This window comes from Medicago truncatula, chromosome 3, assembly GCF_003473485.1.
Source record: "Medicago truncatula cultivar Jemalong A17 chromosome 3, MtrunA17r5.0-ANR, whole genome shotgun sequence".
NCBI classification, from domain to species: domain Eukaryota; kingdom Viridiplantae; phylum Streptophyta; class Magnoliopsida; order Fabales; family Fabaceae; genus Medicago; species Medicago truncatula.
Window position 1 is genome coordinate 3073596 of NC_053044.1, and position 72089 is coordinate 3145684.

The 72089-nt window shown below is 31.3% G+C and overlaps 7 protein-coding genes across 12 annotated transcripts in view; 4 read left to right on the forward strand and 3 right to left on the reverse strand.

The window, feature by feature from the left end:
• The window catches only part of LOC112420383 (transcription elongation factor SPT6 homolog), a 12681-nt gene extending 7210 nt beyond the window's left edge, over nt 1-5471 (reverse strand). The window contains exons 1-12 of one of the 2 annotated variants that reach the window (XM_024779411.2): nt 5206-5471; nt 5024-5077; nt 3525-3633; nt 3347-3428; nt 3166-3238; nt 2871-2967; nt 2564-2729; nt 2275-2469; nt 2059-2184; nt 1477-1857; nt 1271-1381; nt 421-1188 (exon numbers count right to left, since the gene is read on the reverse strand). In XM_024779411.2, coding sequence (XP_024635179.2) covers nt 421-1188; nt 1271-1381; nt 1477-1857; nt 2059-2184; nt 2275-2469; nt 2564-2729; nt 2871-2967; nt 3166-3238; nt 3347-3428; nt 3525-3633; nt 5024-5077; nt 5206-5251 — 2208 coding nt within the window. In that variant the 5' untranslated portion in view covers nt 5252-5471. The remainder of the gene's footprint in view (nt 1-420; nt 1189-1270; nt 1382-1476; nt 1858-2058; nt 2185-2274; nt 2470-2563; nt 2730-2870; nt 2968-3165; nt 3239-3346; nt 3429-3524; nt 3634-5023; nt 5078-5205) is intronic. The other variant, XM_024779412.2, reaches the window with a different exon arrangement.
• Nucleotides 5472-20368: 14897 nt separating this feature from the next.
• Nucleotides 20369-26876, forward strand: LOC112419803 (putative receptor-like protein kinase At4g00960). Of its 4 annotated transcripts, none has more exons than XR_003009861.2 (8): nt 20369-20824; nt 21624-22018; nt 22718-22852; nt 24166-24335; nt 25110-25320; nt 25439-25676; nt 25755-25925; nt 26249-26391. XR_003009861.2 is itself a non-coding variant. In XM_024777723.2 (8 exons), the coding sequence occupies exons 1-8, from the start codon at nt 20445-20447 to the stop codon at nt 26555-26557; spliced, it is 1989 nt and encodes a 662-aa protein (XP_024633491.1). In that variant the 5' UTR covers nt 20373-20444; the 3' UTR covers nt 26558-26876. The 4 variants fall into 4 exon arrangements, 3 of the variants coding, with proteins under 3 accessions (XP_024633491.1, XP_024633492.1, XP_024633494.1); XM_024777723.2 differs by having other exon boundaries at nt 20373-20824; nt 25775-25925; nt 26249-26876; XM_024777724.2 differs by having other exon boundaries at nt 20373-20824; nt 22727-22852; nt 25775-25925; nt 26249-26876.
• A 3982-nt stretch (nt 26877-30858) lies between these two features.
• LOC25488560 (cysteine-rich receptor-like protein kinase 10) lies at nt 30859-41095 on the forward strand. Of its 2 annotated transcripts, XM_024777721.2 has the most exons (9): nt 30859-31367; nt 31510-31901; nt 38068-38193; nt 38491-38574; nt 38649-38818; nt 38983-39193; nt 39873-40110; nt 40231-40381; nt 40496-41095. In XM_024777721.2, the coding sequence occupies exons 1-9, from the start codon at nt 30988-30990 to the stop codon at nt 40802-40804; spliced, it is 2061 nt and encodes a 686-aa protein (XP_024633489.2). In that variant the 5' UTR covers nt 30859-30987; the 3' UTR covers nt 40805-41095. The 2 variants fall into 2 exon arrangements, with proteins under 2 accessions (XP_024633489.2, XP_013458900.3); XM_013603446.3 differs by lacking the exon at nt 38491-38574.
• Nucleotides 41096-43857: 2762 nt separating this feature from the next.
• Nucleotides 43858-51523, reverse strand: LOC25488563 (pentatricopeptide repeat-containing protein At5g42450, mitochondrial). Its single transcript, XM_039832463.1, has 3 exons — nt 49757-51523; nt 46860-47014; nt 43858-44912 (listed from the first exon to the last, which is right to left on the reverse strand). The coding sequence occupies exons 1-2, from the start codon at nt 51514-51516 to the stop codon at nt 46996-46998; spliced, it is 1779 nt and encodes a 592-aa protein (XP_039688397.1). The 5' UTR covers nt 51517-51523; the 3' UTR covers nt 43858-44912; nt 46860-46995.
• Nucleotides 43976-49190, forward strand: LOC25488562 (cysteine-rich receptor-like protein kinase 10). The gene is made up of 7 exons (XM_024778596.2): nt 43976-44847; nt 45758-45877; nt 46147-46319; nt 46415-46625; nt 47223-47460; nt 48396-48546; nt 48635-49190. Exons 1-7 carry the CDS (start codon nt 44034-44036, stop codon nt 48941-48943), a joined length of 2016 nt encoding a protein of 671 aa, XP_024634364.2. The 5' UTR covers nt 43976-44033; the 3' UTR covers nt 48944-49190.
• Nucleotides 51524-67955: 16432 nt separating the features above from the next.
• The window catches only part of LOC25488564 (cysteine-rich receptor-like protein kinase 10), a 4518-nt gene continuing 384 nt past the window's right edge, over nt 67956-72089 (forward strand). The window contains exons 1-7 of the mRNA XM_039832464.1: nt 67956-68599; nt 69210-69326; nt 69407-69579; nt 69677-69887; nt 71239-71476; nt 71815-71965; nt 72043-72089. The exon at nt 72043-72089 is cut by the window's right edge and continues 384 nt beyond it. Coding sequence (XP_039688398.1) covers nt 68254-68599; nt 69210-69326; nt 69407-69579; nt 69677-69887; nt 71239-71476; nt 71815-71965; nt 72043-72089 — 1283 coding nt within the window. The 5' untranslated portion in view covers nt 67956-68253. The remainder of the gene's footprint in view (nt 68600-69209; nt 69327-69406; nt 69580-69676; nt 69888-71238; nt 71477-71814; nt 71966-72042) is intronic.
• The window catches only part of LOC25488565 (pentatricopeptide repeat-containing protein At1g11290, chloroplastic), a 7433-nt gene continuing 3798 nt past the window's right edge, over nt 68455-72089 (reverse strand). The window contains exon 3 of the mRNA XM_024778594.2: nt 68455-68584. The gene's annotated coding sequence lies outside the window, so the exon portion shown is untranslated. The remainder of the gene's footprint in view (nt 68585-72089) is intronic.

Here is a 72089-nt window from a genome sequence, read left to right on the forward strand (position 1 = left end):
CTGACAGCAGTACTACTTATAAGTTCCAAATCTAATAACCCACTTGGGTTGGCCTGGTGGTGTTGGCTTGGGACCTTGGAGCGTGCTTCTCCTCAAGATCTCAGGTTCTCCCCGGTTCCAATTAAGGTGGGCTAATTTAGCTTCGTCAAAAAAAAAAAAAAAAAAAATCCAACGCTAATATTAAAGAACTTATAATCCAATACCACTAAACTACTATGTATAACCCTAGTACCACTAAATTTCACAACGGTTTAGCATTAGCATCACATATTTTATAAATAACAAGGTTTAGCCTTAGCATTCAGGATACAGTAACAGTTCCACTATAGCCATAAAATGTCATCACTTAAGGGAGAGGCGGGAATAAAATCAATAATACAAATAAATAGGCCCATCCAGTAAGACACAAGAGCAACTTACCTCATTGATGTCCTCCTTCAACCTTATACAGGATGAATTGGCAGCTCCTAATACAATAACCTTTGGTCGATGAATTGATAGGAACTTGAGGACACAATTCTGATCCCTTTTTCTTCGCTGCTGATCATTGATATTCTGAGATCGCAATGTCAGTGACCCAGCATGCATCACATCAACCAACTCGCCTTTTGAATCCAACATCACAAATGTTGTACCTGGCTTACCATTTCCCCAACAACAAGCCACTACTCCACGCTCTTTTGCAGCAGCATTGTCGTTGTTTTGATACGGTCCCACAGAGACTCTGTTCCAGAATTGCATCCCATATTTCATTAGTGACCAGTTTTTAGCCTTAGCATTTAGCAATGCACGTGCTTCCTTCTCCATAGAAGGCAAAAGAAGGTTTGAAATGGTATCCTGCAAGATTAATTTGCGCTGCTCATTCCAAAGTTGAGTGGACGTTCCTTCACTGTCTTTTAGATAAGCATCATTGCAGACTGTCATCAACTCCTTTACTGCATCTTCAGGCAACTTTATTTCAACTTTAAGAAGCTCCTCTTCTTCAGCCTTCTGAATGAGAAGCCACTGAGAATCCTCGAACTTCAAGAGAGGTTTGTCCTTCAGCCACTTAAATCCAGCAAATTCATGAAAGGAATCTATTGCTGTATTTCCTTTCAATGTAGGTCTAGTTGATACTAAAGCCTTATCCATAAATATGCTGCGGACATATTTCCTGAAAGGTATCTCACAGCTTAACATCAAGGAAGCCTGAAAAATAAAACTACAGTGTAAGCTTAGACAATTTAATTTGATAAACTTATGAAGGGCCTTGATAAAATCAACAGAATACCATGTGCCTGGCGCCTTTAAGTACAGCTTCTAAAGTTTGAAAAGTTTCACACGTATATATTGAAGCCATCTCTTCTGGAGATTCCTCTGGATCTTCTTCACTAACCATTTCCTAGTGTCCAATAAACTTTCCAGTTATTTATCAATCAAAAAACAATTGGAATTATGAAAATATTAAGGCACGTGCGAACAAAAGCCAAAATTTACCGCTTCGTTAAGAGTAACTAGAGAACCAAATTTCTCGGGATTTCCGATTTTCCTAGCAAGTGAAGACAATCCTGCCTTTCTACAGTCGGAATAGTATGTCTTCATCAGAGGCCTTTTATAACCACTGCTTAAGAACTCATCAGCTGGCGGAAAATACAGATTAAACTTCATATCAACATCATCAATCTCTCTCTCTGTTTCAGCCTTCTCGAGCATAATGGTGATCGAGTCAAAAATCTGCTTATGGAAACTGGATTCCTCAGCAAGGAAAGACATTTGGCATTCATCCTCAAAATGTTTGTTATAGTATCTTTGGAGCATGTTCTTCCGCTTCTGAAGATGTAGCCATTTTATATCCAATTCCTTGATTATCCAGAGTATCTACACCCAAAACGGACCCATTTCATCATGTTCGTATATTGGTATACATAAAAGTTCTTTCATTCACTTAATTTGCAATTTTTAACTATTTATATTTCTTCCTATAAAATACATAAATCCTTCAAAAAGGAAATGTGACTACTTTTTGTTTAATCCATATTCCATAACATTCAACCATAAAAACATAAATTTTAAAATTACCTTGTGCCAGTTCAGTTTAGGGTTTCCCTCACCATCATTCATTGATGTATTTTCCAAATCATCCTGTTTACCATCTTTCAGAAGACTATGGCACTGTTCCTTACGGTACATTGCAATAAACGGAATCTAAAACGTAAAAAAGAAACATTAGAAAACTAAAGGAATTTTGATTAGCGTATGTAAACCAAAAAAGTAATTTAATAACGTAATTCTTACATCATATTTCTTTATATGATGCAATTCCAAGAACCTAACAATATCTTCCCTGTTTACTGTATCGACTAGTCCACAGGATTTGGCCTCGCTGAACAGTGGATTTATATTGGACACAAGTTGACGTAGTATCCAAGAACTTTCTTCTTCGATACTCATTCTGTCAACCGGAAAAGATCCTACAGTGTCCTCAATTATCTGTAGAAATTAAAGATAAATTAAATTTATTTAAATCAAAATTATGATTAACAACAGACATATTAGTAAATAACAAAAACTTTGAAAGCATGACCTGCATCCTCTCAGGTAAGTCTGTATCAGCTACAGAATTGCCCTCTCCTGCTACATGGATATTTTTAGGATCACCAGACACTGTATGCAGACCTGACTTGCCAGATCTTTGTTTGGCTTCTTTTGAAAGCAAAGACGAATGCTTCAAGTCTTTAAACTTTTTTTGCCTATAAATCAAGAACAAAATCCAATATTAAAAGGATACTGACTTACCAGTCAAAGTTATGACATTAGAAAAGAGAGCCAGTATAATAAACATCAGGATGTAGTCCACAAGCATTCATGTTACTCATGATATAGTAGTATACCTGAGAGAATCTCCCTTCCCATAGACAACAGGCTCTTCGTCCACTATAAAATCTGACATATCATCATCTTCTTCAGAAAAATCATCAAAAAGAGATCCTGGAAATCATGGATTATTTAAATTAATTTACAAACAATAGCACAGGAAAATAACTGGATGAAAACCGACGATAAGTTAGGCACAATTGTTCCAAATAAATTGATGATTATCATGTCAAACTTGTCCAACAAGCAGGCATCATATGACACTTCAATAATCATGAAAAGGGAAACAAAATACAGGATGATACTGGTCACCTTCATCAGAAGAATGTTCCATCGGCTCAGCATCTACGCCGGACTTTTTAAGCCTTTTCAACTTTCCATCACTCTACAAAAACCGAATGAAGAAACATGATAAATAATAACAAAAAGCAATCACTCTGGTGCTTAGAATAGAAATCATCGAAGTACCAGTTATAAAGAAGCAAAAGCTAACCATTTTTCCTTGATTCAAGCGCTTGTTCTCACGGATTAACTCAAGATCATCATCATCAAGAACAATGTTTTTTGACGATCTCCTGAAAATGGGTGACAAAAACACGAAATCTTGAGTCAATGCGAAGCAATGCAGAAATGTCAACTTGTTGCATTAAAGGGCAGGAAAATATAACAACGTTCTCCTTTTCTTCTTTTGTGTTTTCATAAGACTATCTTCTTCACCGCCATCTTCAGCATTATCAACTAAAAACCCATCAACCTCAAACTCATCCAAGTCTTCATCTGCTTCACCAAGTCAACAAAAAATAAATCGTCAAATATTGTTCCAGCAACATCCTCTGTACTACAGTCTTACATACACCACCTATAAATCACACATACTACCCGGGCTAGACACAAGAATACTGTATAATTAAAGAACTTAAGAAACCCATCACACTAATGATACACATAATTAATTTGGAAAATTATTCTCATGTCCATGCATGTGCTTGACAACAACTACAACAAGTTGTTTTATCATATTTAAAACAAAAAAATTCATGGCATTTAAATAAAAATTGTCTAATCATATTCACTAATTAAAAACGCATCGTTATATTGTTCACTTAAACTAAAAAAAAAAAAATCACAAAAATATAACCAAAAATAGTTTGATCATATTTAAAATAAAAATAGCATCATTACATGACAACTTCTACCGAATGAAGTCTTCATTGAGCTACTTCACAGTGAGACCAGTGAATAAAGCTGATCGAATCTAAGTTTATGGCATTTAAATAAAAATTATTTAATCATATTAAAAATAAAAAACACATTATTGCATCTTTTTCATAACAGCATCGTTAAATTTTTCATTTATACTTGAAAAAACACAAAAACTTAGCTCAAACATCAACACATGCAACAATAACTACAAAATAAAATAAAAATGAAAACTACTTCACAATGAGGACGGTGAATAAGGCTATTCGAGTCGAAGTTCATGGCATTAAAATTAAAATTGTTTAATCATAATTAAAATATAACAAAAATATAACAAAAAATTGTTTGATCATAATTAAAATAGAAAGCGCATCATCACATCTTTCATATAAGAACATCGTTACATTTTTCACTTATACTTCAAAAATATATAGTTACATTTTTTTCACTTATACTTAATTCCAAAAAAATCAACTCAAACATTAACACATGCAACAATAACTACAATATATATATATACACTTCACAGTTAAGAACAGTGAATGAAGCTATTCTGGTCAAAAATCACATCATTACGTTTTTTCACTTATACTTAAAAAATCACAAAAAATATAAACAAAAATTGTTTGATCATATTTAAAATAGAAATAAATCATTACATTTTTCACTTATACTAAAAATCAAAAACTACAGTTACATCTTTTCACTTATACTTCTTTTTTTGACGAAATTTTCTCAATTATACTTAAAACTCAAAAACAAAAAAGTTACATTTTCTCACTTATGCTTAGAAATAAAAAATAAAAAAAAAATAGTTACATTTTTTCAGTTATGCTTAAAAAAATCACAAAAAATTAGCTCAAACATCAACACATGCAACAATAACAACAAAATCAAAAGAAAAAAATGAAAACAATTTCACAGTGAGAACAGTGAACGAAGCTAATCGAGTCAAAGTTCATGGCGTTACCATCGTCATCAACAGTAGAAGCTAATTTCCTCTTCCCTTTCCTTCGGCTTATCTCTGAAAAACGAAAAAAAAATAACACAAATCAAAACCTAGAAATGAAATTAGCACAAAAAAAAATCGATAATAATTGAAAAATTTGAAATGTGTGAAGATAGAGAAACGCAATGTGAAGATTTTTCAACCTTGTTCATCATCTTCGGGTTGAGGATTTTTTCGAACTCTCGCCATTGTTGCTCGAAATGGAAAAACCCTAACTCTTGAAGAAAGGGTTTCGGAGAAATGAGTGTGATTTTGAGAAATGAAGAGTGTGAGTGAGAGAGTGAGGAATGTGTGAAGTTATAGAGATGGGATATGGATGTACGATCGTGTCCTTGGGTATTAGAGGTACTTACGGGTGTGTGCCATTGGTGATATTCGTAGAGAGAGGTATGTTGTTGGGTGAAGAAATTTGGATTGGTGTCTAGTTTGTTGGAGGGTACAAGTGGCATTGTGCATGTCACGCTTCCATATGTAATCTTCAAAAAATATTTCAATTTCAATTATGAATAAAGACAGCGTTGTTATCTTATTTTTATTTTATTTTTCATTAAAAAAATAATAATAATAAAGATAACAACACTATTAACCAATTTAAACTTTATGTAACCAAAAAAAAAAAAACCAATTTAAACTTTAAATGAGAAATTATTAAAAAGAATCTGAGAGTGATTATGGACTGGAGAGTTATATTGTTCAGATTTTAGTCAATTATCGACGAAATTTGAATTTCAATGATCCTTTTTTAATGAGAATAGGGATTAATATAAAAACACAGATAATAACACACTTTTAACTCTTGTCCAAAAAAAAAACACACTTTTAACTCATATTTATAAAACATTATTTTAGATTTTTTTTAGTGGATTTTAGATATTGGTCAAAATCTATAATTTTATATGTGATTCACTGCATGAATTTTGACCAATCAAATAAGTAATCCAATTTAAGAAAGAAATATTGTTGGTGTTGTGGGCAAACTAAATATGGTATGGTTTTATCCTTAGTATCAATTACAATAGTATCAACAATATTTATTTCCTTTGTAAAAAAAAACAATATTTATTTCTTAAATTAGATTTCCAATTTTATCAAAACAACTAACAAAGATAGTTTAGAAGTTGATTGTGCTCTAATGTATAGGATATAGTTCATTAGGAACATAAATGTTTTTAATAGTCGATGTGACTATTTTAAGATTCTCACAGCGAGAAATTCAATTAACTTCATAGGAGTGGAGTATTATTAAGAACATTTCTCTCTTATCAAATATTTTCCTAGATTCATAATCATTTGATTCTCTGTCATTCTAATTGACCTTAAATGAATCAAAATAGCCCAAAGAAGTTAATATAATGTAAATGGTCAGACCCTTGTAAGGACTTCCTAAAACTTAATGTGGATCCCCACCTTAGTAATGGTCGTTAAGGTTTAGAATTATAGTTAGGAATCAAGTTGGCATATTTGCATATTTGAAAACCTATCTGAGACAGTTTTTGATGTGGCTGATAAACGTGAGAATGATCTGTTATTCTAATTACAAAAATAAGTGCAAGCGTACAATTTTTTGAGTTAGAGTTATAGTATAAAGAGATATTACCCATAGGGATTATGGTTGGTACTTTCAGAATCTTTCCAAACAAAAAACTAGTTTGAGTAAAAATAAAAGAAATCATTTTAGGCTTTCAACAATTAAAGTAAAGTGTGATAATACACAAAACAATAAGATTGGGTTTAGATCTCAATGGTAGAAAAGTGGTCAAAGACTTAGACTTGGTTACAAAAACAAGAGCAATCAGGATGTTGCAACATCATACTACTTCTTCGAGACCAAACTGTTTGGGGTTTCTCAACTCACTCATCATTGTTAACTTAACGATATTGTTTTCTTAATGTTCACAACTACTAAATTAACCGTGAAATATTAAATGGTCAGATCTTTCCTCGGAATGTTCAAGGCAATCTTTCAAGGTTTTTATCTCTCTCAAACATAAAATGTAATTCATATTAAACAAGTCGTTTTGTTCCTTTCCTCTTTCGGGTTCAAGGAACTTGACAGTAAAATAAAGTTGATTAGGTTTTATTTTCAAGATTAAAGTTTCAACAACTTGTTTAAAAAGAAACATAAATGTTGTAACAAAACAAACATGTGAACATATTATAACATCGTCATTCCTTGATTGCGAAAGTATTTATCTCATAATTAGCTTAACCATAAAAATACAAATGGAATAGAATTTAAATAAAAACGTCATCACATAAATTACTATAAATATTTAGAGTTTAAACAAAAGAAATTACCATCCAACGATCAATCGTGTTGGGATGACATTGTGCGACGGGGCAAACTAAAGGCTTCACTAATTCCTATGATCAACTTCTCATTTGTCCACTAACTGGGTAACTTGGTGGTTCACCACCTATTTAGGATCGCAATGTATAATACAAATTATAATTAGGTCGTAACACCAACCCTCAAATTGTAACTATGATTCTTCATAACATGAGCCTTCTTTTGTTTAATATTTTTTCTAATTTTAATATTATGAAATATATAAAAGATATAATTGAGAGCTAAAAACTCGTTGTATTATTAGTGTGATTGAACTAGATTATGTGCATAGTAAAATCAAAATGATCAAAGAAACTAATGAAATAAAATGAGTGTTGACGAAACTATTGGATTCTCTATGTCTTACAATAACCATGAGTGCAAGTTGAACAAATCATTATTATTGTTAGGTTACGATGGTTTACACCATCATCATCATTGTTGGTAGCAACTGAAAACGCTATTATACTTTCAGAGTCTAACTAATGAAAGTATATATTGCCTCAAATGATAGTATAAAAAAAAAATCTAACCCACATAAATTGAGGTGATGTGGCTTTGTGCAATTTTTCAGTTTGTAAACTTATTTGCGTAAAAGTATAAGAAATCACTCAAGTAACAACATATAAAATAAAGTTGAAAACAATTAAATATGAGAAAGAAACAAAACACTTAAGAGATATAAAATGACAAAGCATGTTTAAGAACAATGAATCAATTATGAACATAGATTTGTAAAGATATAGAAAGTTGCAACTTTATACAATTTCTTGGAGACCAAGTGACCTTGGGAGTTTTCTAACACAACAATCATGGTAAACATGGCATGACACTCTCTTGACGTCACAACTCACAAGCTTACCATGCAACAATATTAAGGTCAGGTCTCAACACTACCAAAAAAAAGTGGTTACTTGCCACACCAAAATTGCCACATTTTTACTTTAGCCGTGGATAACAACTAAAATCCATAAAGGTCTACTTACCACACCAAAATTCTCACTATTTTGTTTTAACCTTGGATAACTACATTTTGTTTTGACATTCTCGGCAAAAAGAAGGGTGTGTATCACACTTTTCATTCCCACACTATTTTTGGCCGAAAATTTCATTCCATTTTCATTTGTTGCGCTAGAAAACCTCAATCTTCTTTCATTCTTTCATCCCATCAGAAAACCCTAAAATCAGTTCTTTCACCGTTCTTCCCCAAAGTCGTGTCTTTCTTCAAAAAACCTAATCCCATCTTTCTAGCCTAAAACTTAATCCACAAATTAGTTTGTTCATCTCATCAGAAAACCCCAAATTAGTTTGTTACCATCTTCTCTCGCTCCCTCTCAATTAGTTCGTTTTTACCCTGAACTAGTTCCAATTTGTTGTACACCAGTTCTGACGCAGTACGAAAGCGTAGGGTTAGCAAGCGTTAAACCTAGATAGAAAAGAAAGAGTTTGCAAGCGACAAACTTGTGAAAATAGGGTTGCAAGCGACAAACCTATCAAAATAAGGGTTTTCGGAATCAACCAGAATTGAGAGAAAAGTCTCGAATATTATTAATGAATAAAAGTGTACCTCTTAGGCTACATAAGTTATGCTTATATAGTGAAAGAAATAACAAACCCGTGGGCCAAAATAAAATAAAACGTAATATAATAATAACGAGTTCTAGAGAATTACTAAGATTTGGCTAAATAATAAATACTACTAAATTACTAACAAAACCCTCCTGCATCAGTCTCCTCCACCTCTGAAGAACTCGACCCCGAGTTCTCGTTCTAGTGAAGAGCTATCCATTCATTGTTGACTCCTCCAATAAAAAGAGAATACCCTCATGGATCCCATTGAACATATGTAGTAGCATACCAAATACTTTCTAGATCCATCATTTTAGCTTCGAATTTAATCGTGGTACTAGGTGACCAATCCTTGAGTTGTGGAAATTTTTGTAAAGTAACATAATCAAATGGTTGGTGTTATACCCTGTTTTTGGACCTAAAAATACTGGGCCCAATTTCATTTCAAACTTTGTCGATTATCAAATTTCAACTGCACAGTTCAAATTGTCTCTGCCTCGCAGTATTTTCAATCACAATTTTACCTATGTTTTTTTGCTTTTGCATAAAACCTTTCGAAATGTCTTTACTTGTCTTGTAAGTCATTCAAAAGTGTCTCTGAATCATTACATTGCTTTTTCTACAGTTTATTTCAAAATTTGCAAAAAGTCGTACAGAAGGGTGTTTTGGTCATTTCCTGCAGTGGGACCCATTTTCATCCTTGTGACTGTCTCTGAGTCTTTTCAGATTGTTTTTTTACACTTCATCAGTAAACCTTGTTAAATTCATTTCAAACTTGCATCTGAGTCAGTGTCAAGTCAATTTGAATCTGTTTAGGTCAATTTTAGCCCTAGGGGCATTTTGGTCATTTCACACAAAATTTTGGCATAGAGAGGTTACTTTGAAGTACCTCATTTAGGCCATTGGTTCGTTTTAGTCCGTTTTGTCAATTTTACTTTTGTTTCGCTTTACGTTTGGTCAAATTGCGTTTTTTATTCAATTTTATTTCAATTGCATTTTGGTCCCTCAATTGAGGTTCCAAAATTGCATTTTTTGTCCAAAAAGTTTTTAATTTCATTTCAGTCCTTGCTTTTATTTTTTCAGTCCAGTCCCTTTTTTTTTTTAATTGCAAACAGGTCCTTCAAGTCAGAATTATAGGGCAGCGCCCCCTTTCTCAGTCCAATGCACACATGTCAGCTATAAAAGGTGTACAGTGCCACACAGACCCATTAATCACACGCCACATCACAAACACCTTCCAACTTTTTTTCCGTTCTCAAAGATCAAAAACTTAACAATTTTCCAGAATCATCAAGAACATTCAAACCCTAACCGTTTCTGAACCAATCCCAAATCAACTCAAATCAACACAAATCAACATAGAACATTACAAATCAGTGCAGAATCAACAAGATCTTTTACAATTCTCAGAGATTCTGCATCGAATCTTCATCATCGAATTGAGTTTCTTCGCAATCCAAGGTGAGAATTCGCCATTGACGAACTCCAGCACCGATCACGAAGGATTCGAGAGCGTGAAAAGAAGAAGGAAAGAAGCAGAATCTGGACCGGTGAAGAAGAAGAAGAATCACCGATTTATTTTCGGTTTCAAAGCCAGAAATCAACAAGCAAAAGCCAAATCCAAGTGTTTCCGAAGAAACTCAACAGAATCTCCATAAAAACTCAGGTAAAACTCAGAATCTCTCTTCAAAAAATAATATCATAGTTTAAACCTGCAAAATCACGTGAATAAACAAATCTAAATCTTCCAGAATCACAAAGAAAATCATAACCGTAAACACGTAATTTTCACTTTTCTCTTCTCAAAAAGCATCAACGCAAGCGAATCGTTACAGATCAAGAAGGATAAAAAAGGATTTGATCCAAGAAAGTTTCAAAAAAAAAAAGAGTTTCAAAACCGTAACATAAAACCTCAGATCTACAACGATTCAGACCTTGCATGCAAAATCTAATGCCATATTCTTGTTTAGAATGAAAAAGGATGTCTTAATCTGCAAAAGTTTTTGAAAACGGAGGAGTTTCTCATCTCCGGCGCGGCGGCGCCGCCCTGTTGGGCCGGCAAGCCACCACACCGGAGCGGTGAAGCTCACCGGAGAAGACAACCGGAAGAGAGGAGAGAGGTGAGAGTTTCTCTCACTAGGTTTAGGGTAGAGAGAGAGAGGAGAAGGAAGAATGGACTGGACCGGTCCTGTAATCCTTTTATAACCAGCTGAACCGGACCGGTCCAGCTCTGGTTCGTTTCCCTCAATCTAGACCGTTGGATCTAGGGTTCCATCTCCTGGATCAATCCAACGGTCCCTGCGCTTTCCTGTGTTTTGAGTATGGGCTTTGGGTTTGGGCTTAGGTTTCTTTTACGTTTTTTTGTTTTTCTTGCTATTTGCACTGCCTTTCTTGCTATCTGAACCTGTTGCTTGCTTACATTTTTTACAAAAATTCCTAAAAAAAATCCTAGTTGTTTCTTGATGTATTTTTGGTATTTCTATGGTATTTTTGCATGTAAAAAAAATGGTAAAATGGCATGAACTAATTTCCATGTGTTTTTACACTTTTGGTATACTTTTTGCTATGTTTTTGTTCTTGATACTTTGATATGTGCTATGAATGATACCTTATCTTGTGATGAATATGCCTCTGGACATGTGCTTCTTTTTGCTGTTTTTGGATATTGATTTTATGGATTTCTTGTTTTACAAGCAACAAGTGTTTGTTTTAAAGAATAAAGTGTCAAATTCCTCTATGAATTTGGTGTGATACTTTGCTTGCATGTGTCTCCATTAATTTCATGTCATGGCTTGAAACAAAATCTCTTTCAAAATTGCTATGATGTGATGATTATGGGTTACAAGTACCTTTAGGTATCATATCAAATTTTTTAGGTTTGTTACCACTTTATTACTTTCTTTTGCTTTTCCTATGCAATTTCTTTTTGTTTATTTCCTACTATTTTGTGCTTTGTGATTACTAACCATTTCATCTCGTGTGTCATACATTTCATAGCATTCCACCACCCCCTCCACTTTCTTTAGCCTAGCATTTATTTTTGCAAGTTTTAATTCATTTGGTGATGTAATTTGGTATCATTGGTTTGTAGCTTGGCAAAGGGGCCATAGAATGTATTTAGGCAACTTTTGTAATATGGACTATGGACACTATGACGCACCGGCACGCACACACTCACCCTAGATGTATGCCTAGGATTGCATGTGTAGATGTATGGCTAGGATTGCATGGTTAGATGAATGCTTAGGTTTAAACACTTAGAGAAAATCCAACTTTTTTCCAAAATATGCAAATGACCTCACTTGAAAACCTTTTTTGCAAAATAAAAATAGGAGTCAAAACTCCTCATTTCCCTTTATTTTTCTTAAGTAAAATTTCTAATGAATCTTAAATATACATAGGCTTTATCTTGAAAAAAAAAAACTAATTCCACCTCACCTTTTCCAAAATCTCATGCCCTTGAGGCCTCTCATCTCTATTCTTCAAAATCCCTTTTATAAAACTTAAAATCAACCAACAAAAACAAAAACCCTTTTTTAGCATGAACTACGATCGGTTTTGATCCCTTAAAAGGGTACGTAGGCAATGAGTCAAAACTCCTCCAAGCCGAAATAAAATCAAATTCTACTTCTTCTCACCCCCATTCTTCATTAATCACACCTTCTTTTTTCACAAATAGGCAATAAAAAATAAAGCGTAGAAATAAACTTAGGAGAGCGGCTATTATGGAATACCATAATCGCTCCGGGTGCCTAACACCTTCCCGTAGCGAAAACGACCCCCGGATTCAGAAACTCAAAAGGGTTTTTCTCCTTTTACCCTTCCCAAGAAAAAAGAGAGATATCAACGGTCAAAAGGTTCAAGTCCAATTAATGGCTTGGCACCCGAAAACCATGATAACAGTTGGTCAATAGCTTCAGTTGAATAAAAAGCATCCCAAAACAAGTACTATCTTCTGTTCTCACATGGTGTTTGCATTGGTAGACATATAATTTGACCATTTTTCCTTCCTACTCCACAACATCCAACATTTGTAACACTAAAATCATAAGCTGAATGATTGCTTATAATATCTTGAAAAATACCATAAGAATTCACGTAGATAAATTTTGAATCAGGAAGCTGGTTGTTAAATTGATCAACGAGACCTTTCAATTTGTTGTTGAATATTTGGTTTGTTGAATTGATTTCTTGCACACATGTTATGCCATTTGACTCAGATTTAGAGCTCACCATGAATCCAACAATGTTAGGCTGTCCAATAATCTTTGCAAAACCTGTTACAATAGTAGTACCATACAGTTTCTTGATATCATCAAATTTATTTTCGTTAACAATGCGAGAAATCGCTTCTCGGATATCAAACGGCTGCTTAAGATCTTGAAGGGCAATAAAACGATGTTCATTAACATCATATAGTTGTTCTTTATATTCATAACTCACATTTTGCAATCCATTTGTCAAGGCATCTCTCCCAGCCACATGCAAATTCTTAACGACGTCTCTCCCAAGTGCAAGTGAATGAAATTATTCATCTTGAGAAAAATAGTCTTAAACACCCGATGTCTTGCAGTGCATTGCAGCATCGCCCAAGTTCTCTACAAAAACTTCTTCTCTACTGGTAACCTTAACAAGAGGGGGCCCTGCTAAAACAATAATGCCATTTTCCTTGACCATGACACTTTCATCAGCCATAGCAGGTATATAGGCACCACCAGCAGTGCCTCCTTGTTCCATTTTGACAATGGCTTGCTGCAACTCCACATTCCTTTCCTCTATATTACGAAATTTAGCTCCTTCTACAGGAATTGGTTCTCCTCCTCTGCTCGGATTGTTTCTGTTGTTGGCGTCGTTGTTGTCAACCTTAGTTGTCCACGCCACCATCTGATCTAACAAATCTTCGATGTCGTGGTAAGAGTTGTGGTTATGCCGGCAAACTCTTCCCCCGTCATAAGTTGATCTCCCATGGCTTATCATGTTAGGAAGAGAACAGGAGAAACATGCTCTAATACCAACTGACGCAGTACGGAAGCGTATGGTTAGCAAGCGCTAAACCTAGATAGAAAAGAACAAGTTTGCAAGGAAAAAACTTGTAAAAATAGGGTTGCAAGCGACAAACCTATCAAAATAAGGGTTTCCGGAATCCACCAAAATTGAGAGAAAAGTATCGAATATTATTAATGAATAAAAGTGTGCATCTTAGGCTACATAAGTTATGCTTATATAGTGAAAGAAATAACAAACTCGTGTGCCAAAATAAAATAAAACGTAATAATAATAGTGAGTTCTAGAGAATTACAAAGATTTGGCTAAATAATAAATACTACTAAATTACTAATAAAACCCTCGCTTTCTCCTTTGTCGATTTCTCTTTTTGGTTTTGGTAAGCTTTCTCCTTTAATTTGTTTTCTCTTAATTATTAGTTTTTTAACCTACAAGTTTGTTGAATTTATGACTTTAGGGGTTGGATTTTGATATTTCATGAAATTTGTTTATCATGATGATTTGTGTGTTTATTCTCTTTTCTTGTTATTTGGTTGTTGAGAAATTTGTAGAAAATTTCCTATCTTTGAAATTAAATGTTTTTTGTTATGTTTAAACTTAGAGCAATGATATTTGCACATCCATTCCATGACAACTTTAGTGGGAATCTTGTTTTTCTCTCTTCTTATTGGTCAAAAACAATGGAGAGAGATAAAGGAAGAGAGAGGATAAGACCATCATGTGAGTATGAGAGAGAAAGTTGTACAAAGTTGTCACAAATTGGTTGTACAAATATCATTTCTCTTAAACTTAAACCTGTTTCAAAAATTTGGAAGATGTTTTTGCCTTTGTTTTTTCCAATTCAGGGTGTAGAATTAATTTCAGATCTAAAATTAATTTGTATTTTTCAAAAGAGATATAGATACAATTTCTGGTGTAGGTTGTTATGAGCCTACGTTGTCAAAGCGGAAAAGCGGCGTGGCACGGCCATCCTAAAAATTGACGCGGCGCGGTATGGGGGCCCGTAGCGGACACTATTTTATGACGCAGACACTAATATATCGAATACTAAACTACTATAATGTTGAAAAAGAAATACTAAAATAACTTAAATATTACTCAAAATTCATAATTTGAAATAAAACATGTCTTATGCAAAACATAAGAACATACTTGCAATAAATACTAATAAAATTCAAGGTAGCCAACACTTTAAGCCTCTAAAGCTTAAAGTAACAAAATACTAAACATGAAATAAAAGTTCGAATTCTATAATCATGAAAACCTTCACCATCACTTCCACAATCATTCATATATTCTGCATCATCCTCTTTCTCTTCAATATCTTCCTCGTCATCCTCTTTTTCTTCATCACCCCAATCATTTACATACCTTGGATCATATTCGTCAACTACTGCCACTTTCTTTCCTTTTCCCTTAAAAACTTTTTCCCCTTGCTTTCCCCTTGCCCCTTTCTTTCCCTTTCCCTTAGATTTTGATGGGTGTGATGTTGTAGCTGTTGCAGCTGCCTTCTGCGAAGTTGCTTGGCTCCTAGTGTTGAATAAGGGCTCGACAACAATACTCACCTCTTCAACATCTAGCCAACCTAAATCATCATCAACAACATCACTTTGACCATCGCGAACACAAACTTCATCTCCCAATAACTAACTATTCACTACCAGCATTAATTTCAGGATCATCCATGAGCACCGGATCAATATATTAATCACTTTCACGGTTTTCCTTCAAAGTTTGGTTGTACTTGACAAAAACCAATTTTTGCAACATCTCCTGTTCAAGCCTATTTCTTTTCTTGGAGGGAATCTATTACAAATTATAATTTAAATGTTAGTTTAAAATTTAAATGATAGATGATTACGAAACTCTAAATATAAAGAACTTAATATTAACAAGGACGTACATGCTCAAAAGTACTCCAATTCCTCTCACACTCCGATGCGCTACAAGTCAAACTCAATATTTTAATAGCAAGTAGCTGCAAATTTGGTGTTTTCGATCCCCACCTCTTCCACCATTCAGCTGAAATGCAATTAAATTATTAGCATTAACATATAAAATTTATCATGTGACTAATTTTTTACGAAATAGCAATCACTTACTAGGAGATGTACGCTTATCATCTTTGTGCCTTATTGCTTCCTCCAATCTAAAGTTACCCAAACAAGCCCTATACTTTGACAAATCCGCATGGATGTCATCTAGATTTTCATGAGAAGAACAAAGCTTTCTAATGCATTCATAAAGGCCATCCAACAATAGATCATCATTATCCATTTGTGGATTGTTATAAAAATGCTTCGGATTCAGATAATGTTCAGCTGCATGCAACAGATGATGTAGTGGACACTCCACTTTCTGCAACAATGTCAAGGATTGGTTTGTACTTGCTTTCCTTGTCACCAAAGTTTTCTTTATTTGATTCCTTGCATCCACCATTGCTTGATATATGAAACCCATTGCAAGGATTTTTTTCATTATCAACCAACCTAAGTACTTTTATAAGAGGCCTCATAGCTTTAAGAGCATGAACAATATCATCCCAAAATGAGACTTAAAGAACAATAGAAGTTGCCTTCCTACCCTTGGCTTCATCACCCACCTTTAAGTCTGACCACTCTTGAGAAGTGAAAATGGTTCTAATTTTTTGTTTTAGGTTGTGCAACCTTTGCAATTGAAGAAAGTTTGTTGCAAACCTTGTGACTCCATGTCTAATCAACTCCATTTCAGCTTTCTCCCTCAACAGATTCAAAACCAAGTAATGGTTATAGATGAAACTAACAAGACTAATTCCTTGTGCTACAACTTTCTTTACTTTTGGAATCTTTCCAATCTCTTCAAGTATTAAATTTATGCAATGTGCAACACATGGAGTCCAAAAGACTTTTGGTCTTGAAGCTTGAAGAAGTTTACCTTTACAAAAATATTTTTGAAGACAATTAAAGAATGTAATGTAACAAAATATGTTTGATATAAAGTAATTGAAGGATGTAGAAAACCTTTCCGGCCAAAACATAATTGCTCTCGTTGTCAGTAACCAGCTGCACAACACTGCTTTCGCCAATCTCCCCAACAAATTTATCCAACATCTCAAAAATTGTTTTTCTGCCTTTCACATGTGAGGAAGCATCGATACTCTTCATAAACATAATACTTGTCGGAGACTTGATTAAAAAATTAATCAATGTTCTTCCTTTGTATCGGTCCAACCATCGGACATTATGAAACAACCATATTTTGCCGCTTCCTCCTTGTTAGTCTCCAACATTTTATGTGTATTTTCCAACTCTCTATTAAGCTCCTTGTAAGTTGATTGTTTAACTGCACATTCTACAAATTGATTGCAAATAAATGAACAATTTATAGAATTTTGTTTAACAATTAGTTATAGTCTTTTTAATCTCATTTTGCCCATTCTTTTTAACATATATAAAAGTAAAAGATTTTGTTCATTCATCAAAATTTGACTTCTTAAAAAAAAATATTGCCAAAGTCAAAGTGAATAAAACATATACATGAATTTCCTTTTGTTGATATGAGATGGAGATATACTTTCTAGGGTTAATAGGTCTTTACCTCTGTAATATAGGTCATTTTCAATTTTCCACCCTGTAATTTTTTTTATTTACCCCCTGTAAAAAAAAATTGTTTTAATTTACCCTCTAATAAGCCAAACAAAAACCAATTTTATTTTATTTTCAAGAAATTTTTCGTTTTTGTTTGGCCTATTAGAGGGGTAAATCAAAACAAATTGTTTTTACAGGAGGATAAATCAAAAAAATCTATACTATAAAAGGTAAAGACCTATTAACCCTACTTTCTATCTTCATCGATATCTTCAATGAGTAAAGGTAACAACCAACTCCATCTTTCCTTTCTCTCCATTTCAATAACCTCAAACGCCAAAGGATAATATTGGTGATTAAGATCCCTAACAACAACCACCAATAGTTTACCATCATACATTGACTTAAGGTTCTATATGCCCTAAAGCATTTCTTACGACCATCAAAAGAAAAATAGTAACTACCAAATAATGGTAGAATAGTAAGCGAAGGTCTCTCAAAATTGATTGTCACTGTATTTTTTTAAGAATGTGCTTCTTTAACTCTGCAACATATCTTCATAAAACAAATTCCGTCTTCAAAAGTTACATTAAAGGATAAGCGTATTAACGTCTAATACACTTCACCTACAACACACTCTATGAATCACAAATTAATCCAAACTCTTAAAATCACTAAGCTTTCCAATTCGAGTTTCATAATTAGGTGAACCCATTTATCATGCTCTGAGAAAAAGCTATAAATTGTGGTCCTAAACACAAATCGTAACTCAAGACACATATACTCATTATTTACATCTCATGACCACATACTCTAAACTTTACCATAAAATACTAAATAAAATTCACTAAATTGACATTAAAGCCAACCCTCTAACGCCAGGTAACACACATGTAATGATACACACCTCAACACACACATTTAAAAAATCAATGGTAATTAGAATAAGTAAGAATATTTTCATAACAATATGAAAATACCGCAAGTTTATGCGGATATGACATATATTTAATAGAATTTTGCAAACATATGATAATGTAGATATTGTGGAAATTTGAGAGTTAATTTGTCTGGTCTCCATGCACTTGTTGAGTTTGTGATATATATTACCCTTGCTTGTAGAAAGATAGTTTACGTGGACATTACCCTAGAATTGGGCAACCTTTAGACAAGTTTGATTTGTTTGTGGCTGACTAAAGAATGAGAATCTAAAGAAAAAATAAGTCAAGAAAATACTTCAAATAAGAATAAAAACCTTTTAAACATGATTTTTCTATAGAAAATTATTATTATTTTTTTAAAAAATCATTATCACCATTGAAAGCAAACAAAATAACTTCATTTTTTAAAGGCAAAATGCTAACATGTGCCCCAAGGACATATGTCTAAAAGTTGTGCATTCAACTTTTTAAAGTCAAAATTTTATTCTTTTCTATGAAAAACTTCTAATTTTGGATTATTTAACATGTGCCCTAAGGGTACAAGATAACAAGACCCTTTTTTAAAAATCTCTAAATGATATTATTTAAAGGAAAATGTTAACAAATGTCCTTAAAACACTTGTCAAGAGCCTAAAGAATTTTTTTTTGTATTGGGATTGATGCACTCAACACTTTGAAACTTGAAAAAGTAATTTTTTTCTATATAAAATTTATCAATTATTTCTAATTTAAAATCCTTAACTAGTGCCCTAGGACTAAGAGCATCTCCAATGTGAACACCACCGATGGTTATTTTGTAGGCCCCATTGTGCCAAATCATGTTAAAACAACTCATGTTTTTTTTTACTCCAATAGTGAACTCTAAAAATCTTATATTGGGTCCCACATATTTAACTTATATATGATTATTTTATTTACATTTAAACTTATTGTAACTTAAACAATGCATGACATTTAAGTGGGTCCACAAAGTAACGGTTACTCAACTTTGGCCAACTCCGGCGGATAAATGACCAAAATACTGGAATAGCTGACATTACATGCTCGCAGACAAGCTAAAATATCAAACGTTGGAGTTACTATAAGAACACTTGTTAGCAAGACCCTTATTTAAATTATTGAATACTCAAATATTTTTTAATCTATAACAAACAACCCTTATCTAAAGAGACATGCCATAATAGAGTAATAATGTATTTTGTTATACAATGATAAGGTAATACTATTAATTTATCTTGTTGTCATGTTGACTCATTCAAATACTAGATTGAGTTATGATAAATGGTTCTAAAATAATATGGAGATTTTACTCCTTTTCCAATTTTTCAGAACTCTATATAAATGTTGTGTTGACTTGTTGTCGGTGTTAAGGACTTGAATGAGGGGGTTGACCGACTAAATACTATACTCTTCGGTCATTAATATAAGCAAAAAACTACATTCTAGGTTCATTCATTTAATGATGTATGTGATCTACAATAAAGATCATGTGCATCATTAAATGAATGAATCTAAAATGTAAATTTTTGCTTATAAAGTAAATGTCGTGTTTGTGCTAAATTAACATTCATACAACATCTTTACAAATGTGTCAATATATCAATAGGTAGATCTTCCTTGATACACTTTGGCAAACACATCAACTAGACCAATTTTTAAACATTGGCAAACAATTTTGGATATGATTTTCTTTAATATGTTTACAAGTTATTCAACCACTTCAAATATTTTTTTTTACAAAAACAAAATAATTTTTATTCTAATATGTTAAAGAAGCAATAATTATCATACCACATGGCCAATCTATAGTATTTAATTTTTAGGCCAAAGTGTTGCTTTCTTCACTTAGCACAATTAATAGGCAATTGACTTAGTACACATATCAATAAATAACCTCACTTCTTGCACCATACTTCAACTAGAAAAACCATACACATTACTATCTATGATAATCATTTCATCACAAAATAACAATGACAAAAAAACTCATACTCATTTCCATCCTTAGATTTCTTAGCATCATCACCCTTTTCACAAAATCACTTGCACAATCTCCAAATTATGTAGGTGATGATTGTCACAATTCAACTGAAAAATCACTTACAACTACATACAAATCCAACCTTAATAAAGTCCTTTCATTGCTCTCATCTGATGCTATTGTAAGTAAAGGATATAATCATACAAGTATAGGTGACAATACAGTTGATGCTGTCTATGGTCTGTATGATTGTAGAGGTGATGTAACAGGATCATTTTGTCAATTTTGTGTCTCCACTGCTGCCTCAGATATTCTTCAACACTGTCCTAATAGAGCTTCAGCTGTTATATGGTACAACTTTTGCATTCTCAGGTACATTTTTGGGAGCATTTCCCTACTAGAATTTTGGTACAACTCATTATAAAAATTAAATTCTATCAATCTGACTACTATTATTGTCTTATTATATTAATGATGATTAAATACACAATTTATATAATTATGAATTTTGTTGCTATTTTATATATCATTCGATATTTATTTATTATTTTATTAATAAATAATGATCAAGGGCTATTAAAGTAATGATCAAGTACACAATTCATTATACATTCATTTTTAATTATTGTCGTATTATAATGATGATTAAGTACACAATTTATATAATTATGAAATTTGTTGCTATTTTATCTATCATTCGATATTTATTTATTATTTTTTAATAAATACACAATTCATTATACATTCAATATTTATTTATTATTTTTTAATAAATAATGATCAAGGGCTATTATATTAATGATCAAGTACAAAATTCATTATACATTCATTTGAAATTATTTAATGAATTATGAAATAGTTTTAAAATTTTATGACATTTTTCGGAGTAGATCTATTCAATAAGAAATTTTTATTCCGCAGTTGAATTGGTGAAATTCAATGCTTATGTTGAGTTATTAAGTGGAGTAACTCATTTCATAGTTACTCATAAAATAACTTGATCAAATATAAATTACACAATATAAAAAAATTGAATGAGAGAGAGTTATAGATTTTTTTTTTTTTGAAAGAGAGAGAGTTATAGATGAAAACCTTAAAATTCATTTTTCAGATTCAAATTTTGTTGTGTTATGGAGTATAACTTAAGATTTCTGAATATGTCTTTAAATAGGTATTCCAACCATAATTTCTTTGGGAACCTCACAACAAATCCATCATGGCAAATGTTGGGGTCAAAAAACATCACTAATCCACAAGAACTTGATAAAGGTGAGGATAATATGCAAAGTTTAATAAGTGAAGCTACTTTGGAGACCAATAAGTTGTATGGAATGAGGGAATTCACTTTGAGTCCTACTGAAAAAAGATATGGATTGGTGCAGTGTAGTAGGGACCTTAGTGACAAGCAATGTAATCAATGTTTGGAGGCTATGTTAGACAAAGTTCCTAAATGTTGTGGGACAAAGATTGGTTGGCAAGTTGTTGCTCCAAGTTGTTTGATAAAGTATGATGATTTTATGTTCTACAAGCTTATTTTTCAAACTTCTCCTCCTTTGCCTAATTCAGGTACATTTTTTTTTGTTAATTATAAATTTGTTACTATTTGAATTTCTTGGTATTAAAACACTTCATTTAAAATGCTTAGTTTGACTTTCTACTCGAAAATCCTTATTGACTAGCAATGTATAGTTATCAAGGATGTAAATTTAAAATCTATTTTTTCATTAGTTTATTATCTAATGAAAACCAAGCCATATATCATTTGATTTAATTATTATTCTCTTATGATAAATAATTATGTTAGAAGTAATATATATATATATATATATATATATAATGATGTTACAAGTAATATTTATTTATAAAAAAGTACGATGATATTCCCTAAAAAAAAGTACGATGATATGACTTAGGAGTTAAGTATTTAAGGATAAGTATAAAAATGTGTGATTTAGGAGATAAGTAAAATGATGTCACTTAAGAGATAAAACAAGGGTATGTGGACTTCCAATTATAATAGTTATAACTTTTTTTAAATAATAAAATAAAATATATTTTATATGTGCGTGCTTAAACGGTGTGCTCAAAAGCTTGTGCCTAAGCAAAATTTTATCTTCTTGACATGCCCTAAAGGTATGGTAAAATACTAGTAATTCATGCAAAGTATTTGGAAGCACATACTAAATTTTTTGTATGCGTGTGTATGTAGTATATGAAATGAGATTTGGTAAGAAATCTGACATGTTGATATTTGCTTATTTGTAGCACTTGCAGGAGAGCAAGGAAGATCAAGTAAATCAAATATCTTAATCAAAATTATTGTGGTTGTGTTGGTGGTGGCACTTATTCTCATAAGTTGTTGTATCTTCATCGTATGGAGGCGAAAACATTCAAATAAAGGCAAGTAACATAATTTATATAAGGGTTAATTAAGTTTTCGAAAACATTCAAATAAAGGCAAGTAACATAATTTATATAAGGGTTAATTAAGTTTTTGGTCCCTATAAATATCAGCAGTTTTGTTTTTAGTCCCTATAAAAATAAATCACACTTTTTAGTCCCTACAAAATTTTCTGTTAGTGTTTTTAGTCCCTGTTAAATTAAAATTTGTTTAATTATGCTTAAATTTTTAAATTTTTGAAAGATTTTTTACATACATGTTCATAACATCGTAAGACACTCTTTTGTAAAATTTTTTAGTTTTTTAACATGTAATGAATTAAATATGAATTTTTCTAAAAGTCAAATTTTCAAGATTATATTAATGAAAATTTGGACCTAATAATAAAATTTTAAGTTACTTTTTTCGGAGAAACTTTGTATAATATTCTAAGTAAGTATGTGAAAAATATGTTACAAATTTAAAAGTTTAAGCACAATTAAGCAAATTTTAATTTTACAAGGACTAAAAGTATGTGTTGGTCCCTGTTAAATTGAAATTTGTTTAATTATACTTAAAATTTTATATTTTTAAATGATTTTTAACAGACATGTTAAGAACATTATAATAATCTCTTTTTTTATAAAAAATTAGATTTTTTTAACATGTAATGAATTAAATATAATTTTTTTAAAACGCCAAAAATTCAAGATAAAACTAACGAAAATTTGGATCTAAAAATAAAATTTTGAGTTAATTTATTGTGGCGGAACCTTTTATAATGTTTTAAACAAATATGTAAAAAATCATTAAAAAATTTAAAATTTTAAGCATAATTAAACAAATTTTAATTTAACAGGGACTAAAAACACTAACGGAAAATTTTGTAGGGACTAAAAAGTGTGATTTATTTTTATAGGGACTAAAAACAAAACTGCAGATATTTATAAGGACCAAAAACTTAATTAACCATTTATATAATATTTAAAAACTGTCTAAACTCATTAATCGAAGAGAACCCTGAAAAAGACTGACCAAATCCCTAGGTAAAATCCACTACCTAACCTACTAAGAGTTTTTGACCATACCTTAGACGCCACCTTAAACATATCAGTGTTGGAAGAAAGTCTTGGTTGGACACATACTAAAAAAAAATTAAAGAAAAATAAAATTATAATATACCAATTATGTGATTAAATATTTTTTATTTAATTTTATTAGTTTTATGTAAATATGTGTTCAAAATTGAAGTGTTGGATATGTGTTCAACCAGTATTTCACATATAGTAATAAGATAAAATTCAAACTAATAAAAGTTTTATTTTAAATACAGATGGACTACCATCAAAGACAACTCCTATATCTCAACATGGCCATATTCAAGGAGAGGATACATATAATGCAGACCTCCCAATAATCCCTTTAATATGGATTCGACAAAGCACTAATAACTTTTCAGAATTTTGTAAACTAGGAGAAGGTGGATTTGGTCCTGTATACAAGGTATGTTTTTCTTTTGGAAATTATTTAGTTGTTTGTTAGTAATACTTTTTAGACAAAATTAGCCGTGGTCCTCTAATGTTTGTCAATACTACTTTTATATACTATGTAACATTTTTTTTTGGATGGTAGTCAGGGTTGACCTTGGATATATTATGCGTTGTCCCTATCAATAGAGCTAAGCTTATGAGGACATACTATATAACATTTTATTTCCACGGTTAAGTTATATTTCGTGAAAGAACTAATATGAGAAAATGATCAAACTAAAAGGATTATCTACATATAATTTAGCCCTTTTCCTACTTTATTGATAGCCAAATATAGATTGCTTGCAGTGCAAGCTAGGGTTTCTCTATGAATTTAGGGTTGACAAATTGAGAGAAGGAGAAGATATATTAAAAATTGTTGTAAACTGTGAATTTCATTAAGTATTGAAAACTAGTTACGACATGCTTATATAGAGCTTATTCACATGACTAGCTTAGTAAGCAATCACAAACAAACTTAACTAATTTGCTAACTAGTAGCTAAGTCATCTAACTAACTTGTAACAAACTTTCTAACCATGTTTTACTCTTAACTAACTTGAGTTAAAACCATCTAACTTGAATTAAAACTAACATTTATTAGAATTTGAATCCGTCATTTAACTCCTTCATAAAGTAAGATTAAATTGTTGGATGTTAACAATGAAGATGTATTTTTTTTCCTTTGACTCTATTTAAGTTGCCATATTTGTTTTGTTATTTTCTTTGCGTTCGACATTTATTTCAGGGTAATTTAGTTGATGGAACAGAAGTTGCAATCAAAAGGCTCTCTATAACATCTGGTCAAGGTTCAGAAGAGTTCAAGAATGAAGTAATCTTTATTGCTAAATTGCAACATAGAAACCTTGTGAGACTTTTGGGTTGTTGCATTGAAGATAATGAAAAGTTGCTTGTATATGAATACATGCCAAACTCTAGCCTTGACTTTCATCTATTTGGTATGTTTTCACTTTTAAATTCTTCATCCACAAGTCTCCCATGTTACTTATTCTATGCTGTCTGCTCCATACATTTTTGTGTCAAATACTAACATTTTCTTCCACACTTTAATGTTAGATGAGGAAAAAAGAAAACTTCTGGATTGGAAGTTAAGGCTGAACATTATCAATGGAATTGCAAAAGGACTCTTATACCTTCATGAAGACTCTAGACTTAGAGTAATCCATAGAGACCTAAAAGCAAGTAATGTTCTCTTAGATCAAGAGATGAATCCAAAAATATCTGATTTTGGATTGGCAAGGGCATTTGAAAAAGACCAATGTCAAGAAAACACAAGAAGAGTTGTCGGCACATAGTATGTGTTATTGTTGTTGGTAATTCTTTTTATTCAAGAAAAATTAATCATTTACTCTAAAAAATTTGCTAAATTTAGTGGCATTCATTTTGGTACAGTGGATACATGGCACCAGAGTACGCTATGGAAGGGTTATATTCTGTGAAATCTGATGTTTTCAGCTTTGGAGTTCTTTTATTAGAAATAATTTGCGGAAGAAGGAATGGTGGATTCTATCTCGCGGAGCATGGTCAAAGTCTTCTTGTATATGTGAGTCATACCTTTTAATATTAGTAAGAAATCAATGGGTTAAATATATTTTTTATTTTACTAAAGTTAAATAAAATTTTATTTGATTTATACCAAAAATCTTTCATTTTTAGTGTCTAAAATCTAAATTGTGTGATTTTAATCCCAAGTAAAAGCTAAAAACACACTATTTTAAAATAACTTTAAGGACTAAAACTGAATACAAATTTTATAGCACCAAAATAAAATTTTACTAATTTGGTATACTAAATCCTAATAATTGATGCATGTTAAAAAAAAATATATGAATTTGTTTTAAGTAGATTTTCTGAATATGCATGCAGAGTTGGAATCTTTGGTGTGAAGATAAAAGTTTGGAACTGTTAGATCCAATACTGAAAAATACATACACAACAAATGAAGTTATTAAATGCATACACATTGGTTTGTTATGTGTACAAGAAGATGCAGTGGATAGACCAACCATGTCCAATGTTGTTGTAATGCTAGCAAGTGACACAATGACACTTCCCAATCCTAATCATCCAGCATTTTCAGTTGGAAGAAAAGTAGTGGAAGGTGAATCAACATCAAAAGCTTCCAATGATCCTTCTGTCAATGAAGTAACAGTAACAAATATTTTACCTAGGTAGGTAGTGGATATAACATGGTAAATAATTTGGACTCAAATTTCCTATTATCGAAATTTCTTAAAGTCACTTCAGTAAGTTCATTTAAGTCGTAAGATAAACATAAGAAAATTTATACATAAATTTTTGCAAATTGAGATATCAAAATCTCAGCCATTTGATTTTTATCAACAATCGAGATTATTAGATAATATACTATTGGATTTATGTTGTTGGACCTTGTATATGTACAAGTTATAGTAGTCTCGTCGTTCTAGGTTTTGGTGGATATTCTCTTTGTAACTCTTTTCATCATGGTAAATTATTATTTAGTGTATTGAAACCCTAGCCTCTTTTTCCTTCACTATTTTGTAATCTCTATTGTTAACATGACATTTAGGGCTTGGCTCGATCCTTCTTGAATTACCTCACCACTATTCCTTTGTTAAATTTTCAAAAGTTGAGAATGTGTCTGCTTTGCTTTTTGATGACTGATTCTATTAGCATATTGGGAGTCTTCTAGACTTGTAGTTCACACAATACTTGGTGGTGTTCCTTCAGAAGCATTTTCTCTCGCAAAATACTGGCTATATAGCCTTATACAATTGAAAAACAGAAACAAAGAACTAGCAGCCCCACGTTTTACATGGCCTGCAACGTGGAATGACTAGGTCATGGAGAAATTCTAATTCTTATCTACACAACTCCACTTCCCTAAAAAATAGGACTTTATTTAACAAACTGATAAGGGAATTTCTATGGTACATCCGCAAATTAAGGTGTATCGGTACTCCTACTTCAAAAATCTTTAAATTAACTATTATTTTTATGGAATAAAAAGCTATTTGTTGATATTTATATTTTAGAAAATGTCATTTCATAAAAAAAAAAAAAATATCATTTCATTGTTTATAAAAATCATACTAATTTTTTTACATTTTATTGTAAAAATAATCAAAATTCTCTATTTCAGTGTCCATATCTTTGCTTCTAAGGTTTTTCTGTTTCTATGGTGATTATTTGCTCTATTGCGCGTCATTTGTCTCAAAGACTTGGTTGGATATGTTTGGTTGCTGCTCGCTCTTAGTTTTTCTCTTTGGACATGATCTCTTTGTTCTCTTGGCTGATTCTTCTATTTGATTTCCTCTTCATCGATCTGCTTCTCACTATGATGGTTTGATTTGGATTTGTTTAGTTTGATTTGGTTTCGTATGATTTTGTTTGGTTTGGTTTGGTTGTGTGTGATTGCTCCTCCCTAATTCTTTTTATTTGACTGCCCTCCTCCATGTTGAATCTTTGTTTGTTGGTTCTAATATGCAGCATCTCGTTTGGATACTTAAACGAGTCCAAACTGTACACGTCACTTGTTTCATCGTTAATATATAATAAGCACCTAATCTCTCCAACGAAGCACCCGGAATAAATTATTAAATGGGTAAGAGTAGTAACTATATATCATTAAATTTTAACAATAATTTATCTATTTATTCATAATTTTGAAATATTGAATTAATTTCATTATAAACTATAAAAAAAAGTGAACAATTTTTTATTTTATTAATAATTTAAAAAAAAAACTTGAAAAAATATTAAATTATAATAAATTACATACGTTTGATTTCTTTTTAACTTTAAGATGAATAAATTATTTGATGCAGTAAAAAATATGTAATATGATAAATGAATCTAAAATAATATAGAAGAATTTTACTCTTTTTCCAATTTTTCAAAACTTCATATTTTCTCTTGTGCTTTTGTCAAGGACTTGAGTGAGGGGTTGGCAAAATTGTTGTTCTACTACAATCACAGAAGTAAATGTCGTGTTTGTGCTAAATTAACATTCATACAATATCTTTACAAATGTGTCAATATCATAAGTAGAACTTTCTCAGCAACTAGACCAATTTTTCAACATTGACGGACAATTTGTATATAAATTTCTTTATTCTGTTTAAGAATTATCATTATCAAGACAAAAATGTGATAGTGAAGCTCAAATCCGTACCATATTACACAAAAATTCCATCTAGATGAATTAATTTTACCAAGTCATACTTCAATCCCGTCTCTATATAATATTTTGTTATAAAATGTGATATACGTGTAAATTAAAATGAAATCAAATGTGATTATGCCATTTTTCCTTAAAAAAAAATGATTATGCCATTTTTTTTTATCAATGATAATATTTATTCTAACCTACAATGAAGTCTTGGGGGACGGATATACAGGGTCCACTATTCTCTTCTTCTTTTTCTGAGATTACACAGCAACAATGCGTAAAACTTTATAATAAATTATAGAAAAAGATTAAGTTACCTTTAGCATCAAAGAGTTGTTCATGAGACCTTGCATTCACATGCGGTGCTAGCAAGAAGTGACTGCTGTATTCTGAAGAGTATTAGCTATGAGACCTATCGCATCTATGATAATATTTATTCTAACCTACAATGAAGTTTCTAGAGAAATCAAAATATTCAACCATTCAGAACAATTTTTTAATAAAACAAAACATTTACAAACACAAATATATGTCTTGCTAACTAGTACCCTCTCACGACAATGATTAAGGATTTTGCATTGGAAATTACAACTTTTTAATTTTAGAAAGTTAAACTCAACACTTTTTACCATTTTTCAACAAATTATATCTATTTATGTTCTCTTAACCAATGCACGAACACTATTTAGCATATATCATTTCTCACTTTTTAAGAAAACTAAAATATGAGAATTTGAAGTATAATTTCTTGTGTCCTCCTTAAAATTAGTTTTATGGGAAGATGTAAAAACAATATTCATTGGTTATTTGTTATGGAGAAAATGAGAGGAAAAACAAATTAAATGCAACCTTGTGACAAGCTAACCAAATAAAAAACTTGTATTTTTCTTGAATTTTTAGGCGCCAAATCCAAGACCAAGAGAACGGCGAGTTGATTGCGGTGTCTGATCCGGATAAAGAAAGAAGCCACTTGTAGCCGCTTTTGGTGGAATAGACTCCATTTTTATTGAGAGGCCAAACAAAAGCATCATCGACTTCATCATTGAATCTGATACTTGTGTTGTTAACGAAATCCGCTACTGCTTGAGGAAGAGTGGTGTAAAGAGATAGAGAACGCTGCCTATTAAAAGTAAGAACATCCTTAATTGTGAGATGAATATTGTGGATGTCTATAGCAGGGACCTTCGAAACCAAAAATCATTCCAACCAAAACGAAGAAATAAAAATATTCAACCATTCAATTTTTTTTAATAAAACAAATCACTTATACCATTGGCCACCCTCTTCAATTAGTATTTAATTTAATTTTTGTACCAAGATGTTGCTTTCTTCACTTAGCATAATTAATAAACATTGACTTCCGTACACATGTCAATAAATGGTTGTGTATAAAATAGACCTATGCAATTATTGGTTCATTATGGATGGCCATAAATATATTATTAAGGGAAATGCTACTAAGTGCTCTTGTTGATAAGAAGTCTAATTAGAAAACTGTATCTTGTGAATTGATTAAGCTGAAACTTTAAAAATTAACTTTTGCTTCATTATTAAACACATCAATTAGTTTTACTTTTTTCTTGTGAGGGCACTTGTTAACATAACTCATTATTAAAATACTTGAACGAATATTATACAATTTTTTTTATTGAGAAAAACAAAATGATATTCATTCATTCAAATTGATAGAATACTTCAGATACAATAACATGGTCATCATTGCTAAAAACATGAAGGTGAATCTACGAACAAACTCACTGCACCCAATTTAATAGCCTACAACGGCAAAATGCCTACAAATAATATGATGAATTCTAAATCATCAGAATACCCCTACTTTCGAATCTGCAACGTTGACGTTCAAATCATTGATGATTCTAGGTCGAAAAACGACATAGAACCACCCCTCCTCAATGAATGAAAGAGAACTTAAAGTTAAATTGAAGTTTCTCTCACTATAGAAACATTGACAATAAATTTTTGATATCATACAATGTTGGGTACCGACTCTTCAAGTTTCTTAAACAACAAAACCTATTTTCAAAAATATAAACATTATTGCGGTGTTTCTATTAATTAAATTTTTATTTTATATGCAAAACACTGTTCAATGTTAGCACCGTTGTTGCAGATTTTAAATGTTGATATAAAAACAAATTTTATATACATACATAAAAAAGTCGATATGATAAAATATTAAAAACTCGTGATTATTTTCAATATAAACATCAATGTAGTATTTTTATTAAATAAATTTTTATTTTATATACAATACACTATTTAATGTTTGCTAAACGATTATAAAATTAGTGAGAAGCAAAAACCTCCGGTACCAAGTCATTTTGAATGGTGAAGGCCAAATGGCACCTCAATGATTAACCTCAATTCTTGAATATAAACTTCAACTAGCCAGAACATATTGCTATGACAATCATTTCATCACAAAATAAAAATGGCAAAAAAACTCATACTCATTTTCATCATTAGATTTATTAGCATCATTAGTCTTTTCACAAAATCAATTGCACAATCACCAAATTATGTAGGTGATGATTGTCACAACTCAACCGAACAATCTCTTACAGCTACATACAAATCTAACCTTAATAAAGTCCTCTCACTTCTTTCCTCTGATGCTATTGTAAGTAAAGGATATAATCATACAAGCATAGGAGAGAACACAATTGATGCTGTCTATGGTCTCTATGATTGTAGAGGTGATGTCACTGGATCATTTTGTCAATTTTGTGTCTCTACTGCTGCTTCAGATGTTCTTCAGCGCTGTCCTAATAGAGCTTCAGCTGTTATATGGTACAACTTTTGCATTTTCAGGTACTCATCGTAATGAATCCAACAATATCTTATATGATATTATTTATCTTTGTATATTAGTAAAAAAATATGGTCAAAGTATATCTGATCAATAGTGCAGAGAAAGTATAACTTAAGATATCTAAATATGTCTCTTGAGCAGGTATTCCAACCATAATTTTTTTGGAAACCTCACAACAAGTCCATCATGGCAAAGGCCAGGGTCAAAAAACATCACTAATCCACAAGAACTTGATAAAGCTGAGGATAATATGCAAAGTTTAATAAGTGAAGCTACTTTGGAGACCAATAAGATGTATGCAATGGGGGAGTTCAATTTGAGTATTGAAAAGAGATATGGATTGGTGCAGTGTAGTAGGGACCTTAATGAAAAACAATGTAATCAATGTTTGGAAGCTATGTTGGACAAAGTTCCTAAATGCTGTGGGACAAAGATTGGTTGGCAGGTTCTTGCTCCAAGTTGTTTGATGAAGTATGATGATTTTATGTTCTACCAACTTACTTCTGCAACTTCTGCTCCTTTGCCAAATCCAGGTTTGTATGGAAGATAATTTTTGACTCACTTTTTTATTCTTGTTACAAGTTTGTTTCTATATATTGTTTCTTCATTCTATTAATTATGAAGATATTAAAACACCATTTAAAATACTCTAGTTTTATAATCAAGACTAGAATCTTTTTTATTTTTGAGGGGAGACTGAAATCCATATTGACTAGTAGTATTGTGTGGTTATCAAGGATGAGATAATTTTTTTACTTTCTAAAAAAGTGTGTATGCTTTTCTTAACGAATGGTTTATTTACAGATCAAATAACACATTTAGTCCTTTTAATTTGATAGAATTTTCAAGTTAGTCTTTAAGTTTCAAAAGTTTTAAATAAATCCTTTTAGTTTGACAGAATTCTCAAGTAAATCTTTTAAATTTCACCGTTACCCCTGCTGTGTTAATAATTAATTGATGCTGATGTAGCCTTTAAGTTGTTGACTTGGATCAAAACGCTGCATTTTAAAATCTCAAAGGTGTCAAAACGTTACGTTTAATGGTCATAAATGATCGTTCTAACACTATAAATGTTATTTAATAGTGCTAGAAAGACATTTGTTGTTGTAAATAGCTACCTTTCTAGCACTATAAATGATCATTTGTAACCATTAAACGTAGCGGGGTGGAGGTGGTTTGAATTGTGTTAGTTTTATCTTCTATTTAAACTAAGTCCAATGTTCAGAGTCTGATTGAGTTCAGATTCAAGAACAAAATTATGATTTTAATGCGGGGGGGGGGGGGGGGGGGGGAGAGAAAAACACAAAACAATTATATATCTTCTGCGCTCTTTAGTGGATAAGCATTCAATGTATTCTAATTCCTCTGAAAGAGTTGTTGCTTCAGGCTTCTATTCCTTCTGCAATCATGTGTCTTCGAAATAACCAACTTTAACTAACTTGAGCTTCTTGACATCAGACTCTGATGAACTTCAGTCTCTGGCAGTCAGCTTTTGATGGTCTTCAGACTAAGACTTGCAACATAAGCTTCCTTTGTAAATTCCATTGCTCTCTTTTGTTCTTCTAGAACCAATACTTTAATTTAAGCCTTACAAATTTTTAGTTTATGGTCCTGCACACTTGAACAAATATTAGCATATCCAATTGATTTTTTTTAATACATTGTTATTATCAAAACTTAATGTGGTAATGTTAAACAAATTTTGTTCCAACACTCGGGAGCTTTTAAAAGACAACACTTTTCTTCAAGTTAACAACTTAACGGCTACATCAGGATCAGTTAAACGCAGACTAACAGTAGGGATAACGGTGAAATAGTTTATCAATTAAAAGGACCTATTTGAAACTTAAAGGACTAACTAGGAAATCATGTCAAACTAAAAGGACATAATTGAAACTTTCGAAATTTAAAGCATTAACTTGAAAATTCTGTCAAACTAAAAGGACCAAAAATAATATTTAGCCTTATTTATAAGAGAATTTTTTTTATACTTACGTTGTTCCGAATGAAACTGAACTTAATTTTTTTAATTAAAATTTTGAATTTGAGTGTTTTTTTTTTTGACAAAATAAAAGATATTTATTCATTCAAATTGAAAGAGTACATCGATATAATGCAAATTCGCTAAAAACAAAAATGATGAATCTGTGAACAGGCTCACAACATCCATATTAATAGCATAAAACAACAAAGTACAAATGCCTACACATATGACTATATTTAAATCTCCGGAATAACCATGTTTCCGGATCTGCAACGTGGATGACGCCAAAGTCATTGATTGGATCTGCACTGGATCGAAGTTGATCTGACAATCTGAAGCGATTAAATACCTGAGAGAAACAAGAAAAACAAACAACGTCGCACAAAGACGACGAACAACCAACGTCGCACGAAGACGACGAAATCACAAAATAAAAAACGAAATAGATGTGAAATCACTTATTTCAATAAAAGGAAAATAGAAAAACGAATTAGAGGGGTGATTTTGGGTCACAGGAGAAACTAAGGTTTGTGTGACGGCTCAGAGGAGAGAAAGGAAAATAATTTGAGTGTTGCGAATAGAAAAATCTTGATTGAGATAAAACACTGTACTAAAGATGATAAATTAGGTTAGTTATCTACTATCAAAGATGTTTGACAGCAATAATATCTATATCTATATATAAAAAGATTATGTTATCTTAGATTGATTTATTTTTTTTATCTTTCGTACCCTTCATTTAAATCTTTAATTAATTAGTTAAATCTTATTACGTTATGAACAATTTATTTATGGTATATTCTAAACAATGATAACCAAACATAATAAGATAAAAATTTAATTAAACGCAATAAAAAAGCTGAAAGACAGATACGTTATTTTTTCTCTTGACGTAGTGATTATAAAAAAATATCTTACTCTTTTCAAAGTTAAATAAATATTTGCACATGCTTGAAAAAATAATGTTCAAAATGGTTAACCTATCACTTTCTAAACCATAAACTCAACATATAATGACTTTTTTTTTTGTTTGACAAAACATATAATGACTTTTAAAAGGTAATAAAGGAGAGAAAAATGTTTAATTTTCTTCAAAACAAAAGAAAACATTTGTATAAGCTTTTGACTCCAGCGACAAGTAAATAAAAATACTAATCAACGAAGTTTTTTGCTAATATATAATAGTTAAGAGTTTGTTCGTAGATTTTAAGAATGACATGGCAGAATAATCACCCTTAGATTTTATCAAGAAATATTCTTGAAATTAATGTTAGCCAATAAAATCTCAGCTTGGCCGGAAATCATGGGGTGGTGGGTGCTATGTATTATTTTTTTTTATGAAAGATTAATAAATGAGACTGAAATCTAAAGGTGATTATTGTGCCATGTCATTCTTAGATCTTTCTTATAAAATCATTCTTGATATCTAGCATTTTCCAATAGTTAATGTTCCTGTCTGTCAATATTTCTTTTTTGACAGAGTTAATATTAAGTTGAGTAAATTACACTCACCTCCCCTCAAAGATACTTGAATTACACTTCCCTCCCCTCTTATGTTAAAATATACACTCCCCTCCCCTCTTATTCAAAACATATTAGAAAATATTTCACTCCCCTCCCTTGAGAGAAGCTTGAATTACATTCACCTCCCCTCTTAAGTTAAAATCTACGCTTTAGTCCCTCAATATTTTTTTTTATTTCTAATAATCTAGAAAAAAATAATCGAGCACACTTCAAAGAAAAATAACATTGCGGATTCATTTTAATATAATCAAATTTTGAATACATATCTTTCTCTATTTTTTATTCACAATTTCATTAGCATATAGTTTTAAACCCTATTATAAAATATGAAACAACTCAAAATAAAATTAAAATATGTGAAAAATTACTAAAGTCGATTAAGTATGGTTACTTAAAAGTGAATTTTGTACTGTAAATTATAAAATTAATTACAAAATATTTAAATTTAATTGTCATTGACATTTAGATTATAAAGAAACGAATTTATATTTTTTAAATGGTGATTCAAAATTAATATATATTATAAAAATATTTATTTATGTTAAAATAGATTAAAGTGTAGTCCATATTTAATTATTAAGGGAGGGGGTTGTAATTCAAGCATCTTATAGGGGAGGGGGTATAAATTTTCCTTTTCAAGGGAGGGGAGTGTATATTTTAACATAAGAGGGGAGGGGAGTGCAATTCAAGCATCTTTGAGGGGAGGGGAGTGTAATTTACTCTATTAAGTTTAATAACTTATTATAAATATAAATTATCGTTCCTATTTTCTTCTAAATCATTGTCAATGGGTCAAATTAAATGTTTGGTGAAATTATTCTGAAATTTTAGGGAGAAACTCTTACATGGTCACAAGACCAACACCTCATATTTAGACACACATAAGAAGTTAAAAAAAATTAAAAAGAAAATGATTAAAGTGATATTGATTGATGTGACTATTTTATTTATCTTTTAATTTTTTTGATTTATGTGTGTGCGCGCCTAAATTTTGTGTCTAAATGCTTGTGCTATACAAGACTTTCTCAACTTTAGGTTGTCTATATGTGCTTGACTTTTCAAAATAATGATGGTTGTTCTCCATAGAAAAAATAGTCTATAAGATATCTTTGGATAGGTTATAAAAAAAAATAGAGTAAAAAATACGATTAAAAGCTCATTTGTTATAGATTAAAAATTAAATGGTTTTGATATTCAATAATTTAGAGATTTTTTTTATTTTTTTTTATAAAAAACAGAAGCTATTTTTTGTTTGTTTAGTAAAATAAAAATTAATTTTTCTTTTTAAAAGTTACGACTATATAAATATCATCCCTCAGGAAAAAAAACTATATAAATATCAATTTTATTACAAAATTACCATGAATGACATTAAAATAACAAAACACAATGAATATATTAGAATGTCAGTTTTCTTTTTTAAGGATGTTTTTTATTCAAAAATATCTCTATTTTATTTTCTATAAGATATAAGAAAAAATATTTTTTTTAGAAGCCACTCATAACAACTTCTCATTTCTTGTCAAAAAAACAACTTCTCATTTGAAGTTCTCTTTTGATTTTTTATTTTATTTTTAAGTTGTAACAAACATATAAAATACTTTTAAAAATTATTTTTTTTTCTTTTGAAAAAAAACATAACAAATAGACTCCGAAGCTCAGTAGCAAAACAGACTTTTCAAATCACATTTGGACAACCCAAATCCGACCATATATTTTATCAAATTGAAATAAAAGAGCTCAGTCAGTGAGTTACGATCTGATAGAGGTTTACACACAAAGATAAAATTAATCAAGACTTATGACCCAATCGGTTTCGCATTTTGAGAGGCCTATTGTGCAATCCATAAATGCCCAGGGTAGTCTTGTGACAGATGTGGGTTTATCTGGGTTGACCGAACGATACAAATTACTAGCAAATGTATTCATGTGTCGACAAGTAGTAAGATTTATAAAAAAATCGTCTTCACAAGGATTGTCTGATTTCCACTCGACTCTTGTGCATATGATTAGGGTATTTGTAATAAAATGGGGGGTTTGTACAATTTGATTGGTTTATTATTATTTTTTTTTAGAGAGAGAGCGAAAAGGTCATGTCAGATTCCTTCCTTGAATTGCTTATGTGACTACAAATTATGAATACAATGTTATTGGTTACTTTATTTTAATACATTTGAATAAAATAGCTAGGCCGATGTCTTGGTTACTAAATCTCTTCAACTGTTACTGTCCCCCGATGTCTCGACTGAATAATCATAGAATAATTTAAAGTTACATAATCAAACAGTTAAAAGGAAGTTCCTCTTTCATGACCTAACCTAGAGAATATTAGCTGCTTATAGTTTCTTGACATATATAAATAGATATGAATAAGAAAACATGAGAAAGGGATCATCAATTGATGATATCTTCACTTCTGAATGGCTTCGGTCGCTCCAATCCTTCCAAAATCGTGTTTCTACCTTCGTCTACTCGTCAAAAAGTATTTTTCCATTGACCTGGGTGCCTAATATTTATAGGTGAGTGTTCCCTATTTTTTAGGGTAAGTTGGTTCATGATGTGAGCCTAAATCTCGCGATGCAAGATAGGTAGTGAGATTTCTTTTGGCATGTCATTCTATTCTCACGATGCGGATTTGTAGCCCACAATACGAGATAGGTAGTAGCGATCACATTGATTTCCAATCGTGTCTCGCGATGCGGGGTATGTAGCCTGCGATGCAAGATTGACAATAGCTGACTCCTTGATTTCTTCATTTCTTGCTCCATTTCTTTTCACTAGAACGTCTGTAACTATTGTGCCCCAAGTATCATTAGAGATAAACTTGTAAGAAAAGCACAACACGATTACAGAGTTGTCTGATTCAGACGAGTTTCCATGGCTTAAGACTTTTTCCCTTCTTTTGTCCTCTCATGACTTTTTGAATGATTTCATTATAGAACTCGACTAAAACACATGTAAACTAATTACTTTATCTCTAAAACGACTCTAAAAGTGCACGAAAAACCTATATGATTTCTTGTCATCACCCAACATTTATGATGTATTAATTAATTATTATACAAAAAATTATTTTTATAAAAATAAAAAGAAAAAGTATTCATATCATAAAGAAGCTTTATGGGTATATATATGAAAAGAGATTCTGTGAGAAATGTGACATGTTATTTTTGCTATTATTGCACTCACAGCCGGGGAAGGAGGTTCAAGTAAATCAAAGACTTTGATCATCACTATTGTCATTGTGTTGGTGGTGGTACTTGCTCTCATAAGTTGCTGTATCTTCTTCATATGGAGGCGCAATCGCTCAAATAAAGGTAAGTAACACAATTTGTAAAGTACTTATAATAGAAAAGGGAATTGATAATAGCATTGCTGGATTGAAAATTCTGTAAACTCATTTATGATCACATGAAAAATGTAACACTTAACAAGTTTTGTTAATTTTGGTTATAAATATATAAATCTTAGATCCCTCATAAACAATGCTCATCTTAGGTCATAAGAAAAAAATACAAATGTGTCGTGGTATTTTATATCTTGGACATTATTAGTGTCTATGTATTTGTATCGATCCTCTAACAAAAAATGTATTTGTATCAATATTGTGTCAGGTATTCACGTGTCTCACATATTAGTGTCTATGTATTTGTATCGATCCTCCAACAAAAGATGTATTTGTATCGATATCATGTCAGGTATCCACGTGTCTCACATAGAGTAAGTAATAAGACAAAATTCAAACTAATAAAAGTTATTTTTATTAATATAGATGGAATACCATCAAAGACAATTCCCATATCTCATCATGGCCATATTCAAGGAGAGGATACATATAATGCAGACCTCCCAATAATCCCTTTAATATGGATTCGACAAAGCACTAATAACTTTTCAGAATTATGTAAACTAGGAGCAGGTGGTTTTGGTCCTGTTTACAAGGTATGTTTTCTTATTTTGAATACAGAAATGTTAATATTTTAATTGGTATTAATAATTAGTATTTTATCATTTAACTCATTCACAAGCATGTATAGTTTTGATTAATCAAAGTTGCCATATTTTATTTTGATTTTTTTTTAATTTCTTTTCAACATTTATTTCAGGGTAATTTAGTAGATGGAACAGAAGTTGCAATCAAAAGGCTCTCTACAACATCTGGTCAAGGTTTGGAGGAGTTCACAAATGAAGTAATCTTTATAGCTAAATTACAACATAGAAACCTTGTGAGACTTTTGGGTTGTTGCATTGAGGATAATGAAAAGTTGCTTGTATATGAATACATGCCAAACTCTAGCCTTGACTTTCATCTATTTGGTATGTTTTAATATACTTAATTTCTTTCTAAAAGTAATTTTTTTGTGTGTGAATTAAATATTTTCTACGTACAATTGCAGAGATTAATTTCTTGAGTCAAGTAAAACCATTAGATGTGACAAAGCTCTCCCTAACTTCTTTTTATGGGTTCTACATATGAATCATATATATTCTTTCACATCCATCAAAATATTATTACTAGTATATATTGCATTTTGGATGAAATGTTAATATGCAAACCTTTATTTTAGTCTTTAAACTATCATTCTCTTCTCTATTTTCTACACTATAGAAACATAATAATTAGTCCCTAAACTATTATTAATTTATCAAAATATATAGTTCCACAATTGCTTTAAAATAAGAGAAAAATGATGGATTACAAACTAACTTGATAGATTAAAAATAGTTTAGGAAGTACTTATTATATTTCTATAGTTCATGGACCAAAGGGAAGATAATGTAATAATATTATGGTTTATTCAATTGTTAATACATCGAAGGAGATTGCTTGCAAATAAAGTTATGAATGGAGAAGAAAGAGAGTGATTATTATTTCCTCTATATATAATTATTTTCCTCAATATTACAACTTCCTTGCTCAAGTTTTGTTACTTGTTTGTTCTATGCTCCACCAATTGTTGTTGTAAAATATTTTTTTTTGTAACTTTAATGTTAGATGAGGCAAAAAGAAAACTTCTAGATTGGAAGTTAAGACTGAACATTATCAATGGAATTGCAAAAGGACTCTTGTATCTTCATGAAGACTCTAGACTAAGAGTAATCCATAGAGACCTAAAAGCAAGTAATGTTCTCTTAGATCAAGAGATGAATCCAAAAATATCTGATTTTGGATTGGCAAGGGCATTTGAAAAAGGTCAAAGTCAAGAAAAGACAAGAAGAGTTGTGGGCACATAGTATGTGTTATTTTTGTCAATTCTTTCAATTCAAGATGTAATTAATTATTAATTGCAAAAATTAATATGTTAAATTGATCTATATTCTAATTAGTATTATGTTGATTTGATTTTGTGCAGTGGTTACATGGCTCCAGAATACGCTATGCAAGGGTTATATTCAGGAAAATCAGATGTTTTCAGCTATGGAGTTCTTTTATTAGAAATAATTTGTGGAAAAAAGAATGGTGGATTCTATCTCGAAGAACATGGTCAAAGTCTTCTTATATATGTAAGTTTTTCTCCTTTCAAATTAGTTACTAATTATTGATTTCTTTAAAATTGATTTTATTTTTTTATTTCTTTCTTCCAAAAATGATAATTTTTAGTCTCTATATGCATGCAGAGTTGGAATCTTTGGTGTGAAGGAAAAAGTTTGGAACTGTTAGATCCAATACTGAAAAATACATGCACAACCAATGAAGTTATTAAATGCATACACATTGGTTTGTTGTGTGTACAAGAAGATGCAGTGGATAGACCAACCATGTCCAATGTTGTTGTAATGCTAGCAAGTGACACAATGACACTTCCCAATCCTAATCATCCAGCATTTTCAGTTGGAAGAAAAGTAACTGATGATCAATCAACATCTAAAGCTTCCAAAGATCCTTCTGTTAATGAAGTTACAATATCAAATGTTTTTCCTAGGTAGGGGATATAAGTATATCATGGTAAAAGTTTTGGACAGAAATTTCGTATGATCTAAGACTTTCACATTACGATTTTGTGTTAAATTGAGAATTCAAAATTTCAACCGTTCGATTTTGATCAACGGCTTAGATCACTAATTACATTGAGTGACTATAGAGAATCGTTTCAAAAAAAAAAACTTGAACATATGCAAATTGTAGAAGCAATTATGTCAAACATGTAGATATAAATTCTATTCATATTGTCAACTACATAATTTTGATTTTAAATTGTATTAAGTTACATTTTTTTAGGAACTCTTGTCTCATCATATCTAATTTGTAATAATTTTTTGTCAGCATATTGTATTCATGAGGAATGACACAACCTTATGTACCATGTGTATGTCAATGAACCATTTTTTGACCATTTCAAAAATAAAAATTAAAACAATTTCAAAGTTCAAATTGATTTTGTAAAATATTCAGATGCTGTGCTTTATTTTTGGATTTTTTTTAGACAAAGTGGTAAACCCGACGTAAAACACACTTAGAAATGTGAGGTGTTCAAGTTCGAACTCAAATGAAGATATCCTTAATAATATTGACGTTGTCAATTGAATTAGACCTTAAAGACATGTGAAATAATATATTTTAAATTATTTAAAATTTACACACTTTTGGACAAAATGTTACAGGAAAAATGGGATATATTAAAAAAATCATCTGAATTAAAGACCAATGATCTAATTCTTTTATATCATTATACCTTTAATTAATAAATAATATGTTTTCGGGCATGACCTAATAAAAGAATGTATTTAGATAAGTTTGATGTTTTCAACTTTTGAAATTCTTTTGATAGAAGGAAATTGTTGTGGGAATAGGAATTGACCAAGTCAAAAGCTGTCTTCTATATATGTTGGTTTCTCCCTTCAAAAAAAATATATGTTTGTTTCTAATTTCTAGTATATGTTTGACACCATCAAACTACATAGAGAGAAAGAAGAAGGGGAAAACCCAAGAGGGTAAAAGAGCGTAAATTTTTTAATTAATACCATAGAATTTTAAAAAAAATATATAACCAATTTTCCGAAAATACTTTTCACTTTCTCATATTAAATTATGGTATCGAATTTGTTTTACAAGAATTGAAAAAAGAGAGATTAATAATTGACAAAATCGTTAGCGATTGATAAGAGATCATAAAATATGTTCTTAGTATACAAAATGAGGTTTTCTACTTTCTAATGATCAATTGCCACATCACTTTGTTGAATATGTGTTTTTATATGTTTTTTTTTTTCATCTTATTTTTCTTCATTAAGTGTTTTTTCTTATGTTTCTTTTGATAAGGGTTATGATGTCATGGTTTTGTTATTCGTCATTTATATTGTTGTATTCAAAATTGCTTTGTGCTATATGTGGAGATAATATAAGGTCAACAAAGACCTTTGTGTCATTTTGTGGGATTAATATGAATGGTTAAAGCGGGTTATCCCACATCAATTTGTATTTCGATCAATTTGGATATAAGATTGTTTAAATAAGTTTTCACTTTCTTCTGCTCCATCATCTTGTATTTCCATCTTCTTCCTCCGTCTTCTTGTGCTACATATTGAAAGGAATAAGAAAAATAATGAGGTGGCGTTGATTAGGCATTAATGAGTTGAAATGAATAAGAAAAATAATGAAATGATTTTTTTTTTAATTTAATATATTATTGAAATGAATAAGAAAAATAATAAACAAATAATGTCATGGAAAATATTTATTCCAATTCATTAATGAAAATCAGCGCCACTTCATCTAATTTAGAGGGGACTAAAAGTTTTTGTTGACTTTCATCATAGAGGGATTAAAAAGTTGGTTTTAAGAGAAAGGGGACTAAAAATTCAAAAATATGTAAATAGATAGATGACATGAATAAATATTTATAAGTGGGATAATCTTCATCTCACAAGACAGTTTTATGAGGTTGTGTTAAACTCAACCATAATTTCTAAAATCACACACGATCATCTCTTTCTCTTTTTTCCCATGAGAAAAACAAAACACTTCCTCCTTGTTTTATGAAACCAAAAAAATAACCAATTTTATGAGTTAGTGTTAAACTCAACCATGATTTCTAAAAGCATCTATGTTTGTCTCATTCTCTCTTTCTTTCTTTCTCCCTAAGAAAAACAAAAACTTTTTCTCCTAGTTTTATGGAACCAAAAAATCAATCACGCCAACTCTTCCTCCCAATTAATTTCGTGTAATGGTGTCTTTACTATTCAAAGTTTCTAGCTCAATTATCGAAAGAGAGAGTGTGGACAAAACTATAAGAATTTACTACTTGATTAAAAGGATGGCATACTAGAAGAAGAAAAAACTCCAAAAATCTATTTCATTAATTTAAGTGTAACAAAGAGAGTGTCAATTATTGTATGTTTTACTAGTATTATTTTTCTTGTCTTCCTTGGATGAGGCAGTATCTGGTCATAATCAAGAAGAAAAAAAAGGATAATAAAAGTCGTAGAAAATGTTTGAATAACCAAACTAATATTCATTACATTGTTTTTCTTGTTTTTGGCAATATTAAAGATGAATATGTTTGGTAACCAAAAAACTGATGCATAGGTTGACTCTTCTTGATGGCTTCTTAAAGTCTAACATACATGTTTAGAGAGATAAAAAATAGTTTCATTGAAGTAAACTCAATTATTAACAAGGAAAATGGTGACTCCAAAATGTTTTACTCTTCTATTCTATAGACTTAAAATGTTGACAATTTTTAATACTTAAACATGATCAGTAATTTGGACAAGCTTCTTGTCCTTTACAAACCACCATCTTATTGACTTTTCAATTTTCAATATCAAAATTTTCTATGTTGTCTAGCCCACCGTAACACGTTTTCTGATATTCAACAGCCTCTTTCAATTTGAAAATTTCAATTAAATAAATCACCACTTGCAAGGTTGTGACAAGTTTACCAATATTTTTTTGATAAAGTCTAAGCTTAGCAATTAGCAATATTCTTCAATTTTCTAATATTCTATCAATTTCAAACTTACTTTTGCATGGTCAGAAATTTTACACTACAGAGAAGCCAGCCATTTTATGATTCTTTGAATACAATAAAGTGCATGCTACATCCACGTCAAATGCTTCTATAAACTAATCATTGAAACATTGAATTAAACACATACAAATTGATGTATTACTTTGAATAAAGATCTCTAAGGCACAAACTTCACATATAAACTAATGATCAGAAACTGTAATTGTAGCAGCAGAAGAATGCTTCATCTATGGTTATTTACCATTAAATTGATATACCTTTTCTATATTGTTGTAGGCCAAAACAATAGCAATTCACAAGAACTACTTGAATATAGATATGCATGTTTGGACCAATCTTCTACTCCTCCCTCTACCACATACCAAACCAACCTCAACAATTTAATCTCTTCATTATCATCAGATTCTGCTTCCAGCAATGGTTTTGGAAATAGTACTTCAGGTGATAATCAAAACAACATGGTTTATGGACAGTACCTTTGTCGTGGCGATGTTAATACAAGTCTTTGTCATTCATGTGTTCAAAACTCTAGCAGATTGCTCAAACAACACTGTCCTAATAATGCATCAGCAATTTTGTGGTACCCTTTTTGTCTTCTAAGGTACTCAAATAAGAATTTCTTTGGTAACCTTACTATAAGACCAAGGATTCCTATGTTTGATGTAGCACAAAATTTAACTAGTGCTGGTGAATTTGATAGTGATGCTAGGGTTTTGATGAATGGTTTGATACAAATGGGATCACAAACACCATTGATGTTTGGAACACATATGTTTAACATAAATGGTACTCAAAGAAGGTATGGTTGGGTACAGTGTAGCAGAGATATTACTAGCGAGGAATGCAGAACTTGTTTGAGCAATATGCTTGAGGATGTTGAAAATTGTTGTATGGAGAAGAAAGTGTGGAGAATCTTTTCTCCAAGTTGTATTGTCATGTATGAAACTCAGCCATTCTTTGTGAATGGTACAGTTTCTGAAGCTCCTGTGCCTCAACAAGGTATAGTTTTATTTCTCTGTCTTTCACTTCATATTTATACCAGGGTCGGATCCAGGAATTTAAACCTACGGGGAAAAATGATATATTATAGATAGTTCATACATAGATAGCTTCACTACACATAGTTTTGGGTCCACGGTTTTGAAATGCGGTTGCAATTGGACCAATATAAATGTTTTGTTTGGTAGAGCAATTATGATTGTACCAACCGCATTAGTCATTAATTTTTTGTAATATCAAAAACTGTGGCTCAACAACACTACTCTTTAAAACCTTGATTTGTCCTCGTGAGCTTAGCTCAGTTGGTGTGGACAATGCATAACATATGCAAAGTCCAGGGTTTGAACCCCGGCCACCACCAACAAAAAAAAAACCTTGATTTGATCCTCAACAACACTAGACTTTTTGTTTTGTTTTTGTAACAGAACTATTTCATTTCAGAATAAACAATAGAGGAAATACAAGATGAAACGTTATAAAAAATTTGAGAAAAAGCAGTGGATGTGGCTACCCTACTTTTTTTTTTAATAAAATGAGAGGCTTGGGAAGGCATCACTTTAAAAATTAGAGATCCCTGCTATGTTGATGCCTAAGAAGCTACCAATCATCTATACAAATGAACAATCTACATAACCTTCACTGCTTTTTCTAGTAACTACGATTTAAAATCAATATTGTGTGTCACACAATTATCAAAAACACTTATTTTGATATTATAAATATATGGTTACAAAGTTTTTAAGAGTTTCTTTTTCCCATTTGAGCTAAGACCCTTGGCAATGCTTGTTTTAGTGATGTACTTTTTTGTATCTCCTATTGCAAATCCATAACAAATTATCTATATAAATATAAGGCCTAAAACAACAAGTGTTTCCATTTCATTCAACACTGTCCTGTCTCTTTATTGCAGCTAATGAAAAGGATGGCACAAGGTCATGGATAATAATAATCATTGTTGTAATTGGAGCAGTAGTAGCAGCTCTAGTGGTTTTCAGCACATACTATTTCTGGTGCTTGAAACATCGAAAAAGTAAGCTTTAAATCTCAGCAGTTCTTAAACCTTAGAATATCAATAATTCCAGTATCGGATATGATATTTTGACAACAAAAATGGTATACTGAAATCAACCAAAGATACGGCTGTATTTTTTATTTATTTTTTCCTTTTTTTTTTATTTCAGTCACATCGACAGTTGTGTTCCGTGCATTTTTATGTGTCTACTTACACACGGTGCCAGATTTGTAATGTTCAAATAACATTGATCTTTGTGAATTTATCTAATACATCCGACTTTTCAGAGAGAAATTTTATGCAAGGCCATAGTCGAATATTTTCTCAAGATCAGACTGACATTGAGAAGACTGGAAATACTGACCTACCTATGATGCCTCTGAGTACTATTCTAAAAAGTACTAATAATTTTTCCGATGAATATAAATTAGGGAAAGGTGGATTTGGAACTGTCTACAAGGTAATGAATCACAATAACATACATAATACTTGATATACATCTGTTTGTTTTATTTCTTGTTTACAACTTACTCATAAATTTGAAAAATGTTTTAGGGTGTTCTAGCAGATGAAAAGGAAATTGCTGTTAAAAGGCTTTCAAAAACTTCTTCTCAAGGTGTGGAGGAATTAAAAAATGAAATAATATTGATTGCCAAATTGCAGCATCGAAACCTTGTCAGACTATTGGCTTGCTGCATCGAGCAAAATGAAAAGCTTCTTATCTATGAATACTTGCCTAATTCAAGCCTTGATTTCCACCTATTTGGTATGATTCAACAACAATGTATCTGATTTTTATTACTTTCACTTCATTTTTGAACTGATTGAATATCTTAATCTTAATACATATACATTTAAAATCTTTCACGGTGCTTATCTGGAGATTTAGGAGGGGTTTTCAAAATATTTAATCCTCTTAGCAGAATAATCCCAATGAATAGATCTTGATGAAATCATTAATCAAACATCAAATTAAGCACCTTAAGGATTTTAGGAATACCTCTTGAAGTGAAGCGTGGTTTAACTTTGATCACCCAAGCATGGAGCGAACCAGTGGTTCTACATAATCCACATGAGCTCAAAGCGGAACACAGTGCTAGTCATTCAGTGAGGGGCTCGACTGCCACACATAGGCATTACTTGGGGAGTGTGCTCCTATATATATAATATACATATAACAAATACAAATAAGATGCTAACAGGACCCGAGTTTTATTATCTTCAAACAGATTATAGTTTGCAAGTTTAGTTTTTGAATTCTAACAGATTATAATTTGCAAGAAGTTTAGTTTTTGAATTTATGGATACTACTTTAATTTCAGTCATATTCTTAGAGTTACATTGCTTTATATTATTCCAACAGATATGGTGAAGGGTGCACAACTAGCTTGGAGACAGAGATTAAATATTATTAATGGGATTGCTAAAGGGCTTCTATATCTTCATGAGGACTCTAGGCTCAGAGTTATTCACAGAGACCTGAAAGCTAGCAATATTCTATTAGATCAAGAAATGAATCCAAAAATCTCAGATTTTGGACTTGCAAGAACATTTGGAGGAGACCAAGATGAAGCAAATACAATTAGAGTTGTAGGAACTTAGTAAGTATAAACTAGTTTGCTTTCTTTCAATAAGTACAAGAATGCATATTTCCTCACATGCAATTCACGAGTATGCAATAATCATATAGCATCAAATTTTAAAAACCTACTTTGTATGAATTCATCAGAAACGTGAGTTTTACGAATTAAATAATCTTTCCACTTTTTCTATCTTCTTATCTGTCACTACAACTAAAATACTACACCTGAAGAAAATTTTACTTTCTCTCTTCAAAGATTATTTTTTTATGAAAGGTGTTATGTTTTTATTGGAAGGAAAGCAAAAAAGTGTCATGTAATTTCAATCATAGTAGTTAATAGCGGATAGCGGCGCGTAGCGGCCGACCCCAAAAATGCTATAGCGGGATAGCGCATAGCGCTATGACCGCTATTTCATAAAAACAAAAACAACAAAAATAAGGAAACAGAGAGCAGAGTAGAGTTTTATATGAACAAAACAGAGGATTGTTTGTACAAACTACGAACAGAAACAGAGAGAGCAGAATGGAGTTTGGAATCAATAATAACAAAGAAAACTAGAACAAAAAAGTAACAGGAAAACGGGGTTTTGAGATTGTTAAACAAAAAAATAACAGGATAACAGAGAAAACACGACAAAGTAGAGGAAGATTTACAGCAGAGGTGAAGAAGTTTTACAGAACAGCAGAAAAGGAGAGGAAGATTTACAGAAATACCCATGTTTTTTTTAAACCAAGGACAATTTTGTATTTTCTCTTAAAATGAAATAGCGGTTCTAAACTGCAAAACCGCTACGAAGCGTTGCGCCGCTATCTCACACTGCAACGCTATGGCTTGTTGCGTAGCGCTCTGGCACCGCACCGTGCGGCCGCTATAGCGGCGCTATTTGCCGCTATTGACTACTATGATTTCAATTCGAGTCGGTTAAATTTTACTGATACTTTGATTTTGAGCAGTGGATATATGGCTCCAGAATATGCTATGGAAGGATTGTTTTCAGTAAAGTCAGATGTTTTCAGCTTTGGTGTTCTTTTGCTAGAGATCATCAGTGGAAGAAAAAACAGTAAATTCTATCTTTCAGAGCATGGGCAAAGCCTTCCCATATTTGTAGGTTTCATAATCTTATACTTGCATTTTTTTTCTTAAGAAAAAACAATATGATTATAACTAAAATGAAATAAATGTATAATTATAGGCATGGAACCTTTGGTGTAAAAGAAAAGGCTTCGAACTGATGGATCCATCGATTGAAAAGTCGTGTGTACCTAGTGAATATCTGAAGTTTTTACATATCGGACTATTGTGTGTACAAGAAGATGCAGCAGATAGACCTACAATGTCAAGTGTTGTTCACATGCTTGCAGGTGACACGGTGACTCTTCCAAGCCCTACACGCCCTGCATTTTCTGTTGGTAGAGCTAGAGCTATCGTTGACCGAGAATCTTCGTCAAACACTTCTATCTCTGCCAATGAAGTAACCTTGTCTGAATTGATGCCTAGATGAATAATGAAACTGGACATGTTCTTCATCTTAGCTTTTGTAGGATTCAGAAAACTTTTAGGTAATTGTAAGCTACTCAAAACACAGAACTAGTAGGCAGATTACATAAATTTTTGGTGTAAAAATGATTGACTCTTTGGAAATATGTATCTTAGGTATTTGTTATGGCTTATGCTATTTTGTACAGCACATTCTTGTATTTTTCAGACAACATTTTTCATTCATGGCAAAAGCTTTGGTTTGTTGTCAATTGATCCCCGAATTCGTCTAGTTTCTTCTTTTACATTATTTATAAGTTGAGTAATTTACAGATGAGAAACACAAAGATGGGTACATCACAAAGCAAAAAACAAAAATAAAGGGAAAATAAAAATTCTGCAATAGTCTGCATAATCACCATGTACTTAATCATATAACTAGTTAAGTAAAAATAAAGAAAAGACAACATGCAAAATACTCAACTTATATAAGAGACATATGCCATAGCTATTTGTTTTTCTTTCAGGGTACAAAAGCAAGAGAATGAAGAAAACCCCAAAGCAAAACAATTCAAGGAGAAATGGTAAAAACACATGTTCTTTTGTTTTACTTTAATCAGGATAATAAATATAATAAAGTATACATGGAATCAGCAGTTAGGTTTAAGTACCAAGACAAATTAAATAAAAGGCTAACAGATCTATATGTTCCTTTGTTGGAGTAATTACTAAGATTTGGGTGTTGTATTTTGTTACAAGCCTCTGAATTGCTCTACCAAGGTTTTCTCTAAATGGTATAAATAACCTTATATTAAACAGAACAGTGCTCGTTACTTACATGGCACTGAAATCACAATAATTGTTGAGCCAATCAGAACTCTCATTTTCTCTTGAATGCAACAAGAAAATTCTTAGGAGCACATCAATTTCATCGTTTTTATTATTATTATTCTCATCTGCTTTAAGAAAGGCGTGAACTTTGCCTTTGACTTCAATCCAACTGCTCCCTGGAATCCTCTTCATCCCTTTTTCCTGGATCTCTGTTCTTAATCTTGCCACATCTGACCACCTACCTGCTGCAGAATGAGCATTTGACATCATGACATATGACGATACATCGTCAGGATCCAAAGCCAAAATATTTTTTGCCGCAAGCTCCCCCAACTCAATGTTATGGTGGATTTGGCACCCCCCAAGTATCGCCTTCCAAAATCCAATTCCTGGGTTGAACGGCATACGGCGAATGAAGTTCTGAGCTTCTGTAAAACGTCCAGATCGAGCAAGCAAGTCAACCATGCAAGCATAATGCTCAGGTTTTAACAAATTGGGACTCTCGATCCTAGCTTTATTGAAATACAAGAAACCCTCATCAACAAGGCCAGCATGATTACAAGCCAAGAGTAGTCCTAATAGGGATACCTTATTCGGTTTGATGCCTTCAGAACACATTCTTTCAAACAAGCTTATTGCCTCGGCACCTCTTCCGTTATGCGCATAACCACATATCACAGCATTCCATGACACTACATTCCTTTTACAAATCTTGTCAAAAATTAAGAGACTGTCTTTCATGCTTCCACACTTTGCGTAAAAGCTAATAAGCGAATTACCTACAAAATCATTAAGCTTACCCAAAAACTTGATTGCACACGCATGAAAACTTCTCCCAAATCCAAGTGAAGCTATATTAGAAGCTGCAGAAATCGCACACGGAAACGTAGATTCATTCGGAATAAACCCTTCTCTAAGCATATCAATAAAAAATTTCACAGCCTCTTCATTATGACCTATTTTACTACACCCACCAACCATCGCATTCCACGAAATAACATTCCTCTCAGGCATCTCATTAAAAACCCGCAAAGCATCTTCAAACCTCCCACTTTTCAAATAACCACCAATCAACGTTGTATACGACACCACATTCGGATATTCAGTATCTTCAAAAGCCTTCTGAGCTTCTTCAATACTACTCAACTTCACATATAAATCAACAAGTGCACTACCAACAAATACATTACTACAAAGGCTAGTTTTAATCGCGCAACCATGTATCTGCTTACCAACACCAACTTTTCCAAGTCGAGTCGAAGTATTCAGCACGGTACCAAAAGTAAACTCATTTGGTCTAATCGTCGATGCCAACATTCTCGAAAATAGATAAATAGCGTCTTCATGACGACTCTGCTTAGAAAAACTTGTAATTATTTCGGTGACTAATCCAACAGTTAATAATTCGGGCATTTCATCAAACATGTTGCAGGCAACATCGAAAGTAATTGAATCAGAACCATTTGGTTGAAACCCAGTATGTAAAAAATTGGTTTTATCATGGGAATGATGGGTTTTGGTTTGATAGGTGCAAAAAGGAAAATGGGGTGTGGAAAATCTAGAAATTATGTTTTTTATGGGAGTTTTTGTGTGGTGTTGGATTGATGTTTTCATATCACTCACTGGTGGAGGTATCACGAGGGAGAATGAAGTGGCTTCCGGTGGTGGATGTCTGCAGTGGTTCCAGGTGGTGACTGCCGGAGGTGGCTGTCGGAAATTGAAGTGATTACACAAACTTCGTGTACTGCAGAAATCACACAAGTTCATGGTTTTACTTTTTAAAGAATGGTTAAATATAGTTTTGATCCGGATAAATATATCAACTTTTTGTTTTACTCCTTTTAAAATTTTCCTTCAACTTTTAGTCCCTGTAAAGTTTTCAATCACTACTTTTTGTCCCTATTTTTAGGTTAATTTTTGTATTTTCTTTAATGAAATTGTGCAGAAATGCGAAGAATATTGTAAAAAAATTTCCCAAAAAAATTAGAATTTTTTAACAAAACATAAATTAAATATGAATTTTAATTTTTAAACCATAAAAAATATAAAAATCCATATTAAATTTTTGTTTTGTTAAAAAATTTTAATTTTTTTGGGAGAGATTCTTATAATATTATGAAATTTTCTGCAAAATTTTACTAAAAAAATATGAATCGTACATATGAGTTTACTTTAAAAGAGGGAACAAAAGTGAAGATGAAATTTCTTTTAGAGACTAACATTGAAGGAAAATTTTTGAGGAACTAAAACGAAAAGTTACAATATTTATAGGGATCAAAAGCATATTTAACACTTTAAAAAACAAACATTTCTCATAAAAAACATTTGTCTTACAAATATGGAGTAAATAGGTAATTACGTCTGAAATTGTAAGTTTCGTCAATTACCCTCACATAACAAAACTTTAATTACCCCGTTGAAATTGTATAAGGTTAATCAATTTACCTCATCCATCAAATTCCTTTATTAGTCAACATGACGTGACATTTGATTGTTTATGTGTCACTACCACGTGTCTGACGTCTCATGCCACGTCACAAGTGATATTTATTTATTTAAATCTGAATTTTTTTACGGCCATGTGCAAATATCCTTTGAAATTTTGCACTTATGTACAAAATGCCCCCTGAAGTTTATAATAATCAAGCAAATTGGTTCCTATGACAAAAAATATTCTTTTCTCCCCATTTATTATCTTTATTATCATCTTATCAACAAAGGTTCTTGTTTTGAACCATGTTGCAGGAATCAAGCAAACAAGTTGAGGCAGAAACCTTCATTACAGGGGTTGTAAAGTTTCACGGTTGTCCTATATTGATTGTTGAGGATTGTTGTTGACACATGTATTTAAGCTGAAACACACCAGTAAATAATTAAATACCCCCTCTGTAACACCCCGTTACCCAAAAGCAATAAAATAGCGTATAAACATCAGAGTATCCCACAACGGGCATGCTACACGTCATTCCAAAATTCTTAAATAGAAAATAAAACTATTTAATTAAATCAACTTATATATATGAATACATAGCAGCGGAATAGTTTTCAAAATCCATAACCTCATGAACATCCAACAATAGTCTATGGCATTAAAGGCCTTAACATAATTCAACATCATAGTTCAAAGACAACAAAAAGGCTCCACACCACAAGTTCCAAAATTTGATACATGGAAAGGAAAAAAGCAACAATAACAAAAATGATAAATCCCATCCCACGTATCAGAGCCCTAGACACGACTTTGAGCCACCACCTACTACTCAGGATCACCTGCAAGTTACCCATAGGAAGGGCAACGTTTTCAAGCAGAAGGGGTGAGATTCACAACAATAAATATAGATATTAAAATCATCAATTGAATCTAACACCCTAATCAACAACACATTATCTTGTAAACATATATATGTATAAGTCACAAGCAACAACAACATCAACAATACACCATAATCACAATGAATGTAAATATATAACACATATTTAACATCAACATCATCTATCAGATAATAACTGAAATCAACAACCAAGACTCATGCAAATGACATGACCACTGCTAAGACACCATCTTAGACTTCTTAATGAAATGCAATTATGCATGTGGTACCAATCAGGACCGAGGCCCTCACCGCTTTTGAATGGTTAAAGCATTCATCAGGACCGAAGCCCTCACCGCTGTTTTATGCATATGCAATGGACCTACTTGTGTATATCTACATACAACTGACCATGCAATGCAACTCCATGTGACTCCACTTAATCGACATGTATGATTAATAATTAAAACATACAATGCATTCCTCATCATCAATCAACATCCAACAGAGATTCAACCATTCAGAAAGATGCACAATTAAATAAAATTATGCTTAAACAACAACACTTAAACCTCATTAATCAAGCAAGCAAAACTGCACTCAAAACTGCACTAGCTCGCCTCGCGAGCACATCTGCTCGCCATGGCGAGTTCACAAAAACACTAGCTCGCCATGGCGAGTTCAAGGCGAACTCGAGGCGAGTGAAAATCAGGTGCTCTCGGGAAAAAGTGACATTTCTCACTCAAACTCCAATTCTAAGTTCCCTATTCATCTTTTTAACCTAAAACTTCCACCATTCATCATTAAAATCATCTAGGTACCTTAAACCATCCCCAAAACATCTTATAACAACTTATCAAAAATCAAGTTTTAATCTGGGCTACTCGCCATGGCGAGTTGGATTGCTCGCGAGGCGAGCTATGAAGTTGCTCACTCGCCATGGCGAGCACAGTTACTCGCGAGGCGAGCGATGAACTTCTGTACGGGCAGAAACCTGGTTTTTCCCAAAAATCCCATTTTTCTTCCAATCACTCCCCAAATCAGTTTACAGATGCAAATTAACTTTCTGTATGCACTTAGAACCTATTTCTAACATCAAATTCATACTTACAACTTCAAAAACTACAATTTCATCATAAAACCCAAAATCCCCAATTTTTACCAAAATCTGTTAAACTCAAAATCAGACTTTAAATTCTACACTATTGAAGTAAACCCCACCCTTACCTTAGTTCAGAATGAAAAATGCACAGCAAAAAGGGTTCCTCTGGTTCTTCTCTCTTGCTCCTGGTTTTCTCTTCCTTGGCTTGGTTTCACGTAAAACTGTTTCTGACTCTCACTTTTTATTTTCTTAACTTCCCACTTAAGAGTAACTCCCTCCTAATTACACTTAACTCCCCCAAATTCCTAATAACTTCAATTAATTCCCCAAACTCCAAAATAATCATTATTTCATACTTATTCTAATTATTATTAAGTAAACCATATAATAAAATAATACACCACATAAATCACCCAAAATCACACATATAAATATAAACATATGCATATACTCCACATAAATCACCAAACCATCATATATAAATATATATATACTCCACATAGTTTAAAATTAATTAAATAAATAACTAGGGCGTTACACCCTCGGCAGTTAACTGCCACGGAAGTTAATCGGCGGTAGTTAACTGCCGAAATCCAGTTATATTCGTCGACAATTAAGTGCCGAGATCTTTTAAGTGCCGATCACATTTTTATGTCTTACATGCAAATTTTTGGTTGCTCAAAGAGAAAAGTCAAGACTCATTACCACACAAGCAAGAGGATCAACGCATTAATGGTGATAAAATATTTTTAAAGGAGCCATATCTTCCTCATTAAGGATTAATATTTTTGTCATTGATGGTGCAATATTTTTGCAAATAAAATGATCAGAATCGGTTGATCATATCTCTCAATTAATCTAGAATATTTTATCACTATGTATATCATTATATGTATCACTATAATACTCATATACTTCTACAGAGTGTTCGCCACCCCACTGTAACTAAAATTTATCACTCACCTTTATATAATATAAAACAATAAACTAATATACTAATAGTAATATATAATATTAAAATAATAAACTAATATATACTATTTTTTTTAGAGATGATATAAAACAATAAACTAATATACTAATAGTAATATATAATATTTGTTATAAAACTATTAGAATAAGAAGAACAAGAACAAGATTAGAAGAACAAGAACAAGATTAAAGAGAAGAAGAGAGAATAGAGAGAGAAGAAAGAGGATTATATTATTCTCTTGTGATGTATAATTAAGTTACATATGAGCTCTATTTATAGAGAAATACAATGACTTGGGGAGCAAGCACAATATGGCCCAATAAGCTAACAATATGATCCAATAACCCAATTGCTATATGGACATCCACTTGTAATATTCATAACACTCCCCCTTGGATGTCCATCTCAGATATGCCTCATTAAAACCTTACTAAGAAAAACCCAATGGGAAAAAATTCCAGTGAAGGAAAAAGAGTACAACATCCTTTTGTGTTATAATCTGCCTCGTTAAAAACCTTACCAGAAAAACCCAATGGGATAAAACCATGGTTAAGGGAAAAAGAGTGCAGAACACATCTTTGTCTCCCCCTCATAAAGACAATTATATATGAGACGAAGAAGTTTAAACAATCTTTTATGCTAGTTACTCAAAATCTTTACTTGATGGTGACTCTGTAGAAAGATATGATATATCTCCAAACTCTTCTCCAAATTAGCAGCTCTTGTGATATCTTCATATTGAGTTGTTGAAAGAACCTCCTTTTAAAATTAGAAAACCACAAGTTTCTTGTACGTGTGAAATCATAATCCTTAATAAAGAGCATTCTCCACTTCCTTGACGTAGTGCTAACATTTTCAAATGATCGGATGATATTGTTGTTTCTCTAAGATACAAATTGTATGTTTGACTTTGCTGCAATATCTGACCAATTCAAATTGTTCATGATTTTCTTGAGGACATGATCTTTACTCACATCAAGTGACATCACAATCATTCTAGTACATAATCAATTAGATTTGTCCATAAAAACATTTATATAACAAAATTTAGAATCTCTTCAGGAGTTCTAATATATATACGATTATAACAAATTCATTTCAAATCCTTAAAATGGACAAATGATATCATCTTTCCAATAGATTTGATAGTACGTTTCACTCAAATGAAATCCTTCAAGTAGTTTCATATAATACAAATAAATTGTAGCACATTTTCATATAATTTAAGCCTTTCATGTGCTACTGAACTTAATCAAGTATGAAAAAGTTCTTGGATTCACTTCTGGTGAATATGTCTTTTAAAATAAATGGTAGACATTTATCAATTCACTTCAGGTGAACATATCAAACTTTGTATATATGTAATTTACCATACTAATTCCTTTTTCGCGCGAAAAATCATATATAGTCATTTACCTTCACACCTTCAAATGTGCAGACTACAAGTCCAAACAAAGTCTGCTTCATGAAACGAGTTTGATTTCAGTAGAATTGTCTCTTTCCATTCTGTAGATATTTTCTTTATCTATAATCTTTAGTCGACTTTAACACATGATCCTCATTATTACTTATCACATAGCGCTATATTATATGCAAAAACACATCAACGTTGACTTCATTTCGGTTCCATCTCATTCCATTGAGATCTTTTATTCATGACATAATTTACCAATATTTTATAAGTTTCAGGTACCTGATTAGTTCTTCTGGAACTGAAAAATCAATTATGTCAGAAAACTCTTTTAGAGTTTCTATATCCTCGTTTTGGATTATCTTTCCTTTAAGCTCCTTTTCTTATTCAAAGCTTTTTATATTTTGAACCGATTGATCTATCATGCTTCAGGCATGATGAAGACTCATTTGCAATATTAGATTATCCGATATGGACATCTATTTCGATTGGAGCATTAGCAGCTAATAAGATTTGTTTACCTTTGCAAATGAGTTATATCTTGAGGATCAAGAAGAGACAATAATATTTCCTTTCAAATAATTTATTTGAACTTCAGGTTCACAATTTTTAGCTGCTTACTATCTCCCCCTAATATTGGAAAAACCAAACCATCAATTGATAATCAGCCTACTAGGCTGTAAACAAGTTGGCTCAATACAATTAATGATAGATGGAGATTTATATCAAATATATTTTTCCAATATTCTTTCAAGATTTATCAAAATGCTTTATATTTTAGCAATTGTGACATACACAACACATCCAAAAATTCACTTAGATGAGAAATATCAGGTTGTTAACCTTAAACCAATGATAAATTAAGGGGAGAACTTACATATAGTAATGTGTTGGCTTGATGCATATCAATATCTCAATATACAAAATTATTGATTCCCAAAATTGAGTCTATAAGGCATGATCTCATAACCAAAACAGAGTATATAAGGTATGTTCTGATAAGTATCAATCATACAATTAACTTTAGACGTCTAAATAATGGATCTTCTAGTCCATTTTATTAGCATATGCTTGTTCAATATCAATTTCAATTGAAAAATGATACTTATCAAATGATTTCTAAAAATTTCAGAAAATAATCTCTTAGTCAAATTTGTTGACATAATAATCTCACAAACTTCTGGTTGTGAATATACATGTGATCATTTAGTTGATGCATCAATTCAAATCATATAATATCCAAGTACTTCACATGATCAGTGTATTAATTTAAATAGCACCTTATATAGGTGAGGGACTCATTCTTTTAAATTGTCAACTCTATATGGGAACTAGTAACACACAATAGTTACTAGATTGAAGAATCTTCTGGCTCTTCAATATATATCCATTTTTTTCAAATAGTTTATGCATCATAATAGATCCGGAATAACCCAACTGGTCTTGCCAACGATTTGTAAACTTCTGGTTTACAATAATATGTGTTTTCATTGCAGTAATAATATAATATGTAAACTTCAGGTTTATAATAATATTTGATTCATTTGTTCTAATCCATTTGAAATTTGAAACATGATTTGTAAACTTCTGGTTTACGATATTATGTGTTTCCATTGCATAAATAATATAATATGTAAACTTCAGATTTACAATAATATGTGCTTCCATTGCACTAATATAAGTGTATTATAAATAAGAGAAAAATAAAATTTTCACTAAAATTATTTTCTCCAAAGTATATTTCGTAATATAGAGATTTTTAACATTAAAATTTTATGAGAATGCAATCTCAATGTGTAATGTAACAATAAATTAGCTCTTTGGGAGCCTTCAATAATTTATTTATTTTGAAGTGCAATGCTAACATCGATTTCTTGCATCATAATTTATGAAAAATATTCCTGGTTCTTCCAAAATGCATGATTGAAACCATATTATTGTAAAAAAAAAAAATTAATAACAATAAATTTCAAATATCATAATCATGCTATAACCTAAATATTCAATTTCAAATGAAATAAACTTGAATCTTATATATACGATAGAAAAAAAATAATATCAATATTGATTCACTACATGTGAATATAAATATTTACCCATATATTGTAGAATCAATATTTCTCAAAATTAAAGAATCAAACCTTTGTATAATGTACTACCAAATTGAATCACAAAAGTTGAGATTCATTATTAAAATACAATAAATCTTCCACAAATATATATCATAATCAAATATATAGCATTTATTTATTTATTTATTTATTTATTTTATAACTAAATACATAGTTTATACACAAAAATTATGTGAATCAATTTTAATTTCAAACTAGAAATTAAAAGGTAAGATATAAATGTTTTGCCAAATAAAAATATATTTTCATAACAAATAAATTCAATTTATCAAATTCAATTCGATGCTAACAACATATTTGCATTTGTTGTTACAATGATCAAATAACCATACTCAATAATTCAAAACAAATATTTGTATACATGACATTTATGTGCATATCGATAATGGATCATAAATAAGTTTAAATCAAAATCCACACAAAAATTTCCCAAATTACATGAAAGCACAACCATAAAAATAAAATATTTATTTGTCATCAAAAGAAAACACAAATACTGAATAGAACAAATAGATGTACATATCTCCTTATAAGAAACTTCAGTTTTTCGAAAGTATAGAAAATTTTCTACACCGAAAAAAATAAAATTGGCCTACTATAATTTAGAAAAGAGTCTATATAGTCTATATGAGCCGAAATTCAAGAACTTAAAACATGATAATTTAGTTGCCAAACACAATTTTGGTGGTTGAGAAATTGAAATTGCCAAAATCGCATGGGATCAAAATTTTCTATTGTGAAGTCAATTTGCTTCTAAAAATAATGATTTTATCCAATTTTTATTTCAAAATAAAAAAAAATTGTGACAATCCACTAAAACAAAATACATGATTTTAATTGGTGTCTATCAATCAAATTGACAATTAATCCATAACAAACAAGAGCCATAAAGTCAGACAAAAAAAAACGGAATTAGTTACATTATCTTTTTGAATTAGTTTCTTATTTTGGAAAAGTAAATATATATAGAATTTAGAAAATAATTTTTGGATCAAATTTACAAATAAAAGATAATTGATATAATTTGAATCCTTAATTTTTTGTAAGAAAAAAAATTAGATCTTTAATTTAATATTATATTTGAAATAAACTCAAACGTAAAGATATGTTTCAAATCAATAATAATATATATATATATATATATATATATATATATATATATATATATATATATATATATATTTGGAAATAATCCACAATTAAAGGAAACAATCTCAATCAAATAGAGATTTTTAAAATTAAACCAAAAAGATAAATAATAATTAAATCAAGGGATAATTTCAACTGAATCTTAAATCAATAAAACATGGAAATTTGGTGAAAAAAAATACACACCAATTCACAAAAGAAAAATGAGTTTTTTCAAGAACTTTTTCATGAACTACTCACAATCAAATCATTTATTTGTGCAATCCATGCATCACTATTGAATTCTTCAGGAATTCATGGAGAATAAAATTGGTTGATTTTTAAGTTTTTTTAAGCTTTTCAAGAACTATTTAACAGATCTAATATGTTATTTGTACGATCCTTCATGGATGTATCACTACTGAATTCTTCAGGAATTCATGGAGGATAAAGATTTGATTTTTAAGTTCTTCAAGAACTATGCAATAAATTTAAACCATAAAATAATTATCCAAGCAATCCTTCCTTCATAGATTAACGCTTTTGAATTCTTCAGGAATTCAAAGAGAAAATATTAAGTTCTTCAGGAATTACGCTGTTGAATTCTTCAGGAATTCAAAGAGAATAATATTTAGTTCTTCAGGAACTACAGTTTTGAATTATTGAGGAATTCACAAAGAATATTAGTGAGTTCTTCATGAACCACACTTTTGAATTCTTCCAAAATTCACATAGAGTAATATTGACTTCTTCAAAAACCATATAATAGATCTCTTTGATTTTATAATACGAGATCAATCCTTATGCAATACTTCAGGAATGCATATGGAATAAATAAACACAATAATATAATACAATTCACATAATAGTGGTTCAATGTATCTCTAAGAAACTGATTCCAATTGATTGAATTATAATAGTATAGTCTATAATCATCGATATGAAAATTAAAACTTATTTTCATATAAATAGATTAAAAAGAATTACATACCTCAGATGGTTAGAGTCTCGTGCTGATAATGTGTTATAAAACTATTAGAATAAGAAGAACAAGAACAAGATTAGAAGAACAAGAACAAGATTAAAGAGAAGAAGAGAGAATAGAGAGAGAAGAAAGAGGATTATATTATTCTCTTGTGATGTATAATTAAGTTACATATGAGCTCTATTTATAGAGAAATACAATGACTTGGGGAGCAAGCACAATATGGCCCAATAAGCTAACAATATGATCTTATAACCCAATTGCTATATGGACATCCACTTGTAATATTCATAACAATATTAAAATAATAAACTAATATATACTATTTTTTTTAGGGATGATATTATTTTTTTTAGCAACTAAAGTATAATATTTTTTGGAAGTACTATTTAGTTCATTTGAATTTCACAACAGTAATTGATTTTTTTTTTTTTGACATTAACGGTAATTGATTTGATAATGTTCTCAATTGTCTAGATTTTTTTAGGGGAATTGTCCAGTTTTATTTGCAATAAATCCTTGTTGGAAAGTTGGGAATAATTCTTTGTAAATGATAAAACAAATCACTTGCTCCTCTAAAAAAATTCACTTGGTTCGTATCCAAAAAAATAATTGACTTGCTCAATTAAATATAGCATTTAACTTCAATAAAACTTTTTAATTGGCATTCTCATTGTGTATAGTGCTAACTAAAAATCTTAAATCTTAAATCTTAATTACAATCAAATCAATGGGGTGAAATTAAAGCAAAATGCATTAATGGCTACAGGATGGAAGAAAATGTTCAACATGGATGAAACTGAATTTCGGCAGTTAACTGCTGAGGTTTTCCTCGATAATTAATTGCAGCCGGTTTTGGACTTCCTCGGCAGTTAACTACCGAAGGACATTTTAATATTTTACATGTGTTTTTCAGCCAAACAACATGTGTGAACAACAATACTCTTGATTGTTTAAGAGAGGGACAAAATCTTCATATGCCACTTTTTTTTTTTTTTTTTTTTGGTCTTAGATGAAGTGGTAATCCACTGAAAATAAACTCACACACAACTGTGAGATCCCGGGTTCGAACTCGGGTTACGACGTCCGGCCTTGCAATTTCGGCATTTGCCAGTTGAGCTACTTCATATGCCACTTTTGTACAGAGCAATTCAATCAAATCATAAATTGAAGGTCGGAGGTATTAAATAGATGTCTTGAAGCCTACTTGCGATGCTTTGTGTTTTCAGGGAGCAGATTCCCTCCTGTGAAAACTTTCTCCAGTTTTCTACTGTTTAAATCTAAACCATTAAATACATTATCTCTCTTCATTTTGACATTTAATTCCTATTTAATTCCTCACATCTATTTATCATTTAATGGTTAGGATTCCACTGGACTCTCCAGTCACAGGAGAAGATCCAATCACGTGTTTTCAATACCAGTTTTAATGTGTACATTGCAAGAGACTCTCCTCCAATCATAAAGGTGGTACATTTCCTTTATATGTAGAAGCAATAAAGAATATGTTGGAAGAGAGAGATAATGTCTTAGATCAATTACAAAAGAATTTGACAATAGGAGAGTAAAAGTCTCTCAAATACCTCATTGTATACTTGGTTAATTGTAACCAAACTCTGACTCAATTAAACAGTGGCCACAATCCAGAGTTCTTTCACAGTTTAGTACTTCAGTATATCATCAAACTACCCACCAACCAAATTAATATACATTTTGCAAAATTGATAACAGAGCTAAGTCAATCATTATGAAATGTACAAGGAAAAAAGGGAAATAAAAGCTTGAAATCAAAACGACATAACTAGGTTCAACTTGTTTTAGAAATTTGTCAATACCTCAACTTGTTTGCTTGATTCCAGCAACATGGTTCAAAATAAGAATCTTTGATAATGATGATGATGATAAAAAAACTTGGGAGCAAACGAATTTTTTTTGTCATAGAGCTCATAACCGGAAAAAAAAATGCAGATTTTTTTATCGATTTTTTTTTTCCACCACTTATGTGATGGCATGACATATATGGTATAGGGCACCTTAAGAATTTTCAATTAAAAAACAATTCATTGAAAAGTTGAAAAGTTATAATGGTTCAATTAATCGTATGTGCAAGTTTTTATCAAAACTTGCTATATAAAGTCTTTAAAGAGTCCTTAGAGCACTCATTAGTATTTCTCTTAAAAAAAACTTAATTGTATTTAGGTTCTTTAAGAGTTTTTAATTGGTTCAAAATATTACTCGATGGAAAAGTTGGTTTCTTCTGCAATATAATATTACCTCAGTCATTAAATATAAGACCCTTTCGGAAGAGAAAAAAAATTGTCCATTTTTATGAGACCTCTTTGTTGCTTTTGAGGAAATAAGACTCCTTTGTTATTTTAACTATATTAATTATTATCTCTATTCCTTTTTAATTGTCACTTTTTAATATTTTACTCAAACCAAACAATCAGTAAATGTTACTACTTTTAATACAATAATTTTTCATTTTTCATATAACAGCCTTATTCATTTAATATTTCATTTCATATATTAAAATCAAATCAATGAAGGGCTTTGCTCGTTAAAACTGAACCTCTGAAGCATATACTCCAAAATGTATGACGTACTAATATCTGATATATATCATGCACCGATACATGTCTGACACGCCCCGATACGTATCAAAAAAGTATTCGGGGATTAAATTTTATTTTTTAATCAAACAATTGTCAGATACATTTGATGGCAGGTCATGTGACGTTATTCTTAGCATGTTTTTCAGTCTTTTACAGTAGGTTTTACCAGCAAAACAGAGGAGTATTAGAGTAATTGCCTATGATTTCGAGATATTTGAAATGTTTTCTATATTTGAGTTTTTAATCAGAATTTTCCCGAAACATAGCAATTTTAGGGTGTTCTTGATGTTATTCACGAAGAAATCATGCAAATCGACAAAGCAAGACATATGAAGATTTATGTTGTCATTGGGAAGACAAAGATATAAGATTCAAGAGGCCTCAGAAGACGTTACAGAGGGAGGAATTATGTTCCCAAGTTCCAAGACATTTTACATTGAAGAAAGCACCAAAACAAGCGAAGAAGACAAGCATTTTAGCACTGAATTTACACTGAAGCACCTGGACGCTTCAGAAAAGCGCCTAGGCACATAAAGGCGGTTTAGAAAGCGCTTGGAGCATGGCTGCCTAAGGCATAAGCGCCCAGGCGCATGGTGACTTGCGAAAAAGTCACTTTTTGTGACTTTTTCGCCCTTGGAAAACCCATACTTTTAGCCCAAGTTAGGTGGAAACCTTTCCTATAAATACCGCCTTCCTCATTCATAATTTATCGTTCAGAACTCGATCAGTTCAAGAGGAAGGCGATTCTAGGAGCCAAAGAGGAGTTCTATCTTCTCCTATCTTTTATAGGGTATGTTTTTATCTTTTTGTATCTTGTCTTTAATTATCATGTGTAACTAAGTAGTTATAGGTTAGAGTTCTAAGATGAACTCCTATTTATTTTGTTGGATAATTATTTAATTATATGTCGTTTATTTAGTTATTTTCTGTTCACTACTTAGTTTTATTAGTCTAGATTTATTTGTGTAGTAGATGCAACCCTAGATTAGATACTTAGGTTGTGACATGGCCTAAAATTGTTATTACTGTTTGGATGGTTATATCTTGATATTTATGTTCTTATACTAATAACTATCTGTCTATGAAGTAATTAGCTAATAACTAGCGAAAGATACCAAAAACGAGTTGACCCTAGTAGCAAGTACTTAGGACGTGACATTACTAATATTGAGTAAAATCTGCTGAACCTATGAGGTAACTAGTTAGATATTAAGGAAACAAATGGTTGCTTGAAGGAAATAAGTTGAACCTAATAGAACGATTCTCCTCGACCCTTGGTAAGGTAGACACTGATAAGGCTGCCCGTTTGTAGAACTACCGAGAGGGAGAGTGTGCATTTAGATACCTAAGATTCATGGATGGGTTAACCTAATGGAACTTTTGCACTTCATAGCCTTAGGAAAAACTGGAAGGCCAATTTAAGTTCATGCTTCAATTACCTTTGAATTAACAAGACCCCACACGTAAAGATCATCGTGTGACCACCAGGTGCAGTTAGCCATCAGATGCATATACCTATAATGAACTGGGAGAGTAAGGCCCCACACGTAAGGATCACCGTGCGATCAGCAGGTGCAACTTGACGACTGACTAGGTTAGAAACGTCCCATGACCTCATCACTTAGATAGTTCACTTATAATAACTAGATGCGACATGTATGCTAATTAAATATCCAACAAATAAATAGGGGGATTCGAAGAATCCTCTTACCACTATTACTTTTCTGCAACCAAAACCAGGTATCTTGCTCTGTTGCAAACAGATAAAAATTGCAAATCTCTTAACCCTTATCTCTTTATTTTATCGTCAACTTAAAATAAGTAACGTGAATTGTTTGGACGAAACGACAATCCCTGTGGATACTATACTCACTTATCACTTTATTACTTGGTAAACAATTTGGTACACTTGCCTAATTCGACCGTCAACATCGAGGATACACGAGGGATAAACAGTAGAAAACCGATACGTGCAAGATACATGACAGTTCTATAATTTTTTAGATATATGTAATGGACTAAATAATAGTGTTCTATTTATGTGATATATCATATATGTATTCGACTAATTGTCACTTTCATCATTATCAATATTATTTATATTTATGTTGTTATTATGCTTGCTCTATTGATTGTTTTGCTCCCTTTTTAATTTTAGTACATAGTTTCTATTTTGAGTTTTAATCTAGTTTAATTTTAATTTTTTATTAAAATATTTCAGTGTATTGTATCTTGAATTTTAAAAAATTTCTATATCCACGTATCGATGCCGTATTGTATGAATTATCCATGTTTCATAGAATTGAACTTATTAAAAACAATTAAAAATTTTAAAAAATCAAGTCAAAAGTGATTGGTTGATTTATTAAGAATAATGATCTTATTCAATTTTTTATTAGAGTCTTGGTCTTATTTCAGTTGAATATTTTACTGATAGACAAAGTGATTGGTCTAAGATTAATTCGTCATTAAGTCAGATACGGTGTTTATAACAATTAAAAAGCAAAGAGAACAAAGAGAAACTACATTTAAAATGTTGCTTAAAATAAATTATGTAATCCTAAATTGCAATAAACTCCCTTACATTATGTTTGGTTGCAATAAAGAGAAAAGAAAAGAGCATTCTTTCTCCCATTTGGTTTTCTAAAAAAACCATGAAAATTTTGGTCCACACCAAAATGTGTTTTCCACTTTTTCCCTAATAACTTGGGGAGAAAAAACATAGCAAAGCCTATTTTTTGTGAAGATGACATCAAAAGCATTGACTCAATTACTCTCATATGCCAAAAACTACGAAACTTCCAATTTTGGTCATTCAAAAACAATAACAGATGCATCACTCATATGAATGACTTTTATTAGAAAAAAATGTCGGTGTGCTATTGAACGTGAGTGACAAGAAAAACCTTTGCAATTTTTATTTTAAAGTATCAATATCATCAATTGGACACATAATCCAACCATAGATCGATTGTTTAATGTGTTTGAATCTCTTACCACTTAGACTAAACACGTATTTATTATGTGAAAGAAGTGACAAAGAGACGTCACACAAACACAAATGGGAGATCTCAGATTTAAATTCAGGTAACTACTTAACAATCTTTGTGTTACGATCACAATCAAATATTATTATTGACATTAAAAATACATTGAACTCACACTCTTTTTTTAAAAAGTTATGAATTTGGACTAACTTTATAAATTTAATTAGTAAAATACTTTATAAATTATAATAAATCAAAATTAATTAAATTTAATAAATATTGTTTAATAAATTAAAATATTGACATGATCAATTGAGTAAATATTAAAAGAGATAAGGAGAAGTCCCCATGTGCTTACTCAATTGGTTGAGACAATGCATTGCACTACACGGATAAGGATGAAAATGATAAAGAGAAATTTATCTTTTTTTTTTTTTTTTTTGAGGGAAAAGAGAAATTTATGTATCACCATCTTTCTTACACTCTGAACTAACACAGAAATAATATAAAATTTATATATCACCTTTAATTCAATCTTCTACAATTTTTTTTTTGAAGGAATCTATTTTAAGTATTAATTTTATATTTTAAAATATATTCTTTGTTTTGACCAAGTATTTACTTATGCATCATTTTGAGAATAAATTTTATTTTATAAGCAATCAGGGAAGAAAAAATATTTTATCTTTCTTACCTTTTATGTTATTTTTCACCAAATAATTACAAAGAAATCATCTTGTACAAACAAAAAAAATTGTTAGCGTTTCTTCATAATTTTTTTTTGTTAGCGGGGAATGAGGAAAAGTTTCTTGAAACTTGAGTCTTACATGGTCATGTTGGATCCAAAAGTTTGGGGACCTAGGAACCATTTGTGGGGTTCACTAATATTTTTTCTTCTCAAGGTTGAGGAGAAACGTCAAACATTAGTGTTTCGTGTTTGAAAAGACTCAAAAATCGTAACTTTACTCCGTTACTTTATCTAACATTTTCTTTACTCTTTCTTTTGGTGACCTCAGATGATAGCTTGATAACGTGCTTCTCATTAATTCTCATATTCTAATCGCCACATGCTAACAATTCTTGTGTGACTAATCCATACATAAATTTGTGAATAGACGAGTCCTTGAACCGGATACCGAGCTTTCAAAATTCAAAACCAAAAACACATTTTCCTTTGGTGTCTAAAATTTTCTTTCCTAACATATTTTCATCCTTAATTCATTCAATCCACAAACAAATTTGTACATTTTTTTTCTTTTGGTCAGGAATTTGTACATTTATTTAAAAGGTAATTGTTATAAATTATTAAAATAAGGAATATCAATAAACTCTTGCAAAGCATCTTTATTACCACTTGGTATTAATCCGAAAATCAAGCCCTAAATGGCAGTAACGTCACATAAACTATTGAACAGACAAGGTGGCAGTGGCAGTAGCATCTCAACAATGCTCTATCAATGGTTACTTACCATCAAATTGATATGCTTTTTTTCCTTTGCTTATACAGAACAACTTGAATATAGATATGCTTGTGTAGATCACTCCTCTATTCCTCCATCAAACACATACCTAAGAAATCTCAACAATTTGCTCTCAATACTATCATCAGATTCTGCTATCAGCAATGGTTTTGGACACACAACTTCAGGTAATGATAAAAACAATAAGGTTTATGGACTATACTTTTGTCGTGGCGATGTGCACGCCACCCTTTGCAACTCATGTGTTCAATATTCTAGCAAATTGATAACGCAGAAGTGCCCTAATAATGCTTCTGCTATTTTTTGGTGCCCCTTTTGTCTTTTGAGATACTCAAACCAGAATTTCATTGGTAAATTAGCTGTAAGACCAAGGATTCCAATGTTTGATTCAACACAAAATTTTACAAGTGCTGGTGAGTTTGATAGTGATGCTAGGATTTTGATGAATGGTTTGATACAAATGGGATCAAAGACACCATTAATGTTTGGAACACATATGTTTAACATAAATGGTACTCAAAGAAGGTATGGTTGGGTGCAGTGTAGCAGAGATATTACTAGTGAGGAATGCAGAACTTGTTTGAGTAATATGCTTGATGATGTTGAAAATTGTTGTATGGAGAAGCGAGTGTGGCGTATATTTTCGCCAAGTTGTGTTGTCATGTATGAAACTCAGCCATTCCTTTTGGCGGGTACGCAGCCTGACGCGCCTGCGCAACAGAAAGGTATCACTTCATCTTTTTAAGTTCTATAAGATCCAAAGATTGAATATTTATAGCCCTAAATCTTGGATTGATGTATAAGAATCTGTACTTTAACAGAGTTACTGCATTCTCCTAGTAATATATCTGTTATAATTAAGTAAACCTGTCAATATTCGTAAACGGTGGTTTTTCTAGATTATTCGTTAATATTCATAGACTATACTACTTGTTAGGTTAATGCTAGTCAATTAGGCATTCAATGCATTCGTTGTAACACCGTTATAAATACAACTTGTTATCCGAGTTAGACACACAGAAAATCCAATTCAATAACATCTATACCTAAACTGCTCTTCTGGTAACCATGGCTTAACATCAAAATTGTCGTATGGCTTTCAGAGTTTTCAAAATCACTTGCAACTTTTATTCTTCAATTTATGGTTACAAAGAGTTTTCAAGAAATTTGTTCCGATACCATATTGATATAGAATTTATCTGTCTAACTCGGATCACACAACTTGAATTTATAATGGATTGCATATTTACAATAAACACATTGAATGCCTAATTGATTAGCATTAACCTTGGAATCTGTATCAATCAAGCTAAGGCTATTATAAATTTGTTTCAGAAAAGAAGAGAAAACAAAAGGATACAATTCTAATAATAATCATAGTTGTAACCGCAATGGTAGTAGCGCTATTGGCTTTCAGCACATTCTACTACAGGTGCTTGGAACGGAAAAAAGGTAAGCACTAACTCTCAACCACTTCTTTAAGTTGAGGCTATCAATTATATCTGTATATGTTGATAATTCAATATTTTCAGATGAAAAAGAGATGCAAATCCTCGACGCAATTTTTTCTCCAGACGAGACTAACAACGAGGAGAATGTGAATTCTGACCTACCTATGATGCCTCTGAGCACTATTCTAAAAAGTACTCATAATTTTTCTGATAAATATAAATTGGGGGAAGGTGGATTTGGAACTGTCTACAAGGTACTACATTAGGATAAGATACATGATATCTGTTTGTTCGATGACTGATTTTTCCACTTGCAACATTCTTACACAAAAATTTGAAAAAATGTTTTAGGGTGTTTTAGCAGATGGAAGGGAAATTGCTGTTAAAAGGCTTTCGAAAACATCGGTTCAAGGTGTTGAGGAATTCAAGAATGAAGTAATGTTGATAGCCAAATTGCAGCATCGGAACCTTGTGAGACTGTTAGCTTTCTGCATTGAGCAAAATGAAAAGCTGCTTATCTATGAGTACATGCCTAATTCAAGCCTCAATTTCCAGCTACGCGGTATGACTCCCAAATACTGAACCTGTAGTTTTATGCTTTTTTTATTTTTATATACGTCTACTTGAGGGATTCATACAAATTTTCTTCAATTACTTAGATATCAGAAAGAAACACTGATATTAACAAGTCTTAAATCATCAATGACACAGTTTTGTACCCTTTCCTAGTATTTGAAAGGAAGAAAACGCGTAGTTTGCTGGTAAATAATGATGAAAAAAAATTCAAATTTAAGATATTCAGTGTATTTTAATTAAATAAACTTGAAGGTACTGATTAAGTTCTCTTAGAATTTAGGTTGAACCTAACTCAACACTTACAAAATGAGCTTGTAAGGTGAGGGATGCCTCTCAGTTATAAACATAATTTTTAGGTTATCTCATCCGATGTGGAACATCGAGTGGCCCGATAGGGTGGCCCAACGGATCTTGGATAAGCTGACAAAACTGACTTTCTTCGATAATTTGGTGGGTGGTCTAACTGTATTCACAAAATAGCCTTAACAGTCCCCTTTGTCCCAATTTTGCTTACTATTTTGCAGCAGGCACCTAAAATTGGGAAATGGCCACAATGAGTCCTTCATATTTGATATCTATATTTATTTGCTGATTTAATACCTGACAGAGTTAGTTTGAACACAAAAATGCATCAGATTTTGTCAAAATTCTCTTCAGCTAAGTACAAATTTAAGTTCTAAAAGTCTATTGCTATACAATCAAGGTCCCTTTAATATATGACAGTTGTTTGCATAAACTTAGGTGAAACTCTTACAGGATTATGATTTTCGCAGCAGCCTCTAAGTTGTTTCCTGGAAGACTTCAATTGCAATTAGTAGGTCTAAAATGAGCTTTACTGATCCAATTTAGACCAGTGTTATCAATAGCAGATTGCGGAACGCCAAAAATCTGCTATGTGAAATAGCAAATAGCTTTTCGGGCAAATAGCAGAAGTCGCATAGCGGTTAAAATAAATCAAATATATATAAAAAAGGCACTCTGCATACAAATCCGTTATACTGACAGATTTAAGTATTACGGTGAATATAGGAGTAACACTCACCGAACCTTCATCTTTTTTATTATAAAAATCCGTTATGCTATAGTGCCGCTATTTGACAACTCTGATTTAGGCATCATTTAGGAACTTCAATCTTTGGGAGAAGGTTCTGTTTCAGAAACATTAGGTTTGTGACCTTTGTACATTAGCCCCTTGTTAAGCATTAAAACTCACACTTATGCACTATGATGTCCAGCTGGAGTTATGCTTCTTAGATGCACTACAATGTATTATCAATCATTTTTTTCGGTTTCAGTCATATTTATTAGAATTGCATTGCTTTAAATTGTACGTCCAGATTTGGTAAAGGGCGCGCAGTTGGATTGGAAACAGCGATTAAACATTATTAATGGGATTGCTAAAGGGCTACTCTATCTTCACGAGGACTCTAGACTCAGGGTTATTCACAGAGACCTGAAAGCCAGCAATATTTTGTTAGATCATGAAATGAATCCAAAAATTTCAGACTTTGGACTAGCAAGAACATTTGGAGGAGATCAAGGGGAATCAAATACAATGAGAGTTGTGGGAACATAGTAAGTATAAACTATTTTTGCTTTTTTCTTCTTCTTTCAATTGGACAAGAATGCATATATACTTCCTCACAAAGGACTACATGAGTATGCACAACCACATAGCATCGCATTTTAAACTTTAAGCAACTTCATATGAATTCATACTCAATGTTTCTAGTTTTTTTTTCTTTTCCCTCTTTTCTGTCATTCTAATCAAAATTTTACTCCTCAATAAACAAACAAAAAAACTCTTATTTAAAACTAAAATGTTCTTTTAAAGTTTTTTGTTCCATGTTTGCCAAGGTGTTTTTTATTGGATATCAAAAAGAGACATTGAATGATATTTTGATTTTGAGCAGTGGATACATGGCTCCAGAATATGCTATCGAAGGCTTGTTTTCAGTGAAGTCAGATGTTTTCAGCTTTGGCGTTCTTTTGCTAGAGATCATCAGTGGAAAAAGGAACAACAGATTCTATCTTTCAGAGCATGGCCAAAGCCTTCTCACATATGTAGGTTTCCTGATTTATGCCTGTATCCATTTTCCTCTCGCTTATAACTAAAATCAAATGCATGAACAAAATTATAGGCATGGAACTTTTGGAGTGAAGGCAAAGGTTTAGAATTGATGGATCC

Coding starts and splice junctions, on each gene's coding strand:
- LOC112419803 (XM_024777723.2), top strand. CDS start 20,445: ATGACAAAAAAACTCATACTCATTTCCATCCTTAGATTTCTTAGCATC. Junction 25,677..25,774: donor AGAAGAGTTGTCGGCACATA/GTATGTGTTATT, acceptor ATTTTGGTACAG/TGGATACATGGCACCAGAGT. Junction 25,926..26,248: donor GTCAAAGTCTTCTTGTATAT/GTGAGTCATACC, acceptor ATATGCATGCAG/AGTTGGAATCTTTGGTGTGA.
- LOC25488560 (XM_024777721.2), top strand. CDS start 30,988: ATGGCAAAAAAACTCATACTCATTTTCATCATTAGATTTATTAGCATC. Junction 39,194..39,872: donor CCTTGACTTTCATCTATTTG/GTATGTTTTAAT, acceptor CTTTAATGTTAG/ATGAGGCAAAAAGAAAACTT. Junction 40,111..40,230: donor AGAAGAGTTGTGGGCACATA/GTATGTGTTATT, acceptor GATTTTGTGCAG/TGGTTACATGGCTCCAGAAT.
- LOC25488562 (XM_024778596.2), top strand. CDS start 44,034: ATGATCAGAAACTGTAATTGTAGCAGCAGAAGAATGCTTCATCTATGG. Junction 44,848..45,757: donor AGCTCCTGTGCCTCAACAAG/GTATAGTTTTAT, acceptor TCTTTATTGCAG/CTAATGAAAAGGATGGCACA. Junction 46,626..47,222: donor CCTTGATTTCCACCTATTTG/GTATGATTCAAC, acceptor TTATTCCAACAG/ATATGGTGAAGGGTGCACAA.
- LOC25488563 (XM_039832463.1), bottom strand. CDS start 51,516: ATGAACTTGTGTGATTTCTGCAGTACACGAAGTTTGTGTAATCACTTC.